At 44.0% G+C, this 64,419-nt stretch overlaps 7 protein-coding genes across 12 annotated transcripts; 3 read left to right on the top strand and 4 right to left on the bottom strand.

The window, feature by feature from the left end:
- Positions 1–1,769: 1,769 nt before the first annotated feature.
- LOC100837759 (1,2-dihydroxy-3-keto-5-methylthiopentene dioxygenase 2) lies at positions 1,770–4,482 on the bottom strand. Its single transcript, XM_003562853.3, has 7 exons — positions 4,325–4,482; positions 3,454–3,565; positions 3,247–3,341; positions 3,006–3,120; positions 2,624–2,748; positions 2,233–2,303; positions 1,770–2,122 (listed from the first exon to the last, which is right to left on the bottom strand). The coding sequence occupies exons 1-7, from the start codon at positions 4,340–4,342 to the stop codon at positions 2,062–2,064; spliced, it is 597 nt and encodes a 198-aa protein (XP_003562901.1). The 5' UTR covers positions 4,343–4,482; the 3' UTR covers positions 1,770–2,061.
- An 846-nt stretch (positions 4,483–5,328) lies between these two features.
- Positions 5,329–10,111, bottom strand: LOC100841403. The gene is made up of 2 exons (XM_003562865.4): positions 9,534–10,111; positions 5,329–5,875 (listed from the first exon to the last, which is right to left on the bottom strand). The coding sequence occupies exons 1-2, from the start codon at positions 9,960–9,962 to the stop codon at positions 5,717–5,719; spliced, it is 588 nt and encodes a 195-aa protein (XP_003562913.1). The 5' UTR covers positions 9,963–10,111; the 3' UTR covers positions 5,329–5,716.
- An 11,525-nt stretch (positions 10,112–21,636) lies between these two features.
- LOC100835785 (serine carboxypeptidase-like 51) lies at positions 21,637–27,302 on the bottom strand. The gene is made up of 11 exons (XM_024456691.1): positions 26,984–27,302; positions 26,810–26,901; positions 26,630–26,737; positions 26,252–26,491; positions 24,146–24,251; positions 23,828–23,990; positions 22,741–22,810; positions 22,390–22,440; positions 22,173–22,225; positions 21,945–22,092; positions 21,637–21,853 (listed from the first exon to the last, which is right to left on the bottom strand). Exons 6-11 carry the CDS (start codon positions 23,875–23,877, stop codon positions 21,785–21,787), a joined length of 441 nt encoding a protein of 146 aa, XP_024312459.1. The 5' UTR covers positions 23,878–23,990; positions 24,146–24,251; positions 26,252–26,491; positions 26,630–26,737; positions 26,810–26,901; positions 26,984–27,302; the 3' UTR covers positions 21,637–21,784.
- Positions 27,303–38,566: 11,264 nt separating this feature from the next.
- On the top strand, positions 38,567–48,556 carry LOC100835166 (serine carboxypeptidase-like 51). Its single transcript, XM_003560032.4, has 12 exons — positions 38,567–38,872; positions 38,950–39,041; positions 39,132–39,239; positions 39,328–39,612; positions 39,702–39,769; positions 44,605–44,710; positions 44,874–45,043; positions 45,394–45,463; positions 45,560–45,610; positions 45,733–45,785; positions 47,896–48,043; positions 48,120–48,556. Exons 1-12 carry the CDS (start codon positions 38,764–38,766, stop codon positions 48,186–48,188), a joined length of 1,329 nt encoding a protein of 442 aa, XP_003560080.1. The 5' UTR covers positions 38,567–38,763; the 3' UTR covers positions 48,189–48,556.
- A 4,104-nt stretch (positions 48,557–52,660) lies between these two features.
- On the top strand, positions 52,661–53,125 carry LOC104582053. The gene has a single exon (XM_010231341.1). The coding sequence runs from the start codon at positions 52,661–52,663 to the stop codon at positions 53,123–53,125; it is 465 nt and encodes a 154-aa protein (XP_010229643.1).
- Positions 53,126–53,899: 774 nt separating this feature from the next.
- Positions 53,900–62,756, top strand: LOC100830703 (peptidyl-prolyl cis-trans isomerase CYP37, chloroplastic). 6 transcript variants are annotated; one of them, XR_002961664.1, is made up of 14 exons: positions 53,913–54,179; positions 54,272–54,448; positions 54,541–54,630; positions 54,794–54,889; positions 55,000–55,107; positions 55,217–55,266; positions 56,423–56,525; positions 56,837–56,890; positions 57,649–57,804; positions 57,895–58,017; positions 58,386–58,435; positions 60,418–60,523; positions 60,620–60,701; positions 62,228–62,756. XR_002961664.1 is itself a non-coding variant. In XM_024456689.1 (12 exons), exons 1-12 carry the CDS (start codon positions 53,982–53,984, stop codon positions 58,712–58,714), a joined length of 1,395 nt encoding a protein of 464 aa, XP_024312457.1. In that variant the 5' UTR covers positions 53,912–53,981; the 3' UTR covers positions 58,715–58,873. The 6 variants fall into 6 exon arrangements, 3 of the variants coding, with proteins under 3 accessions (XP_024312458.1, XP_024312457.1, XP_003562877.1); XR_002961663.1 differs by lacking the exon at positions 62,228–62,756 and adding an exon at positions 60,902–61,214; XR_002961662.1 differs by lacking the exon at positions 62,228–62,756 and having other exon boundaries at positions 60,620–60,811.
- LOC100834859 (caffeoylshikimate esterase) lies at positions 58,826–60,078 on the bottom strand. The gene has a single exon (XM_014897725.2). The coding sequence runs from the start codon at positions 59,926–59,928 to the stop codon at positions 58,939–58,941; it is 990 nt and encodes a 329-aa protein (XP_014753211.1). The 5' UTR covers positions 59,929–60,078; the 3' UTR covers positions 58,826–58,938.
- Positions 62,757–64,419: the final 1,663 nt, after the last annotated feature.

The following is a 64,419-nucleotide window of genomic DNA, read 5'->3' as shown; positions in this document are numbered from 1 at the left end:
AGATGTTCATATTTTTTTATAATTAAACTTGTAAGAAATTTGTCTTTAAGACGAAACTAGAACATCTTATATTTAGGCTGCATTTGGCATTGAGTTGGAATGTTGGATTTTGATAATCCATCTTTTCCAACTAGCTTTTGGTTTTTGTTGTATGGCTAACCAACTTTTTCTTATTTTCGTCTGTAGTTTTTCACAACAAATTATAAAATAAGTTCAGAACATCACAATTCCTCAATGCCAAACTAAGCCTTAGAAATAAAGAGAGTATCTTGATTTTTTTTTAAAAGAATATGATCAATCGCGAGGTGAGGGGAAAAGCACAAAACGAGTTACTTGATACAACCACAGAACCAAGCTCTCATGACCAAAACAACATGACTGAAATTGATATCTTCTCCAAAAAAAATGTATACATGACCTTAATGGGGGTATCTTTGTGCATTGATTTTGTTTCCAGATGCAACCGCATCACTCTAAGCGGGTGTTATGAACTAGCATGTTGCCTGTGGTAGCCGCGCGGCCAACGGGAGTTGGGGGGTTTTCCCCTTGAACTTGGCTTGGTGGGGTCAAAACGTAGCCTCTGGCTAGTGGATTTAGCCTCTGTGGGCGAGGCGGTGGTGTACTTGACACAATGTGCATGACTTGCTCTACGTTGGTGCTAGTGTCGTCCTGTCTATACCCATCCCTCCTCCTTCTGGTTTTTGGTCGCCCGGTGGTGGTTCCTCGGCTTCTCGGTGTCATATGGGTTAGCTTGAGGTAGGCAGTTGCTGTTTTGGCTTGTGGGGATCTTGGTGGCTGCAGCTTTGGGCGGTGTTGATCTTTGACCATGGCTCCGATGGCGGTGGTGCTTTCTTTGTCGATGCCCTCCTTGGAGGCATCACTTTTGAAGTTGGCACCAAGCGTCTTGTTCATCAATGACAAAGGTGGTGAGTGAAGATGGCTCGTCGTGGGGCTTCGGTAGTCGGCTCTCCAGCATGCACCTCGTGTTGTTGTGGAGCCGGAGCTGCCAAGGAGGAGTCTCAACGGTGATTAGTGTGTGGACTTAAAATTCAGATTGTGAGCACAGTTTGTACATGCACTTAGCAGATCGTTTACTAAAACATCAAATTGAAATGCCTCTACGTGAAATTGTACTAAACAAAATTAACTAAGCCCGCTAGATCTAGAATTATCAAAGTATATTGAGAGGACCCTCTTGGTCTTTTGCACAGAATAGTTTGATTTTATATCTATCATATGAGAAATGAAACTAAAGTTAGAATGTGAACCCTCCAAATCAACATAGTTGAATCCACATTTGAGCATAAGTGTGCAGGATGTATACGAGAGTGTATTTTATTTTGACAAAGTACCTAATATTTCATAGGTACATTTTAGGTGTGTACACCGAGTAGAGCAGGGTCCTCTGACGTATGACAGGTGACGTGGTGGGGCCCCTTCCCTCTATGGGATCCACATGTCAGTGACCCTTATGTCGCTGACATACGTATCTCTCTCTTACTAGAGCTGGGCCAAATAACTTACGTTTGTACTCAAATTATTTCAGCCCACGTCCATGCCACACCTTCCCAATTCGCAACACAAAGTGTTTGGCAGCGGTTCGTGAGTGACCAGACTGGGAACCAGTGCTACAAGATGGACACACAAATGGACAAAAACGTGTAGGAAGAATGTCCATTGAGATGGGAGTAGCTCGAATAAGACGAGGGCACTCCATCAATGGATCAAGGCCATGGTCAACGATATGACGTCCTGCTGGAGGAAATGAATGCAGGGAACGAAACATTATTCAGATTTGAGATGGGATTCCGAACCACCATATCATCAGACACCACAAGTACATTGATCGCCACTAACACCCTTGCTGACACTGAAATGCGGGCGTGTACTTATTAATTAAACACTAGCATATGCTAAGTTTTCAGGAAAGACTTGTTCAGACTACCACTGACTGATACAGGATGTTGGTAGGATTACATTGTGACAGACAATCACATGTCTTATTCAGTATTTTGGGAGTAGTACATACAGAAGACCCAATCGGCCAAACATTAGACAACATCAACGAGCTTCAACAGTTTGATTCCCACCTCTGTTGATAATTTTGGAAAAATACTCCTTTCTGAAATCATGCCGAAGTTCCATAAGTCAGGGCGATAAGGACCGGTCGAAAGTACAACAGAAATAGGGACATTTCAAACAGAGAACAAGCCTTAAGACTTCACAAATTACCTAGCTGGGAGATGGTCATGAGGACGATTGTACGGAGTCCAGACAGGCTCTCCCACAAAGAGCCGCATTGCCTGTGGAACATTGTAAGAAAGAAGAAAAGAAATATCACTCTCCATTATTAGACTGTGACGCTGCTTATGAATAATTGAATATGGACATGGAAAAGAACTTTATGAATATGTAGTCAATAGAAAGGCATAACCGGTAGTTGAATTTCACAAAGACAGTATCTAGCTGTGCTGCGACACCAAAGATAAGTAGCACCGTTGTAAATTCAAAGGATTGAAACTATCACTAATTAATTCACAAGTAAATTACACAAGGATAGACAAAAGAATACAGAGTCTAGTCAGTTTAATTCATTGCTATATAGCAAAGGAAGAAAGGATACCTTGATGTAGTTGTCACTATCTAACGTAAAGCGGTGATACATTCCTGCAGGCAAAACAATCATGCCCCCTTTCTTCACTGCTATACGGATCCACTGCTCATCTTGGTCCCTCACATCAAAGTATCCTTGACAATATAAGAAAAACAAATGGGTAAAGTAGATAGAAAGAATGCCACCATGATTATTACTGGAAACAAAACAGATACTCCCTCCGTCCAACAAAAGATCTCTCAAGTTTGTCAAAATTTGGATGTATCTAGATGTGACTTAGTGTATAGATGCACTCAAATTTAGTCAATGTTGAGACATCCTTTGTTGGACGGAGGGAGTAAAATACTTCTCCTCTTAAATGCCCGAACAAAAGTATAAAGAAGACACCTACCACTGCCCTCAAGACAATAGCGTATCTCTTCGTCTGTATGCAAGTGCTCTTCAAAGAAATTCTTCAGTTTGGCCTCATAGTTTGGCAACTTCTCTGGACACACGTCGCAAATGTCCTGCGAAGGAAAAACAGAACATGTTTGTCACACTTGTTTCCTTCTACTACCTGCATAGCACTTTAACTTTGCCAACCAAAATGGAAATACAAAAACGGAAGTGACCAAAGAGGATCAATGACAAACCACGTAAGAGTATCCCCTGGCCTCACGGATTTTCTTGAGGTTCTCATCTTTTTCCCAGTCATCAGCATTTAGCCGCCAGCTTACTACTCCTAACTCTGTGCATTTGAAACGTGCACAATTTTAGCATCCAGCAGGTTTATCAGCATTAGTTCAATTAGAGTTCATGCACAGAGTACAGTGAATAATTTCAGCAGCAAATGGACAGACCTGAAAGTTTGTCGAGAGGAATGAACTCTTTCGGCTCACGGTGATGAGGAAGCCTCTGGTCTTCTTCACTGTCATCCATGTACCACGCTTGGATGACCTCCTCCTTGCCATCCTAAGTGAGTAATGACCATTTAAAATTTACGGTATTAGTATTATTATGCAGAAAGTGAAGTTCACTCTGTAACAACAAAATGTTTGCATGAATTAACTGTGAACAAGTTCAAAGGAGCTTCTTACTTCTTTATTAACAGAACAAGAGTGGAAAGCTCAGTATCTGATGGTGATAGTGGATACCTTTATCCAATTAACAAAGGGTACTAAAATGGATGCTCATCCATACCATGAAAGCATAACTATCTAAGACTGCTTTGCTAAAAGATTTAAATCTACATTACTAAAGATTTTTCCATCTCAATATGTTCTTCTTTGGGGTTACTGTACTCCAACAGGACGAGAACACCGTTCCGAAGATTGATGAGCAACTCTCATGCAACACACCCATCTCCCAACTTTGGCGTGCTCTGGATCTGAACCGGGCAAACCGATTAACTGAAGAGCAACTAACTAATCTAATCATCAGATTCAGTTTTCGAAAAGGAGGGATCACCCTCATCATATTCAGATATCTGGTCTCCATCCTAAAATCTGCTCTACGGCAGCTATCTCCCATACCTATCTTCCAGCGTTGATCTCACATAAGCTTCAATAGCCCATTCCTTACGTAACCCTTGAACCTCACCAGTCAAAATCAACAAAACCTTGACGAATCGTGCCCAGAGAGAGACGAAGGCATCTTTCTTGACGCATCAAATCTCGATGTCTTAGCGCGGAAACAAGAGCAGGAAGGATTGGGAACGAGAGAATCATGTACCTGGAACTCGTGCTCCATATCCGCAGCCTTCTGCGGTCTCTCGCGCTTCTCAAGAGAAATTTGTCTTCTCCCCCTCTCTGAACCCTCGTTGAAGCTGCAAACAACAGCAGGGGAGAAGGATCTATTATGAAACCGGCTTTGGCTTCACGCGATCAGATGGTTTTGCCGACATGCTCCCCAAGTTCTTTAATTTAGAGATAAGCCCCTCGTATATCTATCTGGCTGTAGTTTCTCACAACAATCCGGAGTTTTTTCTTTCCTGCTCGTACCTTTTCCTTTCCGGCAGCGAAAGGATCCGAGAAAGAGAGCTTCTTATCATTCTTCTACTTTTTGGGTACAACATTTGTTTTATACTTTTATCGTGTACATGATTTTGTTGTTCTTTAAAAAATCGTTTTTCTACGGATGCCGTGTATATATTGTCAGTATGTGCGAGGAAAGAATATGATTCACGTACTCCCTCCGTCCCGAAACAAGTGAAGCCGCTTATTTCTGGACGGAAGGAGTATATTGGATCAATTTTCTTTTATGATACCTCGATAGGATAAGATTTCAATCCTTGTATACCAATGGGCAAGGGACTAGGCTGCAAAAAGAAAAGAAGGCAAGGGACATGGTGCGAAACTTTGCAGTGTTCCAACAAAATAATTCCTGTGCAGCATGAAACATGACGGCACGGCAATGCCACGACGATGTACTGGTCAGAACGGGTACACCGTACACGTCAGCTGGCTGCATGCGTGGAAGCCATGCTGCATGCCTCCCTCCTCCCGTGGACGAACTGATTAGGGACCGAATACCACTTTACGCCTTGATTAATCTAATTTTACCAACTTTTGGGTGTAAATACCAATTTACAGTCGATGGTGATTTTGGTACATTTGAGGGTGAAATCTAAACTTTCTTCAAAATCTGAGACGTGGAAATGGATCGAGTATTTGTGCACACACCATTGCTTCCCCGTCAAAGGTGCCAGAAACTGATGAAGTTCAACCACGCAGAAGAACATGAGAAGGACATGAAATTAACAGCTAGCTAGCTTCACATTTATCCTCCGAGCTTACAAAAGACGTGTATATCCATCTACGGCGCATCTACGAGCATCTAACAAGCTTACAAGCCTGATGGTGCTAGGACCAACGAAAACAAAGGGATCTAACACTACCCGGGCAAGTGGGATCAGCAACCATTTTCATGGATCCACTAGCCGCCGACCTCCCGCCATAATACAGCAGGAACCGGCAATACTTGCTCGGAACAAAGATCTAAACTGTACAAACATGGAGAGAACCTGTCTTGACTGTCCCCCTCACTGCGGATTGAGATGATCCCGCCTGCATTTTGCACTAGCCATTTGGAATGACGAGACGGAAGGGTGTTCGGTACCGCCATCTAGGTTGGACCTGATGAGGAACCAGTGAACGGAGTGGGCTGATGCGATGGCCATCGGATCCTCTCCGGGGGGCAAGGTGCTGGAGCAGGATACGCGATGAATGTTGGTACATCGTGTCCTGGCATCAGAACTGAGACACCTTTGGCATAAACAGGCATCTGCAAGCCATATGAACAAAGTAGTCAATAAAAATGCACTATCAACTGAACTTACTGCAGTAGCCAATGCGATGACAAATGTGAGATGTCTTGATGTAAGCACAAACGGAAATGTTTAAAATTTCATAATACGTGACATTGTCAATTATTACTTTTATATATGTTGGTAACAAGGAAAAGAGAATACGAAACCAAGACACCGGACGCTAGAACATCCCCAGGATCCAATTAAACCGACACAACTCAACCGTAAAATTGTCAAAGATGATGATAAAACACCAGGTACATGGTATGTCAGTATTCAGGCAAATAGGTTCTACAAACGGCACAACAGAACAGATGATCAGTTGTGAATGCCAGGCCTAGCAGATGGCTGCTCTAGTGGAGTATTGCTTAAGGATGCCAAGAGTCACCGCCTGACAACAATTAGATCTGACAAACCAAGTCCATGGAGTTTTCATTTGCGCAGTACAGAATTGCTGAAGTACATATGTTAAAAGGAACCCAAAAAAAGCTATAAATTCCCCCCTTAATATCTCAGCGAAACAAAGCAATCTAGAATTGTCTTAAGTCAATAGCAATGAGATAAATTTAGAAACCCCACTGTTCATAGGCGTAGACCGTAGAGCCCTTGGAGCAGCACCCAACGAGGCAGCTATTCAAGATATATGGGAGTAATCTCTATAGGTTTACTCCCCACAGTTTTTTCTTCATATTTGTAAGTTAGGAAGGATAAGATTAGTTATTCACTTATTTGTGTTAGGCACAAACGCACAAGTACCCTCTATATAAGGGCTGCCACATCGTTTGGTTGGATTAAGCAGCGAATAACCAGATCTGTTTCTCCAGTCTTCTCCCTCCCTGCCCTTGAGGTGTGGATGCCATCAAAGGCACCATCGTGCCTCTTAGCTCCGGGATCAAATGGGTCACCTCAAGAAGGTCCGAGGGCCATTATCCCTTTGTAATTTACTGGGAACATGACATCCACTAAGCTTTGCAAGAGCTGATTACAAGATGATCCAGTTGCGCGAAAACTTAGAACCCCTACTATGCAAGGGCTCATGAGAAAATTATCTGAAGTTGGATGGAAGCTGAGACTGAAGGTCCAAATTCAGAAACAATCATGAATGACTTGTCATCGAGAAAAGAACTATATTAATAGCTGGATGAGAACCTTCCACAAATACATTGGGAATAAAGCTCAACAACCATACACCAATGCTGTTTTCAACAAACACATAATGAAATGGAAGAATCCTTCACATGATGACACTTTCATAGGAACCATTGACTCTACATGCACACACATTTAGAAAGGGTGGGTAATAGTGATATATCATACATAATTTTTCCATATCATAGCCAACGAGAGGACTTAGGTTTTCCAAAGAGTACAGAAAAATATCCAATATTTAACTGGTGATGTTCAATCAACCACGTCCTCCTTACAATGTCATGCAACATAAGTTGGACTTTTGGTTACTCCACACAACTACAAATTTACATTTCAAACTTATAGCATGCACATCTTAGGAAGAGTTTCTCATGAATAGAACCACATTCTCCTTACAATCTCATCCATCATTGTTTGACTTTTGGTCACTCCGCACTCCTCCAAATCGACATTTCAAACTTATAGTATGCACGTCTTAGTATGCAGGAAGAGTTTCTCATGAATAGAAGACCAGATGTAGTTGAGCCATCCACTTCGGTGCACTAATTTCTTTACATTTATTGTTCTTGTCCACCACTATACTACCAGAAATAAGAACTGGTCCCAGATGCAGGGATCCACAATTGATCATGAGTGTACAGATGTATACCAAAGTTTATTTTATTTTGGCAAAATACCTAGTATTTCTTAGGTACAGTAGGCATGTATGCCAGAGTTGGCCAAATAATTTATGTTTTAACTCAAATTATTCCAACCCACACCCCATGCCAAACCTTCCCAATTCACAAGACGACCTGATATCGGCATGCAGAGCGCCAAACCACTCTGCCCCTCTCTCAGTCCTGAAGCAATTAATGAGTCCACGCCCACCTCAAGCTCATTCCTCTCAGCGAACACCAAACAGGTGGCAGAAAGTAAGGGTTTGCTGGTTGTAATGTCATGCGGGACCAATGGAAGGAACAGCATTTGTCAGGTAGTCGTGCACTGTGGAGATGACTCATGGTGAGAATGGTAGCGAGCAGCTTATTGTCACGGCGGCGCCGCACAAGAAAGATACAACTACTTATTGTTGCGTTAAGTCTAGCATAAAAGTTTCTAAAAGCTTCCCCTCACAAAAAGAATTTTCTGAAGTTTAACTTCTTAGAGAAGGACACTGGTTGTTTTTGTACTTCCACTCCTCCCATGTCTAATTAACTCAGCACTCTTGAGTCCCTAAAAAAATCAGCACTCTTGATTCCCATGATGGGACCCATTACAACTCAAACTAACTTGTGCTGCTGATCCATCTTAATAACAGGAGGTTCTACATTGCAAATAATTCACAAGGAGCAAACAATGGTGCCCCACACCTGGGACATATGGCTGTCCAGTGTGGAGTCTAGCAGGTGATTCAGACCTTGCTGTGGGTGCTGACAGGGATGGGCCCTTGTCCGATTGCTACGGTCTGCCAAATTGCCCTCAATTCCATAATCCTTGATCTTAAATAGCACCCTGTTAACTTTTGCAACTACATGTCAGTTCCTACAGTGTGTACAAGATTGGTGCCACAAACCATATGTAGGTGTTAATTGGACTTACCCACAACATGGACTGTGGGAAGGACAGAAATGAATTACATCACGCACTGATAATTATTCACATCCACATGTCATCTACTCTAAGTCCTCTTGCCTGAACAAACGCTATGTGGCCACTTACCACAGTACAATCTACATAAATGGCTACGCTGCACAGAATTCAAACGGAAGAAAAGGAAAACCTCGAACAGTAATCTAGACAGAATTTGGGTGGTTGACGGATATGTACTGTTGAGGCAGCAGAAGCTGGTAGGGCTCATGACAGGAGATGCGGACATGGCTAATGACTTAAGGGCGACTTGTGGGGGTTCAACTAGCAGGACAACCCGACCAAACTAATTAATAAGCTGTTCCGGGATTTGGAAGAATGTAACATCAGTCACTAAAATGGATGTGCCATCCATGTACTGATCAAAATGGGGTACGATGCACAACATCAGAAAGATCTAACTTGACTAACTGTAAATGTGCTCATTTTGATTTCACGCCCTGATGTTTATGTTAGGCCCTGCTAAATACCGGGGAGCACACAAAAATTGCACTCGATCCAAACAAGGCTTTATCCTCATCAGATCTTTCTACAGCGACCAAACCCAAGAGAGATGGTACGAATTCTCCCACCACATTTCTCAAAAAAAAAAAAGCCAGAGCTTTCTCATCTCCTTCTTGTTTCGGCAAACTCGTCAGATCGCTGCATCATGGCCGAGTGGAGTGGAAGGTGGGGAGGGATGACATGATGGGCAATTTGGATCCGTCAAATGCACAGGCACACGGTGCGAGAAAGCGAGGGACAATGCGAAAAGGAAAAGCTACGAAAAGGGCGAGACGACGGAATCATTAAAGAAGAGTGCGCAAATGGCATGGGATGGGATTGGGTGCGTGCGGGAGCAGTGCGTCGGTGCCATACCTCGGGGGACGCGCGGCCGTCGAGCTTCCTGGCCACCTCGAGATCCGCGCCGGAGAAGCCGGCCTCGCCACCGGTGGCACCTGGGCGGCGAAGGAGGAGGAAGCGGAGGCGGAGGAGGATCCCTCCTCGGGGCGGCGAGGGCGCGTACATCGGCTCCATCCCCATCCGGCGCGCTCGGGCCGGGGCGCGGAGGAAGTGCTCGAGGATGCCCATGGCGAGGAACATGGAGACGAAGATGGCCGTGGCCACGAACCCGAAGGACACCGCGCTCACGCCGCTGTCCAGCTGCCGCCACCGCATCTCGTCGTGCGTCGCCGCCGCCGCACCCGCCGCTGATCCCGCCGCCGCACCCGGCCACGCCGTCGGAGCCATCGCCGGCCCGCCCGCCATAGCCCGCATAGTGACCTGATCCGCCCCTCCCACCACCATCACTACCCCTACTGACTGTCTGATTGACAAGTCACGACGTGCGCGGCGCCATTGCTGGCCTTCTCCTCTGGGAGAGTGCCGTGCCACGAGTGAGTGAGAGGGAGGAAAGGGGACAGGGTCTACGCGATCCTTTTCTGCCGCGAGACGAGACTTGGGCAGTCGGGCCCATTTTCACGGAAGGGGGTTTGAGGACGAAAAATTTGAGAAAATGCCACACATATCTTTATACTTTGCCTCAAAATCACATCTTTTTCATTTACCTAGGCAAAGTAGCACATCTTTTATTTGACACGTCCACAAAATAGCATTTTTTTTACTTTTTGGCCATTTTTTCCACCTAGGCCCCACGGTCAGATTGTTCTGGACAATAATGCCCTTGAGTAAAGACTGAATCGATCCATCTTTTTTTCTTTCTCGTCGTCTCCACGGCCGCTCGGTGTAGAAAAGGAAAAAGAGTAGACGAGAGGAGAGGGAGGGGCCGCAGCAGGTTGTGGATGCGAGAAAGAAATAAGAATATCAATCGATCCAGTCTTATTCGAGGGCATTGTTGTCATGGAAAATCTGAAAAAATGGCAAAAAAAAAATGATATTTTGTCAACGCATCAAAGAAATGTGTGCTATTTTGTCCAAGTAAATGAAAGATGTGCTTTTGGGACAAAGTATAAAGAAAGGTGTGTCATTTTGTCAAATTTCTCGTTGAGGATGCAAGAGGACACAGGGCGGAGAGTAGGGGCAGGATGGGCCCTCTGTCCTGACGTGCACACGCCTGATGTCCACACGTTCGCCGTGTTTACCTACGTTCCAATAGAATGAGCGTTGGATAACAACTGGTTCTAAAGATTGTTATACAAATTCACGTCATTTATTTCAGGACGAAGGAAGTATTACTCCGTACTTCATTACTTCATTAATATTTGACCCATATCTTATTCTAACAGAAAGTCTAGGAGCATGTGCTGCATCCAGCTGTTAGCTAACGGTCGCTTCTCTCCAACTCAACACAAATATAATGTTTAAACTCTTACATGTTGCCTATGTCATCCTATTGTCTTTGCTCTAATGCTCGATCAGGCTGCCTATGTGATCCTATTGTAATTGCTCTAATGGCGGATTATAGGGAACTCCGGTTAAGGTATTTCGAACACAAAGACGTTTCTTGAGGAAATTCTACGTACCGAGCGACTCACTTTCTCTTTACCACCCTCCTCGCCTCTCATATTCTATGTTGTAACATTGATATTTTCTATTTTCTTCATTTCTAAACATCTCCATGTATATTTTTTTTAGTGAATTACATTTTTGATACTCAAGTTTCATTTTTTTGACACATTTGATCCTCAAGTTTCAGCCTAAGTGAGGGGGGGGGGGGGATTGATGTGTCTGTTTCGAAGACTAGGTAGAGATTTCTTAATGGTGCACATTGTGTAAATTATAAATGTTTATTCCAAGGTGAATTGTTTTGAATTAGATGATATGCATGCATATCGTGAATTGGATTTACTTGGTACTCATGCCAGGTACACACTGCTCATATTCTTTGAGATACAGTGCTCGTATTATAATGATGGGAGTGCAGAATTAGATGAGGCTGGAGAAAGGAGCGGAAAGAGATGGCTCTACATTTTGTTCAATCGCTCTCATCCTCCTGCTCTGTGCTAGCTCCGCTAATGGTGGTGGCGTGGAGTCGCATTGTGTTCGCCCTGCTGATGCCCGCGCCGATGAGTGGGACTGTGCTAGCTCCGCTGATGGCCATGACGAGCAGTGGGGTTATGTCCAAGTCCACAAGCATAAGTAAATAATCTTTCTTTTCCAACTGTTTGGTTAATGTCTCGTGCTCAAGTGTGATTGTCCAAGTCTTCAAGTTTCAGCCAAAGGGAGGGGGGTGGTGCCGCCCACCCCCTAATTCGAATTGACGTGTCTGTTTCAAAGGCTAGGTAGAGATTTCTTAACGGTGCAGATTGTGTAAATTATAAATTTTTATTCCAAGGTGAATTGTTTTTAATTGGATGATATGCATGCATATCGTGGATTGGATTTAATTGGTACTCATGCCAGGTACACATTGCTCATATTCTTTGAGGTATAATGCTCGTATTATAATGATGGGAGTGCAGAATTAGATGAGGCTGAAGAAAAGAGCGGAAACAGATGGCTCCACATTTTGTTCGATCGCTCTCATCCTCCTGCTTTGTGCTTGCTCCGCTAATGGTGGTGGCGTGGAGTCGCATTGTGTTCGCACTGCTGATGTCCGCGAAGAGGAGTGGTACTGTGCTAGCTCCGCTGATGGCCATAACGAGCAGTGGGGTTATGTCCAAGTCTAGAAGCGTAAGTAAATAATCCTTCTTTTCCAACTGTTTGGTTAATGTCTCGTGCTGTCCAAGTCCTCAAAGTTTCAGCCCGGGGGTGGGGGGGGGGGGGCTCCCGAGGCGCTCGCCAGCGAGTTTTGTGGCGGCAAGCTCGCTGCCGTGGTTGGAGTCTTCATGGTGAAGGCCATCCAAGCCAGAACCCTCGATCTTACGCTAGGTGGCGTTGTGATTGGCGATGACCGGATCTCAGCAGACGATTTCACGGTGAGCAAATCATTTTGATTTCTTTGGGTTATCTCAACGATCTAAACAAAGCAATTCAATCTTTTCTCAATCAATATTTTTTGCCTTTGAGTCCATGCAGCTCTCATACGGGCCGCTGCTGCTCGCGTGTAGGCTCGAAGTCACGATGTTGCCCATTGCAACAAATAACTACATCTTTATTTTTTGAGTGAAAATTCCTTTGTACCCTCTGTTTCTATTTTCATCATGACACGAATTACCCCACTTAAAGAAATTTTCTCAAGTTACCCAATTTAGTGAATGTCATGTCAGTAAATTTCTACACATCTTAATTTGCCTTGTTCTTCAATGGCATGCGCATGTGAACCCTGGTATTGATATCCCTGATTTTGGTATATTGTTCTCAGCATGGCAGCAAGCGTGAGGCAGTAGATGGCAATGAGATAGTTCGCGACGGCACGGAAGACATGACAGATTTTCTCGATTTCATCAACCTCCAATCCGACAGCATCCGTCAGAGTCGTAAGTGTTTAGTAGTTACCATATATTCGAATACTTTGCATGTTACATTTTGCAAATTCAAACTATGAATGTCAAGATTTCTAGATTTTTACCAGATTCTTCTCATCCAATACAATTTAATGACCTTGTGTGACCCTTTTTTTAGAATATCGAAAATTTCACTTTTGTCACCTGGACCCGTTGTTGGCAGGCTCGTTGTCTACGAGGAATACCCAACTGATGAGCGAGACATCTCGGTCGATCCCCATCACCATCGCCGACATCATGAAAGAGGTTATAAACCACCACCGACACACACGGTACTATTTGACTGCTCAATGTCCAAATTGATCTCTTTCTTGTCCAAAAAATTGCTATACTTGAAATATTGCAAATTTAATCAAACTGCAGTTGGCAAGAGATGTTGATTCAGGTTTACGACCCATTGGCTAACACCTTCATGACCAGCTATTACGAGGCAAGCAAATATATTTATTTCTCGACATGATCTAATTTCTTTGTCTGTGATGGGATTTGTAGCATTTGATACACTCGGTGTTGCATGCTCGGGTTGATGACAGTATACAACATACATGCGAGTAGCAAATACTACTCGTGACCCCTCAACGACTTTTACTTAGAATTCTTAGAGAAAACAAGGAGCACATGTTATATCAATTGAAGAAATCTTGGAAGATGGATGATTTAAAAAAAACTATAATCACCACATTTTGAGCAAAAATGCAGATCTAAATCTTAATGATGTTGATGTTGCATTCAAAGATCAGAGGTAGTTCAGTATGACTGTCTTTTCCTGATTGATATTTAGGACGAAGTTATGTTCACAATAAAATTGTAGGTCAATATCGTTTTCTCGTCAAATATCCCGAATTATCTGAATGTGTACTTGAGTGAGAAGAAAGTCACATCATTCTGCCATTCGATGTTACCTTTTAGAAATCTAGGCTTTTAGTTGGGCACAAATTTGTACTATTAGCAAACCTTTCTGGTTTTCAAATATCTCGATCCTTTGTTTAATTTATTGGGAATGGTAAATAGGAAACATCTTTCACAGCTCAATGTACATCACAATTGATTATGTCTAAAATAGGGGAAGTTTCTGGGCCTCTTGGTTGCAGTGACCGGAAACAAAACTATAGATTTAAACACTTTGGATGGTAATTTAAGAACAAGCAAGTTCCTTGAGAGGTGCATATTTTCTCTGCAGTAACGCAACTCCGTAAATGCATAATGTTTGATCTAATTGAGGAATAATAATGGGATATTTTCTATTTTTTCGTTATCATGACTCGCTACATTTATAATATATGTTAAGTACTTCTTGCAACATTTATATTTGAGTAATGAACCAATTAGTTGCCGAGCTGCGTGGCTCCGGTGCCATGAGAATGGGCATATGCCGCTGTGAACAACAAAGCACTGACGACAGCTGGGGAGGCCAGCAAATCAAGGTAAAACTACATAATTAACTAAAAATTATTCCCTCCGATCCTAAATTGTTGTCAAAATATTACATGTATCTGGACGTTTTTTAGAAATAGATACATTCATATTTGGTAAATTTGAGTCAAGAATTTATGAAGAGAGGAATACAAAGTATGTCTTCTGTATAAGGAGCCGAAGTACTTTTTTCTACGTGTAAAGGGTATTTTTTTTCTAAAATGCATAAGGAGCCCAAGTATGTTCCAGGAGAAATAAATAAATCATATGGCAGTTTATAAAGGTTTGCATCCTGTCCGACAGCATAATGGTTCTATGGTGCTACAATGTTCCAATAGCACAATGGTTACTATAAGAGTTCAGGAAGTTATTTTGAGAGATAAATGCTATGGTGTTGCGCTTCTTTCAGGCGGCGGCAGACAGGCAGTGGCCAGGCACTTGGCCGGACTCTTCGAGGTCGCCGGGGGAGGGCAGCCTAGGATGCTAGGGTCGGAGTTCTCGGAGGCCTGCGACTGTCAGCCGTGCCGCCGAATCGTTTGCTCCCGCCGCCTGCAGGTTGATGGCTAATCAGATTGGCTCCCTGAGTCCCTGTTGAACGTGCAAGGAAGTGGATTCAGTGCAGTGGACTTGCCGATGTTGCCGTATCAGACAGGACTGCAGGAGGGATAGAGCAGACCTGGCTGGCATTGGCCTCGCTGCCATAGTTGAGGTGAGCACTGCCAGAGCATGAGCGGCCAATCTGGTTTCCACTGAGCCCCCGGCTAGAGCTTCCAGGTAGCCATTTTTTAGGGGACTTTTTTTTTAAAAATATTGTCTACGTGGCGGCAGAAACCAGATATGGGGCCCCAAACCAGATTATGACCTCGCGTGAGTGGTATAAGAAAAATTAGAATCCAAATATGTGGTTTCATAAATATAGGACTAAATTGACACCTCACCAATAAAAATATGACTTCACATGCATTATCTCTTATTTTGACCAGCAATTTGACAGGTGCATATGTCAATTGTGGCTGATATGAGCTTTAAAACTTATTGACTTCAGTTTAGACATATTTTCTTTTGGAAAAGGAGGGAACCCCCTCTGTTCAGTGTAATTTACACATGGGAGATTGTTGGGCCATACTACTAAAGAACAACTTGTGTTTGGTAAATGACGCTCAGTAATTAGATTTTGCTCAAAGAACCAAACTCAGTCTTTTTTAGGGCAAACACACAACTTTATTAACCTGTCATAACTTGCTTACAATCACTCTCTGAGTAAGAAAACTAGAGACTAACTCATCCCAAACTAAAGACACACCACTGCTAGCAGCGAAGCGAGCGCACTCATGTGCTGCAGCATTGGCCTCACGCCTAACAAAAGACACTTCACAACTAGCAAAAAACTAACTCAACTCATCAATTTCATTAAGGATGGGAGCAATAACTGCTCGATGTGTTCCACGCTCTCTCCAAAGGCGTACCAGGTCTGCACAGTCCGTCTCCAGGATGACTTGAACAAAACCTCTTTCTCTGACGAAGCAACAAGCATCACGTAAAGCAAGGGACTCAATAATAAGAGGATCAACAATTCCCTGATAAACACGGCTCCGAGCTGCAACGAAGCCATCAATATCACGGGCCACCACACCAGTCGCCGCCCGTCCTTCACTTTCATGGAACTAGATGGTGCCCCGCACGTTGTTGCGAAAATTTTTAGTTAGCATACGTGAGTGAAATTAAGTAGCAACGGAAGAGTATTCAAAACTAAAACTATATATGAAATTGTATGATAGATTCTTTGCTTAGTGAGGATAGCTTGATAAAAAATAGCATGCATGTGCAAAAAATATGAGTTTCTCACTAAATTGGTGTGAACATATTAATGACATGATGATGTGGCATGCTTGCATGTTGAGAGAAATCAAGTACTGGGTTTCTTCTACTTAGATATAGAAGATGCACCATCTGAGTTAATTTTAACAACGCTCGCCGGCGGCCCATGCCAAGTACAAGCCGGCCGTGGTTGCTTCCGTTGAGACAGCATGTTTCCTTTCCAGTACCGCAAGTGTCTCCATGATAGAATCAATAGACTTGATCGCATCAAAGCCACTATCATCATGAGCCCAACGATTCCGAGAATTCCATATCGCTGCCATAATGGAGATTATCACCTCCCTTCTTCCCCGATCAAATTCTGGAAGACTCATAATATCCGCAGCCCAAGTATCCGGATGTAGACGCGGCACCTGTATGTGAAGAATATTTTTCGCCACCGTCCAGAACGGCCTTGCATGGGCGCATTCCAACATCGCATGAAGCAATGTTTCTGAAGAGGATTTACACACCGTACTTAAAACTCTGACATGCCGTCGGACGAGCGTTGCATAGTCGGGTAAGATACCTCGCAACACTCGCCACCAGAAGACCCGTACCCTTGGTAACACATCCATCTTCCACAAAATCTGCCACATCTTTTGATTACCAGCCGTCGACATTGATGCCGCACCACTCAGTGCATTCTCGTTTCTGTCCCGATCAGCCACAAGGTTTCAATACGCTGATCGTACAGAATAAACGCCCGACTTCTCCCCCCGCCAAGCCAGTCAATCGTCTCCTGCACTCAGCCTCAATGGAATTTGCAAGATCAGATCAACATCAGGTGGCAGGAAGTTGGCACGAATTTTCGGTTCATCCCAGTGGAACGAGATTGGCTCAACCAACTCGCTAACAAGCTGAATATCATTGTCTTGTAATCTTCCAATCGGCTTCATTGAGATAGAACCAGGAATCCATCTATCATCCCAAATCGACACAGACTGTCCATCACCAACTCTCTTAATTAAGCCCGATTCCAACGTTTGCCGGCCAGCTAAAATCGCGCACCAAGTCTTCGAGGCTGTTCTGGGCGCAACCGCCGACATAAAATCAGTATTGTGAAAATATCTGCCTTGTAGAACTCGCGCACAAAGAGAATCAGGCGTCGCTAGCAGCCGCCACCCTTGTTTTCCAAGTAATGCCAGATTAAACAAATGCAAATCTCAGAATCCCATACCTCCGCCACACTTAGGTTTTGCTAATTTCTCCCAAGCTAGCCAATGCATGGACCTTCTGTCCAACGAGCCACTCCACCAGAAGTTGGATGCAATTGATGTTAGCTTTTGGCATGTACCTTTTGACAGCAAGAAACAACTCATACTGTAGGTGGGCATCGCCTGAATCACTGCTTTAATAAGCACTTCCTTTCCCGCATAAGAAAGTTTCTTCTCCGCCCAACCATTGACCTTACTTCGAACATGATCCGCAATATAATCAAAGGACTCATTTGTCAGCTTCCCTACAGCAGTAGGCAAACCCAAGTATTTCTCATTAATAGCCTCCACAGGAATATTAAGTTCACCTCTCACAAGAGTCCTCGTAGCGTCCGATATCCCAGGGCAGAAAAAGACACTGCTCTTCTCCCTATTAACAAGCTGTCCTGAAGCTTCATTATACATATGAAGAATATGGTTTAAACAGCTTGCTCCTTCAATCGATGCATCAATCATCTGCAAAAAGCAAATGAGTAATCCATGGCGCGCGATTGCACACCCGGATCCCACGATCAACAAAACCACCAGTATAATTATTGAGTAGTGCAGTAAGTCCCTCTGCGCACATAAGAAACAACTACGGGGATATCGGGTCTCCCTGTCGAATTCCTCGGGAAGGGAAAAAATGAGGAAGTAATTCGTCGTTGACTTTGACCGAAAACCGGGCAGTGGAGACACACTGCATAATCAACTTGACAATCCTCTCCGAGAAGCCCAACTTTAACATAATTGCCTCAACAAACGGCTATTCCACCCAATCATAAGCCTTCATCATATCAAGTTTGACCGCACATTTGCCTTTTTTTGCTTTCTTTCTCCGTTTCATTGTGTGGATGCATTCGAAAGCCACGAGGGCATTGTCGGTAATTAACCGCCCAGGTACAAACGCACTCTGCTCCTGGCTGATACAATCCTCCAACACCGGCCTGACCCGGATCGCCACTGCCTTGGTGCAGATTTTATAAATGACTGTGCAAAGTGAGATAGGCCGGTACTGTTTAATGTGCCGAGGATTCCGAACCTTCGGGATCAAGACAATCACAGTGTCATTGATCTCATCCGGCAAGTCGCCTCCATTCAAAAATTCTAACACTGCCGGAACCAACACTGGTTTCACCAAATCCCAATGACGTTGGAAGAAACCCGCATTAAAACCATCGACACCAGGAGCTTTGGATGGCGCCATCTGAAATAGAGCAAATTCAACCTCCTGAGCAGTGAAAGGTTTATCCATGGCCTGCCGTCCCTCCTCTTGAACAAAATGTAACAAAGCATCCATATTAGGAGCACCTTGCGAAGTATACAGAGTCTGGAAGAACTGCTGCACTTCCGCATGCACCTCGGCAATATCTTCACATGTCGAGCCATCATCACGCTGCAACATTGAAATCCTATTCGTCCTCTTCCTCTGGGCTGCCTGGGCGTGAAAATATGACGAGTTTCTATCACCCGCCTTCAACCATTGGACCCTGGATCGTTGCCGAATCCACGTCTCTTCCTGCCCCAGGACCAAATTAATTTGTGACATAATCTGCCTCTCCTCTGCTGTTGGGCCACGGCCCATAGAACCCATCCGGGTCAGATTAGCGAGGTATGCAACAATGTATGATGGCTACCCATAGTGTTTGCCAAGGTCGCAAGCACCGTAGGAATGCACTCGATCGCGCATCCGTTACAATTACAACTTATTTATTTTTTCTTCTCAATACTCGGACTCAGGAGGCGTGACAATTTATCACATCAATTTCATTATGGCCTCGGTTGGCCTTGCATCATGTAATAAAGAATAATTCTACTACTTTGCTTCACGTAATAAAGAACTGTAATCGATCGATTCCCTGTACTTAGTACTGAAAGCCTTGCTGAATTTTGTTTGTATATATACAGCTGAAGAAGATGTGCAAGGAAGGTGCACTGGGGTCTGGGGTAATTCATCCACCGGCCCACAACTGATTTCTGTCAACTAATTAATTCATCTGCGGTCAATTGATTTAATTCAGGCACTGTTGCTGGTGTGTATGTGGGCGTGAAGTACGGCATCGAGAAGATCCGTGGTCACAGGGATGGGTAATTACTTATGCAAAGAGTATGAGAGGCTCCATCTTGACGCACGTACGGTTAAAATTGACCCCCTTGCTCCCATTCCGTGCGATTAAACATGTGGACGGTCCTTTTATGCAGCCCCAGCTCCCGACACGGGCGCATGATGCACTCACGTAAAAACAAGTCGAGGAGTAGTAGTAGTAGGGCTCAAGGAAGTCGAGGACGAGCGCGACGAGAGAGGTTTCTCGCATACTTTACGGCCTACTCCTTTGTCACGACGTATACACGTGCCAGGCTGCCGGCGTGCCGCTACGTACGTACAGTACAAGTTACAATAACTTTGGGAACTCGTTGGGACGGTCAAATTCAACAAATCGTCGAGTCACCACCATTCGCGGTCCGGTTAGCACCCCCTCTTGCCGAGATCGTCGCCGCTTCCATCCATGGATATCGCGTAATGGACGCGGCATCGATCGTCCCCCACCTGGCCGCGTCGCGTGTGCTGTCCCGCCTGAGAGGCTGCTGGAAGTCACGCTCACGCAAGCCCGGAGCACTTCAAAATCAATCACCGCTTCCAATCAAGCAACTCTAATCTGCTGGTCAAGCCTAATAACATTGGCTGACCCTAGCTCATATTGTCACGCTCGTTGTGAAAGGCCCCATTGGTTAGAAAATCGTAGTGGCTATTCAAATCAGTAGTGTTGGAAAACAAAATCTCACATTCAACATTTGGTTGGGTCCATGATTAGTCGTGACGACCTAGATTTCAACTGGAATACGAGTCATTGTGTGCAATTAAACTAATCGAATTAATCAGAAGTTCAAACCATCATAAAGCGGCAATCTTGTAACTACACAAAATCCACCTGACAAGTCAACGATCACATGCTTGACCGTGGTCATGCTACCAATCACTATCTGTATATGTTCTTAAGTTCATTGATGATTGGGTATATTAAGGCCAGGGTGCCAATTTTAGGAATTAGGAGGTGAATGTTCGATTTCGACCGGCTCCACAAGTTCAAGATTTCAAATAGACTTTATTGACAATAGTCAGTCAACGATCCGAGGCTTCATCGACAATTCCTATTTGTAGTTCTTCAGCTCACCGACGATCGAGGACGGTAAGGTCAGGGTGCTGATTTTAGAAATTAAGAGGCGAAGGTTTGACTTCGATCGGACTCTACAAGTTTAAGATTTAAAACAAATTTTACTCGTTCCATTTTACTGGTTAGCTTTGTACTTTTTTCCATTTTAAACTCGATGCATATGACTGTTCAATCCGCCACATCCAAATTATAGTCCGTCCCACTGGAGGAGAGGTGCCGCACCAGATCGATCAAAGGAAGAGCATAGGCGGTTTCCTTTCCCCTGATCTCTCTGCCAACGACGAGGGCGCCGCAACGTCGGAGACTCGCGAGTGTGCAAACTCAAACATTATAGTTCAAAATTTCTAAAAATTCGGAAAACTATAGTAAGTTGGAGAGGTGAACTTTCAGTTCCAATGGACTCGCGTTGTAGGAGTGCTCACAGGTTGATTTCGTTGTTGGTGTACCGCCGTCCACGCCAGCGTGCCACCCCTCAACCGAATCATCGTGGCGTCGCGGAGCTTCAACCCTGACCGCCACGACTGGCAGTCCTGTGGCTGGAACTGGAAGAACAGCGGGAGGTGGCGGTCAGGCGTACAGCCATGCACCCAGAGTTGAATGTAAGCCAGATCTAGAAGTTGATACATGGTCGCCGACACGACAACCAGCAACCAACCTTAACTACCACGCGGTAACAACGAGCAGCGACGTCTCGATTCATCAACATAAAGTGCCAACGGCTGCTGAATTACCCTTGTACTCACCGCGAGCCTTCAATATAGCTTCATGAGAGGACAACACAGACTGTTCATATTAGAATGAACGAAGTGACTTTACGTCGCTCAAAGAGCTAGATTGTCGAGTCCACATGCCACCCAAACATTACAGAAATACAACATGAACGCAGAATCAAACCCACCTAACCTTGATGCTAAATGGCCAGATAATTAGAAAACGATTTCGTTTTAACGGCGCGGCAACGCGCGCGAGTCCCCCTGGTACCTCTGAATTACGGCTGTTCTCGCATCAATCCAAGCTACATTTACGAAAGTATAACATTGGTAGCCATACTCAATGTCCATACATATATTATATAGGAAATCTTTCTAACTGCCCGGTGACTGAGTAATGCTACTGATCATTCTTAACGCAACATCAGGCTGGTCAGCAGGCACCTGTAGAGAACGCATCCAAAACTCAAGTAAGCGCTCATCTTTGGCACAAAGTCAATAAATCCAATATTGACATGTTACATATTGAGCTTACCATGAGTCCTGCTCCGAGGATCCAGTAGAAGTGCAAGTTCTCGTATGATCTGACGTAGGCCTTTATTGCGCTGGAACAGTGTATGGAAGACTCGCAGTGATACAGAGGCTGCCTTGGCACGCGCAAGAAGTTCGTCAGGCCATCCCATCTGAAAGCATGATCCGGTCAGAAATTCGGAGGCATCTACGTTTGAATTATACACAAACTGGGCAGACAAAGATGCCTTGCTTGAGATTCTTCACCCATGCTTCCACGCCGATCGTCGAGCAGATCACATCGAGCTTCGGAGAGAAAAATATAAATATGCAGTACTCAGAAAATGAACAAAATTCAGACGACAAAGCATACCCTTTTAGTTGAATATGCATACATATTAAACCTAACCTTCTCTAAGAATTCAAAGTAATAAAAGCTGAGTAGTCAACAAGTAGTATTTGCTACCCACCTGTCCATTGTACACGGTAACATTCACACCGTATGATATCAGTTCATCAACCTGTACGTATCAAATGCCACAAATTCCATCGGGATCAAAAAATTATACTACCCCCTTTGTATCTAAGACAAAATTCGTCAAGCTTGACCAAATCTATAGAAAAATATACTGGTATTTGCAATATCAAATAAGTGTACTGTGAAGATATATATCTAACGGATTTAGTAAAACTATTTTGAAGATGAAGGGTTGATAGATTTTTCTATAAACTTGGTCAAATTTGAATTATGACAAAAATAGAACATATTACTTTTAGGAACGCGGGAGTATCAGTTAAGAGCTATATATTAGTTTACTTGCCTCGTTTATTGCTGGCTTCATGAATGTCTGAGCCAGCGCCTCGTCGGCCTCAAGTGACACTTCTTGCCAGCTGCAGTTTAAGTGAAATTGCAATACTTAATTGAAATGTGCCTTTTGAGCTTTGTCACTTCGATAGTCACCAGATTTAATCTATGCTATGAGTGTCTGCATAAATCTTCAAGAGCAATTCTATGCTTGAGATGTATTTTTACACTACTATTTTGTTTATGTATTTCTCGTTACAACTGGCGAGCATCAAGCAGAGTCAGTTTAAATGACAAAATGATGCTTCTTTGTTTAGCATATTTGACAAGTCTGTGATCCACTGAAAGTGGCTTCTTTAGAGCAGACTCTATGAATGAAACTGACATGCCAGGTAGGAAACTATCTTGATACCAAAGCTTCGTTTACTACCAATGTTATATATCTTCGTAACATTCCATTTCGGAAAATAATAATAATTGCTGGTAACGTACATGAATTACAATTTTAATCCTGCAATTATTTTTTAAATTTGTGAGAAAACTGCTGCAAAAGCTACTAATGGTACTCTACTTAGTAGAAAGCAAACTCAGTGAATCTTAAGATGCTGAAATGGATCGGTCCTAAAAAAGTTCTCTATCATTAATCCCTGACTTATTGGTTTCCTATATTTACAAAAGAAACGTGGATCTTTGATACGTGGAGATGAAGCTTCAGGATTATGTTTATGGTGAAGTTTTACCGATTTTATGAGTTTGTCTCTGTCTGAATAGGCTTGAAACGGGCATGGCTATAATAATTCACATGGAGCTGTCAGTCTGCGAGTTTCATCCAGATAGCTTTCAGTCAGGTTGCTCCTTAAAGGGACAATCTAAGATCTGATTATTGCAGTTTCCACAAAGGTGATTTCTCTCGCTCTGCTTACATGTTTGTGTTTTGGTGCTCTCTGTAATATTAAAATCTACAAAGGTGATTGGCTGTGTATGTTACCGCACCAGACCCATTTGTATGTGTGAGACATACTCCGTATTAAGCATCCCGAGACTGGCGCTATACGCTCCTTTATGGTTTAGTATTTACGTATATAAAAAGAGACGACACTCACATGAGGTCCTTGGGGATGATCTTGAACTTTTTCTTAATTATCCCGTTCATGATTCGTTGAGGCTGTTGGAGGCCGTCTGGCTCATCGATTGGGTGCTTCTCAGCGACAAAGATCTTGCCAACAGTGGGTTCATGCTGGTATCAAGCAAGAAATTCTCCACATTCTGCAAAAGGTCATGCCAATCACTGATCAATTTGTGATGGGTAGTGTTAATATTTTATCCTGAGAGGAACCTAGTAAATATATGCAAAACCTGTTATTCACAGCTGGAATATACAAAATGTATCGTGCAAAAGTGTGTAATTAGTAAACACTTACGACACTATCAGTTTGGTAGTCGATAAAATCTAGTAGATCGATCCACGTCGAACGCGCCATGGCGAACTGTCCCTCCGCCATCTGCTTCTTTACCATTGCTGCCATTCTGAGAAAGAGATACTCAATTATGAGCTCTTTTAGGGGACACCTAAATTAATATTGATTGTCCCCTCCCTTCAATCCAACGGCTTTTATACACTGATAGTACCCGTAAATATGAGTAGTAAAAAGGCTACGTGACACGGTACCGGCTAATTGTTGATTAAATCCCGTGGCTACTTGGGTCAAGATAATAAAATAGTAAATTCCACAATACCACATACTTTGGGCTAAGCTTTCACGGAACCACATGTTAATGCTAATTTTATCAGAAAACCATCACTTCTGAGACATGTTTTCAGAAAAAAGCATACCTATCGGTTTTATCCGTAGACACTTGCATGTGGGTCACACATGTCTCAAACACCATCAAACCCACTAAAATGAAAGTATTGGGTTATTTGCGAAGTCTTGCCTCAAGAGTAGTAAATAGCACTACTGATACCCGTCCGCGGAGTAGGCTTGTCTGTATCCGTAGGTTTCTGTAGCGGCTGTAGAGGCTTGCGCTGTCTCATGTTAATTCTACAGATTTTCAGTCTCGGCGCGGCTGTGTACGTGCTTGATTAACTCGTCCATGAATTTGGAGAGTGGACAAGGCCAAAGACTAGAGGTGGCAGAGGAGCACCACGGGGAAGAGCAAAGACGGCACACTACAAAGGACGAACAGTGATGGCGACAGGACGAGCCCTAGTCTCGTACTCTCGTATTCGCAAGGCGGGAGATACAATGAGCAATACTGACTCCGTTTGTAAAGATAAGAAGTCATAATTTTTCCTAAATGGCGACAGGACGGCACCCCACACACGAGCGGCTGTATGGACACGCAACAAAATAATACTGACTCCGTTTGTAAAGATAAGAAGTCATAATTTTTCCTAAATGAATTTTTCTTCTTGACCAAATATATAAAAAAACTATTAAGATCTACAATATCAGATGAGTATGGGACCGTCTATTTTTCAATCGTCTAAGAAAGTTATTTCTCAGTCGACAATCGTAGCCATCCAATCAAGATTTTTTTATCCATCGGACCTACATTAATCTTACATGAATCTCAATGATTAAATCAAAAAGTTGTTATCATCGACTAAGAAATAGTTATTTTTCAGTCGCCTAAGAAATAGCAAAACAGTTTTTTATAAACTTGTTCAATTTTTTAAAAAAGTTTGTTTAGAATCTTTAAATAAATCTAGGATAAATCTAGTAACAGAGGGAGTACATCCTTGATCTAGTCGACATGGGCCACTCTACGGAGGGCACCGCGCTCGTGGGCTGGTTGCCGGCAACCGGAGATCGGCCGAGCGACGCAGCATGGACCCCAACCATGCCCTTCCCAATTCTGACGGCGACCACGACGGAGGTGAGGTCCAAATGACGCTACAGGACTTGGAAAGTGGATCTTGTTTGCCCTGGTGGGTAGGTCCATGTTCTATTTGGCCCGTTGGCATGGGTATTGAAAATCTAGAGAGGCGCGAGGTCCGTCAATTCAATCGGATGACATAGTAAATAGCCCTATTAATACCCGTCTGCGGAGTAGCTAGGTTTGTCTGTATCCGTAGGTTTCTGTAGCGGCTGTAGAGGCTTGCCTAATTCTACAGATTTTCAGGCTCGGCTCGGCTGCGTGCCTGCGTACGTGCTTGATTAACTCATCCATGAATTTGGAGAGTGGACAAGGCGCCAAGGCCAAAGACGAGAGGTCTGCCACCTGCGGAGGAGCACCACGGGGAAGAGCAAAGGCGGCACACGAGCGGGGGTACGGACACACAACAAAGGACGAGCAGTGTGGCGACAGGATGAGACCTAGTCTCGTACTCTGGTATTCGCACGGCGGGAGAGAGTGAGAGACTCTTTACAACAACAAGAGAGAGAGAGAGAGTGAGAGACAATGAGCAATGACCGTAAGATGGACAGGACGGAATCACTGAATAAACTAGGAACGATTTGCCCTTGAGGCCTTGACGCACATGACCAAATACCCTTGCAAAAATAATTAGTTTTGGAACATACAGCCGAGGGTGAGCTTGAGGGAGCCGTCACGGATGGCCCTTGCCATGGAGACTCCGAGCATGGCGGCGAGCTTGCCGCCATAGAATTCGCCAGCGAGGAACAGCGGGCTGCTCTGCAGGGTGGTTATCTTCTTGCTGACGCTCTTGAGGAGCTCCATGACGTCTGCAGCCACCTGCGAGTCTGTCGTCGCCAGCGCGCTCGGGTCCTCCGCGTAACTATACCCGACACCCATCGGCAGTCCTGCACGCATGCCGTAATTAAGATCGCTCCTTAAATACTGATCCTATATTTTTGTCTCAAATTTGTTGTGTCTATTCTTAAAAAGAACAGGTACTCGTGGTACTATGTGCATGAAGAAGTTAACGGATTAGCGCTGACCACGAAGATGAGATCAGCACTCTGCAGCCACGTCGAGTTGCGTGGCTGCAGGTTGACGTCTAGAGGCCCAATCTCCAGGAAATTGCCACGGCCGACTCCAGATCCTACCTGAAACAACATGGTCGTGAGACGATTGAATGCTTTGTTCCCACACAGAGAAAAAGAGACAATCATATGTACCAGGCCGCCCTGCAACCAGAGGATAGTCGGCCATGGTTTGGCCGAGGAAACATGCTGTGGACTCTTGAGGTACCACCAGAACATATTAGCCTCTGTAACAAAATTTGATTATTAGGATATATATATACACACACACGCTAACGTAATGGAGAAGAGGGCGCTGTGTTTACTCACTGTCACGAACTTGCACGTATCCCCACTGCTCGTGGATACCATCGGCGGAGCCAGCGACGACGAACAGAACAATCAGACAAAGCCGAACGATCGCTTCCATCTTTCTTTCTCTCGTGACCAGCAAAGTTTCTCACTCCCTCCAGTTCGTCGTGTTCGTTCAGGATGGAGGATGGGTGCGACAGTAGCAATAGTCGAGGCGAGTTCCAAAGCTCACCCTGTTGCCTTTTCATGCAGTACGTACTGCAGACCGCGCGTGCGTGAACCTATGAACCTACAGACTACAGTGGTCTAGGCGAACTCTAGCGCTTGTACCGGAGTTTTCGTTCGTTGCCTGCTAGCGACTGAATTATTAAAGGTGTGAGAGCCATTTATGGAAAGAACTTGGCCCAGGGTCACGTTGTGAATGAGCGGAAGAGATATGGTAGGAGTAGCACTGTACTAGCACGTACGAAATGTAGCAGGGCAGGAATTTCCCGTCCTATCCACTATCCAGCATTCCAGCCCCTTGCAGCTAAAAGGACTCCCCTGTATCTTGGTTAAAAAAAGGACTCCCCTGAAACCAAACCAATGAAAATCCAATAAAATGTTTCAAAAAAAAATCCATAAAATTTAGAGGTGCATATTTTACTTACGACGCTAATAGAAATATAGTAAAACCAAAATAATTTATTTCTTTTTGAAACAATGGGCGCCTCGATCGATTTCCATTAAAGAAACCACCGACGTTCTTACAACAACAGTCTTCAAAACTAAAAAGAAAGAGAATAACACTGCTACCCTCCAGCAGCACAACCTGCTCTGCTGATCCTAACAAGATCAGGAGAGTTCAAAAGAAAGCACTATTACAGCATATAGCAACATCTTCCAGCTGCCGCAACCTGTGCCCAGCAAAACCCTCCAAACCGGAAAAGTTATCCAGCGATCCTAAGCCGCATCACATTCCAACCATGACTTCTAGAGTAGGTTTTTCAGACCATCTTGAACCAAAATAATAAATAACAAACAAATTTATTTTTTAAGCCTCTTTATATGTGAGTTTTAAATTAAGGTTTAAATATTTAAACAAGGCCTTTTGTTTCAAGCTAACCCGATTCTGAGCATGTGCACTTAAATCTTTAGACTCAAAGTGGTCGGTACTCTCACATGATGATCATTGTTTTGAATTCTTTGACGGCTTACTAGATAATTAAGATATCTTAACTTACATTATACTTACATAGGATCGCCATATTTCTAACTGCGGGGTGACTGAGTAATGGTTAAGGTTTAGTAATGGTACTGATCATTCGTAATGCAACATCGGGCTGGTCAAGAACGAGAATTTTCCGGGGCAACCTGTAGTAATTAAGTACTCGATCATGATTTTTTTATTTTACATTTATTTATGGATTACCTATTTTAGTACTCCCCGTCTATACAAATCCACGTCAGTTAATTTGAGATGGAGGGAGTAGTATATTTTGTGCTTGATCAGAGATTTTTGGGGGCAATTTATAGTGGTTAGAGGCTTAATCCAAAAAATCATTGTAATTAAGTGCAATTTTGAAGTTTTTTTGGTCACCTAGCTCATAGCAAAAAAAGAAGGTTTCATCCAGTTCGTTGATGTTGCAAATTGAGAGTCAGCTGAAATTGCTCCTTGATACTAAAAGTATAGTAAACAGACTATACAAGGAAGACTTGATTACTCTATCCATTTTTGTTAATCTATGAAAATACTTCTGATCTTAATCAGTGGTGAGAGCTCAAGTTTTGAATTTGCAGAGAGGATAATAACTCGACAGCATCGAAGAATGCAACAGTTCGTGTCACTCACCAGTTGGTTGGGTCAGCCTTTGTGTGAGACATGTCTTTTCTGAAAGGCCATAATTGAGTCTTATGAAATACAGTAGCAAACTACAGATACAAACTCAAATACATCAGTCGGATCATCTCGATGCAGAGCAGATGCTCCATATAACGAGCTATGCACCCCTACTACCAAGTATGCCCTCTACATACAGAGGAGTTTTTCCAATAGCCAAATGCACTTCGACGTCTAACCAAGTGTGCTCCCTCGACACAATGATGTGCCTCACTGACCAAGGGTTCTCAGTTACTCGTACAAAGGTGCGTTCACATGAACCAAGTGCTTCCTGAATTCCTGTAAAAAGGAAAGTGTGCTTCCTGAATTCAAAGATGCTTTCTACTAGCCAAATGTACTCTCCAGTCTCCACTAACTAAGTGTGCTCCTTGAACACAAAGGTAAGCCTCAGTAACCTGGTGTGCTATCTGCACACAAATATATTCTCCATAAAGTGTGTTCCCCGGACAGAAAGGTGCTCACTGGACATTCTAAGAAATAAAAGTGTGTTATCTGAACACAAAGGTGTTCCCCACCTAGCCTAGTGTGCATCCTGGACATAAAATTGTTCCCCCTAGCAAGTACATCCCAACTAGCCAAGTGTACTCCTAGACACAAAATTGCTTAAGATAATGTGTTGTACTTCCCTCATTTTGCGCTGGAACGATCTTGGATCATTCTGAAATAACTAGACTGAACTACTCTAAGAAATACTACATGACCAGGCTTTTCTATACAAAATTACCTGGATCTTATAGCTAGCTATAGCTTGGGAAACACACTCCGGTACGTGCATGATGGATTGATGATGGACCATCTGACTAAAGGCAATTTACGGCAACTCGATCAGCATCCCCAGCAAGCAGTTTTTATAACTGCATGTTACTTTATCTTCAAGGTCATCAGTTCTCTCCCTACCATCATTTATTTTTATAATTAAGAACTTCTTCAAAACACCTTTTCTATTACATTCCACTTGCCATGCTCCTCAAACTTTTCTTAATAACCGTGAGATACTTGTTTTCTTATACAAGAAACTGTTACTTTATTATCTCCTCCGCCCAAAATGCTACGGTTAGTGTTTAAGTTGATATTTCTTTTTACGATGCCAAATGTACTTACACTTCGTTAGGTGATCAACATGTTACAACCTCTTAATTTTTATTTTATTTTTCATGAATCATGAAAATATTAAGTAGTAAGTTCTGGTCCAGCAGTCATAATCTATATTTTTGCAGTGATGAGTTGAACGGATATTTAAACAATTGTAACTATGTATCAATACATGACCCAAACTTTTAACTTTGGTTACTAAGTAAAATCATATAAGAGCGACTAACAAGCTAGCAAACCAAACAGTCACTAATCAACACCACTACAGACACCCAGAAACATTTAATTAGCTCACGATCTAAACTTTATTCCATCACATAAATTAAACTTTAATTTATTACTGTAGCATATTTTTATTTATTATCATCATATTCCCACTTACTAATGTAGCTTGGTGTAGACAATCAGCAAATAACCGATTGACAAGCATGTAAACTTCCATTTTGTTTCTATCATGTATATGTTTGAGACGAGCAACCAGAATTTTAAATCCAGATATAAAGCTAATATCACATAAACTGATCAATCAATCCAGACGCAAATGTTGATCGATTGTATTCTAGAAAAAAAATTAAGTATTCTAGAAAATGTTGATTGATTGAGTCAAACTCGCATTCTAAACTTTAGCTGTGAATCATTATCTGAAACCATGTACGGAAAATTGTATGATTCCAAACTTTTAGGTGTAGTGGAGTTGGTTAATTTTAATTTTCCAGATGTACTGGCGTTGATTAATTATTGCCTTCCTAAAGACCAATCGTGATCCAAACTTCATCTGTGTTTATTAGTCTAATATCATATCAAGCACAATATGACGTCTCTTATAAACGGTTCAACCTATACCTATCATGAAGTAAGTTCTATTCTTTTTACATTGTTATAATATCACATACAGAATAAAAAGTAATCATGATTTTTGTACTTTCTATAATTTGTAGTTGAGAGATAAAGATTGTTCTGCATAGTTGATAGTTGGAAAGTACAAATGTTTATGTGCTAGTTATAAAAAACAATGCAAGTACCACGTGACCTTTCTACTTTGGATTATATGGGCTTCCCTCTTCACTTAATCTACAGAAGCATTGCCATGCCAAAAAAATAGAAGTTTGTTCCTTCTAATCATGTTTGTTTTAGTATTGACTGTATTGCCTCCGGAAACATTTGTTGCCCGTGACATGACAAAAGCATTGAGCCATCCAAAGCACCTCTAGGAGACTAGAAGCCAAATATCCTGTACTGATCCGAGTCAATGCATCGCAGCAGAGGATGGTTGCTCTGTAAACTTTGTTCCTCTTTGGAAAATGAGCACTTTTCGTACACGGAGGAACTTTTTTAAACGTGCTAGCCCATGGCTTGCTAGCGTTTAATTTACTAGTACCGTAAACCCTTAGTCAAACTCAAACACAAGTACACAACCACTTTTCATGTAATAAGAGGCCAAAAGCTGGGGTGCATTTTGCGGAGGTAATTGTACATTCCACCAATCTTTCGGAGGGTTGTTGCGGAGAACACCCACTCGACGACTTTTTTGCGGGAAACACCCACTCGACGGCTAATCCATTGTGCTGAGGTCCTAATCCTCGTTTCAGCGCATTAAACAGCTTTCTGACAGATGGGACCCACGTTGGAGCCACGCTGGAGCGGGTCGGGTTTGAGGCCCAATGAATAAAATGTACATGTCGATTGGATCGGGTCGTGGCCACTCTTTCCTTCTCCCCCTTCTCTCGTATTCTTGGCGGCGACAACTGGGCGACCGGTGGCGATTGAGACGAAGGCGACGTAGGAGACGATGCCGTCTTGGCCAGATGGATGCAGCGGCGACAGCTACTCCTTCCTCGACCACTGCGGCCGCTCGGACTCGAGCGACTCTGACGGAGGCGGTCGACAGGTTGAGGTAATCCAATTCTAGGGTTTGCGAAATTTGGGGATTTTGTCTTGCTTTGTGAGATTTGGCTTTAAATCTTGTGCTTGGGGAGTAGGAGGGATGGCCAGATAGGATTAGGGATCCGGATTACAATGGGGAGGAGACCACAGAGGAGATGAAGTGTTGGTGTGAGCTTCTTGTTTGCCGATACGTTGCTTTCGAAGGGACGAATTTGGGACAGAAATTCCTTGGGTGCCCACTCGAGGTGAATCTGATGGCTTGTTCACCGTATTTGTGATTTCTTTGTAATTGTATAATTTTGTTATTTGATTTGAGAAATGTTGTCTGCAGCATGAAAATAGATGCGCATTTGTTCGTTGGGTTGATCCTGTGTGGTGTCCTTATTCGGCAGCTGTGGTGGATGCTCCAGGAGAAGGACTTAGAGAAGAAAAAAGCAATCTGGGATGGAAAGGATGAGATTTCAGCATTGAAGTGCTCTATGGACGAAGAAAAGATGAAGATGCAGATGGATGAGGCTGACCGTTTGATTACTTTGGAAGCTAGAAATGCAGTTTTGATGCAGAGGATGAGAGATCAAGTGGATAAATACAAAATGTGGTGCTCTGTTGCATTTGGTGTTGCAGGCTGTTTTGTTGCTGCATTTGTTGGGTTCATGTTAAAGCACCCTTTTGTGCTTGTAATCTGTGATGTATCGTGTCAATCTGGAGGCTTGTTAGGACCTAAATGCCTCTCAGATCTGATGTTTCATGTAATGGTGGCTAGCAGTACAATGAACCATGTGTATTTTGAAATTTAGTGCAATGTTATGACTGGTTTGGCATGAAGTTCATTTATTTGTTCTGGACAAAGTTCATTTAAAATATGTTTGCTCTGGACAAAGTTTGGGATGTATGTATGTATGCATGTGTGAATATTCTGGACAAAGTTTGGGATGTATGTATGTATGCATGCATGTGTGAATATTCTAGACAAAGTTTGACATACATGACTGCGAATATCCTGGAAAAAGTTTGAGATATATGACTGTGTAGTTCTTTGGCATATGGCTGGACAAAATTTGCATCCATGAACAGTCATATACATTTGAAGTTTTTTGGCATATATGCTGGATAGATTGTGCATATATTCTGTACAAAGTTTGACACACACACACACACACATATATATATATATATATATATATATATATATATATATATATATATATATATATATATATATATATATATATATATATATATAAACAAAATAGCAAAACAACGTCCAGGTACTTGCAATATGACCAAAATAGATTGTGCATCATAATGCCATTACAAACTTCATCAAGTCTCAAAGTAACTAAAATAGATTGCGCATCATAATGCCATTACAAACTTCATCAAGTCTCAAAGTAACCAAAATAGATTGTGCATCATAATGCCAATACACAGAACATCTGCCACATCACATAAATAAATAATGGCCTCATGACTCATGCTGGGAAGTAGATGACTCCTGGGTGTTGTGGCCTAGGCCGGCAGTGAAGTAGGAGTACAACCGGCTGTTTTCATAGCCGTGCACTCCTAAGCGTGATCCATTGCTGTGAAATGTCCTGCCTGTGACTCCCGATTGTTGTGTGCTGTTGTGAGCTGGAGGAGGGCCTGGAGCAGGTGCACGTTGCTGTGGATGACGGCTTGGAGCAGGTGCACGTTGCTGTGGACAAGGGCTTGGAGCAGCAGGTTGCTGCTGTGCATGAGCTCTCACAGTCTGCAAATGATAGTGAATTTGAAGTAATAATTTGTAACGAGGTGATAAAGAGATAAACAGATAATTTATTACCTTGTGCCCTGCCCTTCGTGCAGCGAGGTGTGGCTTAAGTACCTGGGCACAATTAGTGTACCTATGTCCTTGCATCTTGCAGTTTGAGCACTTAATGGTTGTCATTCGATTTTGCACACTTGTCTGTGATGGTTCATCTGCACCCTGCCGCCTCTTCTTCTGTTTTCTACCACGCTTAGTGCTGTACATGGGTGGATCAACATCACGTGTATCAGTCTTAGTCCATCCATGCTGGCCAGGTACTGGATAGATGAGATGTTTGTATGCTTCTTTGTACATAGGCTTTTTAAAGAACTCATGCACAAAATTCTCAGGGAATTGCTTGGATTTGTTGATAGCACAGATAGCATGCCTGCAAGGTATGCCTGTGAGGTCCCATTTGAAGCAACCACATGTTCTTGCAGCCAAGTTCACCTCATAAGTCCTGTCAAATCCTGTAACTTGCCACAGATCCCTTTGTGCACATACAGCATTACACCATCTAGCACTTTTCTTCTCCCACTCTAATCTTTCTACATAAGTAGGGAGTAATTTCCCATTGCACAGTTTCAACCCCATCTCTCTTTGCTGCAAATCTGGACATGAGTTTGGTCCTAATTGAATCAATCATGGTGACTATTGGCTTATTTCTAACATAATTTATATAGTTGTTAAACAACTCACTTAGGTTGTTGACCACAAGGTCAGTTTTGCAATGTGTATCTAGTGCATGTCTAGCCCAATGCCTAGGTGGTATCTTACTAAACCATTCCCATGCACCCTCATCATCCCTTTTCAGTTGTGCCATTGCTCTGTCAAAGTCATATTTATCAAATGCATATGCAGCCTGATCAACTAAGAGTTTTAAGTCCCCACTCTTGTAACCAACGGCTTTAAAATTTGCATATATGTGCCTTAGGTAGTACCTATGCCTAGAGTCAGGGAATACCAAATGTACAGCAGCTAATAGACCCTTCTGCCTATCTGACATGAATGTGTAGTTGCCAAACTGTCCTGCTGTTCCACCAAGAGCATACTTGAGCTGGTTGAGAAACCATGGCCATGTTGAGGTGTCTTCTGTTCCAACAACCCCAAATGCTAGGGGATAAAGATTATTATTACCATCCCTAACTGTTGCAGCAAGTACTTGAGCCCCATTACCCAACTTGAGAAAACAACCATCAATACCTGCATATGGAATAGATTAAACTAAGTTTGATTGCTTAAATTCAAACATATTTTACATGATTGATTGCTTTAAAGTTTGTGTACTTACCAATAAAGGGCCCGCATCCATTCTTGAAACCTTCTAGTTGGGCATGTAAACCAAAAAATAGTCCATAAAACCTAGGGTTCTGTTGAGGATCACCGGTAGGCATGACTGTTGACACAGTGCATCTAGACCTAACATTCTTCTCCATTACAGTCTGCATGTAATCTTTCAGTCTAGCATATTGCTTGTCTGCATCTCCTTGGACAGCTTCTAGAGCTTTATTCTTCCCCCTATAAGCCATATGCTTAGATATTTCAACTCCATGCTCTTTCATAATGGTGTCTTGTATAACAGTGATGTTGATGTGTGGATCACTCCTAATCAAATCCTCATACTTCCTGGCAATCCATGAGCTATTGATTCTTGATGCTTCTGTACTTGTGCCACAAGTGTGAGGCACATTGAGCTGTCTAATGTAGTGTGTGCTTTCTCCTTTTATGATAGATGAGATGAACATAAAAGGGCATGTCCCACTTGAGCCACAACAAACAACCACCCTTTCTTGATTATTCTTCAAGTATGTGAAGTTCCTGGTATAAGCAATGTGATAATCTTCAATGGCCTTCCTGACTTGTCTCACTGTAACAAAGCACATATCCACCTCTAGCTGCTCATGTGCATTGATTTTGTTCTCATCATAATAAACTCTGTCCTTTAGTGGCTTTGCTCTGCTCTTGTTCTTCATGACAAATCTTTTTGAAAGCAACTCAACTCCATCGTCATCACTTGAATCAGATATGCCGTTAATTTCAGAACTGCAACTATCACTAATGACAAATGCATCTTCCTTGGTGCCTGCAGCAAGCCTTTTCTTCAACTCTCTGGTCTTAGTTGCATTGAATTTTGAGTCTGCCCTTCTTCTTGCCCTGGCCTTGGCTGCCTTCTCCATGGCTGCCTTGGCCTTAGCTGCATTGTCAATGCCTCCCTTGCCCAATTCAGCCACATCATCAGCTTCATCATCATCACTTGCAGGGAACAATTCAGGTTCAAGTTCAATGTGGCCATCAACATTTTGAGCTGCACCACCCGAATCATCACTACCATCTAGATCACAAACATTGTCTTCCTGATTCAGATCAATTGGTTCATTCATTGACCCCTGGAAATTGTAATCCCAATTCAGACCAAACTAACTGTCAAAATTGCAATCCAAGTTCAAATCAAACTGACTGTTCATAGGCCAGTCTTGATGAATTTGATGTGGCTGTTCAAAGAAACAATCATATGGCCACTCCATACTGTATTTAGTGTTCCCCTCTTGTCTGCAACCATAGAGATTAAAAATGCAGTCTATTTAGCACATAACGTTCCAAAACAAGTACCTGAATCATAGAAAAAAAAATCAAGAAAAGGCTGCAACTGCAGCGGCCAAATCCAATAGACCCGGTTCCAAACTAATGGCCAAATCGAGCACAGAAACGCATCACTATCATAAACACACCCCTAATTTCAAGAATCGATACGAAATATACGTCGATCCAGTGCAAAAACTAAGACCACCAAAACTAGGGTTCTACGCGGGTGAAGGGTGAACCAAACCGGAAAATTCCAAAGGAACGAGGGAATAGATGGAGGCAAATGCTTTACCTCACGCCAGCGGAAGAGCCTTCTCCCGGGTCCATCGTCGGCGAGCGTCCCGCCTCGGCCGATGCCGGCCGCCGCCTCCTTCTTCCGCTCGGGTTCTGTGGGGACGAAGAACAGAGATGGACAGATGGGTGTACTCTGTATCGGGCGGCCTCCGTTCCTTTTATTCATTGGGCTTCAAACCCGACCCGCTCCAGCGTGGCTCCAACGTGGCTCTGATCTGTGGGTCCCACCTGTCAGAAAGCTGTTTAACGCGCTGAAACGAGGATTAAGACCTTAGCGCAACGGATTAGCCGTCGAGTGAGTGTTTCCTAAAAAAAGTCGTCGAGTGGGTGTTCTCCGCAACAATCCTCTGAAAGATTGGTGGAACGTGAAATTACCTCCATTTTGCGAGCCACTGGCCATGGTAAGTTTGGTAACTCCGGGAAGAGAAAGTTTGGCAACAGAGTACTGAGGCTTAGAGTGCATTAACCGTCTCACAAATTCACAATACATGACCAAATATTCTGAAGATCTTGGGAAAGAGCTAAAGCAAGTGCAGGCCTGAAGGCTGAAGCCCTGAAGCCTCCCGTGCGCTTTGCCATGCAAGTTCTTTATTCACATTTTCCTGCCTGTGCGCTTGCTTTGACGCTTTCTCTTTCTGCCTTCACATCCACCTTGTCCATGTCCCGTCAGAGACAGCACACCCGTCAGTGCAATCGAGCCATGATGCACCAAGCACCATGCATGCTGGTCACCGAAGGGTGCTTCGGACTTCGGTGCGTACGTGGTGAGATTCCCCGTGAGTCCTGGGACGCTGTCCACTTGCCAGGCTTTGATCGCTCTTCCTCGATGATTCACTCCATCGATGATGGTCGAACGACGTCTCGGAATGACCGGACAGACTTTTGTTTTGCATCTTAAATGACGTCCGATCGAGCTGTGATTTCCAACTCATCATGTGATGATCTGTCTGTCCGTCCCTTTCTCATTTTGCTTTCTTTACTTTCTCGCGATACAGACCGCGCGCTCAGAAACACTCTTGGTGTGTGCGTGTGTTGGTGTGGTGCGGTGTGGTGGTGGAGTTGGGAGTGCCCACCGAAATTAAAATTCATAATTATGTTGTAGCACGCGTGAGATTTTTTATGCTTCTAACTTTTGAGAATGTACAACTTGTTCCGGCGTCTTCGCACTGCTATTGCCCTAGTTTTAAGCTAGGCACCAACTTTGATCAAGTCGATCGGCATTTGGAGCAAAGTAATGGTGTACACCGTACAGAGGGGCGTTTTTTTCGGCTTCTCTTAGAACCTGTTCTCATCTAGCTTCCTGAAGAAGTCGCATCACAAATTTAGGTAGAATTTTAATTTAGGCCAAACTAGTTTATTAGTCTAATTAAATTTAGACGACGGCTTCTCAGGTAAGCCGGTCTAGGAAGCCGAAAAAAACTGGCCCAGAGTAGCTACAGTAGTCATTGCCAAGTCTTGAAATATTGAATCTCGACACAAGTATAGGTGATCACTGGTCGCGATGCACCAACTGACCAACGCTTCTCTTTGGGAGCTCATATGCACTGCCACCCATCAAAGTTTGTAGGTGCCGGTTGTACACGTCCAACATGTGAGCTAAGGGTGGCTTTGTCTCTATCGAGTTTGCCAGTGCTTCTAGGTTGAGTTGAAGAGGTTGTCTTTGGGGAAAGCAATTATCATGTGCTTCTAGGTTGCACGGGTGAGACTGAGCATTGCTTTCTTTTCTCGCACCACCGTCCTCCCGAGTCCTGATTCGCACGTCCATTTTCTTTTTGAACTTTCTGATTCGCACATCCTAATACTTACTCTGTTCAAAAAAAGATGTTTTAACTTTGTCAAAATTTGAACCTATCTAGACATGACTTAGTGTATACATGCATTTAAATTTAGTAAAAGTTAAGACATTTTTTGTTGGACGGAGGTAGTAATGATGCGTATTATGCCCGGTGGAAAACATAAAGCATCTGTATTTCACTGCAGCTGTTTTGGACACTTTTCTTTGTGGGTCCATTTCCATCTGACGGCAGCGCTGTGGGTCCATCAAGAGGGACGCCACAGGCATGTGCTTCAGTGCTTGCACAGTGTACAGTCTACAAGTCCCCCTGGCACTATTCTGGTCGATTGAGAGACCTCCGCTCAGGCCTGAACCTCGGCCGCAGTTCTTCACTTTTGTTTAATCCTACTAGGGATTGGGTGGAGTGAGGAGATCAACTAATCCCAACGGAGGCCCCCATTCCCTGCAACCGAAACGAGAGACAGCTGGCTGGTCACCGGAGAGACGAGATGAACGTGTTCGTTCGATTCGGTTTGACCGCTCTATGCGTCTTCCTGCTCTCCGGTAGCTTCGCCGACGCCTACGAAGAGCAATGGGGATACGTGCAAGTGCGGGAGAGTAAGTAAACCTCTCTTCAGTACATTACATTGCATCAGCGTATATCAATCCTCACATTAGGAGTGGACAACTTGCAGAGGCTCATATGTTTTACTGGAGTTACCGGAGCCCACAACGCAGTGTTTCATCCATGGCCAGGCCAACCATCCTCTGGCTGCAAGGCGGTCCGGTGCGATTTCACGTGTCTATTTATTTATTTTTGCCCGAGAAAACTGAGCATCAGCTTAACTTAATCATGTCATTGTCATGTTTGTTTCAGGGAGGGTCTGGAGTCGGCCGTGGCAACTTTCTGGAGATCGGACCACTCGACGTCAACCTGCAGCCGCGCAACTCGACGTGGCTGCGGAAGGCTGATCTCATCTTCGTGGTCAGTGAGCCGTATTACTTACAGTAATTAACTTCTTCATGCACGAGTTTAAGGAACTGATCTTAATCATGGCAACGCGTGCGTGCAGGACTGCCCGGTGGGCGTCGGGTACAGCTACGTGGAGGACGCGAGCGCGCTGGCGACGACGGACGCTCAGGTGGCTGCAGACACCATGGTGCTCCTCAAGAACATCAGCGAGAGGATACCCGCCCTGCAGAGCAGCCCGCTGTTCCTCGTCGGCGAGTCCTACGGCGGCAAGCTCGCCGCCATGATTGGCGTCTCCGTGGCAAGGGCCATCCGTGCCGGCACCCTCAATCTGAAGCTAGGCGGCGTTGTGCTTGGGAATAGCTGGATTTCGCCAGCCGATTTCGCGGTGAGAAAAATCATTTATTTTTAATCTCTTGAGTTTCTCCGTCAAGTGGATCGGTCTTGTCCAACAATGTGCTTTTGATCCACATGCAGGTCTCACACGCGCGTCTGCTGCACGACGTGTCGAGGTTGAACGACATCGCTGTAGGCCCCGCCAACAGGTATATACTGCATGAGAGTTCTTCCCTAACCGCACTGAATCCATGCATAGGACTAGGGATTAGCCCCTGTGAAGGAGCACTTTTTTTTCATTGAGGAAATTACGAAGGAGCACTTGTAATCCCATACGAAGTAGCACTTGTCACCCGCAAAAAAAGAAAAAGAAAAGAAAGAGTAGCACTTGTGGGCAGCATGGTCATGGTGGGCTAGTTTGTTGCTTGGGCCTTTTGGGTCTTTGGCAATTAGGCCTCCGCACGCGGTCAACACGATCCAAGTATCCAACTGCCGCCCCTCTCTTCCTCCAAGTTCCAACCGCCGCCGGTCGCCGCCCCTCTCTACCTTCGTCCGTTGCTACCGCTTGCTAGGTTCCTCTCCCGGAAGCGAAGCGCCGCCGCCGCTGCCGTGGTGGACGAGATGCAGCGGGCAGATGAAGGGACGCTGCCCCCTGCGACCGGCGCCTCTCCTCTCCTCCAGCACGGCGTCGAACTCCTCTGCTTCGGCACGGCGAAGGCCTTGCGACGGCAGTTCCGGCGAGCAGCGGCCGCTTCCACGACCAGCAGCATTAGTAATCAAATGGTTCCCTTTACCTGGACATCGACTTTATTCTTCAGGGGCCATGCAGCCTACTTGATTTTATTCTGATTGCGAGGTCAGTATAGTTGTTAACTCTTCCAAGAACAACTGCTTTCTCATCATGCATGTCATTGCAGGCAAGTGCGAGAACCCTCGACAAATTAACATGTTGTTTGAGTTTTTTATGGTCCTGAAGATATTCTGATCTGATCTGCTTTTGTTGTGCCGAATCCTGTTCCGTGGCTTATGCAAGGACCTAGAACGATTACTCAGGATTTGCCAGTCTTTCTGTGAGGCTAACATCCAATTGGCGATTCACAATTCTTCAGATCATAACAATGTACTATTGACTAATCGAGAACTGATAATAGCATCAGATGTATTATTATGCGAACTGTCCTGGATTCCTACTCTTGAGTATAAAGAACATGAATACAAAGGCCGTGGGCTGTTTTGTTTTCACACATTAGATGTATTATTATGCGAACTGTCCTGAATTCCTGATAAAATCATACAAGTAGCATGTCCTAACACCTAACTATCTATTGGCATCTTTGTCCGTTTTGATTTGCCTACCAATAACTAACATGTACTCCCTCCGATCCATAAGTACAACTTTGTACTAAATCCAAGACACTTATTATGGATTTGAGGGAGTATAGTTGACTTCACTTAACTACTGACAAGTACTCTATGAAGTATGCATGTAAATATTATTTCTTGGCCACTGTCTCCTGTTGTTGTGTCTGAGAATTGCTCAGTGGTTTGAGTTCTTGTGTGCCATTTTTCTCTTTTGACCCAAATTTGTGTACTACTAAGAATGTCTTATCCATGAAGAAAGGTACTACTAAGAATGTCTTATCTTTCTGGGCAAGGTACACATTTTCTTTCTAACATGCTCCCAGCCTAATTAATACTGTACAACACACTGAACATGATTTTGTATTTGACACAAACTGCTAATGATAAAAAAAGGGGCTTGAAACAGGTTTATATCAAGCACATAGCCTTCTTAGTGGTAGTTAGAAGATGTACAATGGAGAAAGGAAAGCCGATATGGATAGTTGGTGTGATTGGTACTTCTTCTTAGGTTTCTCAGGTTCTACTACTATTTTAATTTCTGCTATGGTAGGAGCTGATTCTGCTACAATAGTTGCATGTAATGATATCTGAATTTTTTACCTTTCTTCTTTGATTTATTGCTGTTTTGACCCTTTGAGAGTTGTGAGCTAAACATTCTGTTTTAACGGGGTCTGATCCAGGAGACAAATTGATTATATGAATTTTGCTCGTACAATATGGGTTCCATATCTCTAGGTTTAGCTGGAAAAGTCTTCGACAACCTTTTGATTCAGTTGCTGGAATATCCCAGTTTGTATATTTTGAACACCAGGTGGCATTGGGACTAGATGCACCCAGATCTTAATGTTTTGATATCAAGACTTCAACTATGTTACAAGTTGTCAAATCTGAGTCCTTTCGATTGATCCGCCTGACTATGTTGTCCTTGCGCCACACCTTGGACAACAGCCCCATCGTTGGGGCGGTCATAGCCTTAGCCTTCCAGCCCTTCCTTGAGCACCTTCTTCAAGATCGTTTTGTTGTTGTCGATCAATGACCTCACATTCTTTTGTTTGTAATTTGTGCTCATATTGCACTAAAATAGCTAGAAGCAAACTCTTGTTTAAAATTATTTACTAGATACTATATGTATGAACCAAGTTTCTATTTCATGCTCTCATGTTTTTTGTGATTTCATCTTCAACGTTTCGTTATCCTCGACTTTTGTTTTTCCTACCATTTGGACATTACAGCAGTATGTATTCTGTTGCAACGCACGGGCACCCTGCTAGTTAAGATTAAAAGCTAATCTATTGGTGTTAGTACTGGTCTGCTCCCCTATATGATAGGGGGGGCCGATCGATTGGTTGTCAGGGTGGAAATAGGGTAAAAGTGGGTAAAAAAATTCAACTTAATGCTAATTGGCTATTTTTAGGATTTATTGGTTGTGATATCCTGATCTATCAAATCAATGGTCAGAAATTTTGGTTTTTTTTCTTTAGATCAAAGGCTTTTCGCCCCGTTCCATTGCATAGAATGAAACGACAATATTCAGTTAAGCTCCCATTACAGGCCTGTGAAACGGCCACAATACCAGAAAGGCTCAAAATAGCAAAATGCAAGATGGAAACGGCAGAACACTGCCACTACAGTATCAAAGCTTTGCAATATGAAAAACTCCCAAGGCCGCAGCACATCATTGAGGGTAATCAGCAATTTAGTTCAGCTTCAGGGAGTGTCTTGGAGCCAGCAGTTGCGGAGTTCCTGGGCCAGCTTCAGCAGTTCGACGCTTTTTGATCACTTCAGCCGGGGAATTTCCACACACTTCTGCTCCAGCAGGAAGAGGCATCTGTCCCAGATTTGTGTATCTCGTTTGGGGCATAGCGGTTGCCAGCGCTTCAACAAGCGCAGTGATTTCCTCCACAGGACCTGTATATTCATCCACACATGACGATGGAATAATAACTCGTTACGAAACTTCCAGATTGTCCATATGAGGGCAGTAGTTATCATGTTAACAACACCATTTCGTTCATTACATAACCAATAAGTGGCCATTTGTTCATATGAAGTAATCTCAGTTTTTTGTATAATGTCAGCAACCTCATGGAACATAAGCCTAGACACCACACATTCAAAGAATAAGTGATTGACAGTTTCAGGTTCAGTGCAGAAAAGGCAAGTTTTGTCAGCTAGGTGTTGCCTTTTACTCAAGTTATCTCTAGTAAGGATCTTGTTATGGCTTAGTAGCCAGAGGAACACATGCACTCTGGGTGGTACTGTAATGTTCCATAATGCAGGAACATATATAGCAGCCACCCCTCTAAAATTAACTATTGCATATAAAGATTGTGAAGTGTATATGCCAGTTTGATTCAGCTTCCAGACCATCTGATCTTTCTCTGAAGAAAAAGATAAACTAGTAATGATTCGGGAAATAGCTTCCCATTGCTCCACTAGTCTAGGACCAAAACTTCTCCTAAAGGAGAGTTTGATTTCTGAACCATCCCAAACATCATCTATGGTTGCCAACTGTTCATTGCAGATCACATAAAGGTCCCAGAATTGTATGGCAATGCTTGAACCTCCAAACCATTGATCCTCCCAAAACCTTATGGACTTACCATCACCAACAATCCACTGATACCCTAGCTTAGCAGCATTACTAGCCCATAAAACCCCTTTCCAAAAATTTGATCCATTTCTTTCCTCACATGCAAAGATGTTGGAGTTGGAGGCGTCATACTTAAAATCAACAATCTGTTTCCATAACCTGTTAGTGTCCAGGTTATATCTTCTAATCCAGGAGGCAAGAAGTGTGACATTCAGGTCACGCAAGTTGGGTATTCCTAGGCCTCCAAATTCTTTTCTCATGGCCATCATTTCCCAATTAGCTAAGTGATATTTGTGGTGTCCTTCATAGTTATCCCACAAACAGTGTGCCATCTGGGTATTAATGGCATGCAAGGCCCAATTAGGGAATTTAATGAAAGAGAGGAGATAGATGGGAATGCTTGCTAGGCATGCCCTAATTAGGGTAACTCTCCCTCCAATAGAGAGGAGCCTGCCCCTCCAGCCAGCAATCCTCTTGATAACTTTGTCCACTGCAGGTTGGAGATCTTCTTTTCTCAATTTACTGTGATGTAGAGGTACTCCAAGGTAAGTAATGGGAAGTGTTCCTTTTTTACAGCCAAAGATCTGAGATAGTGAGTTAGTATCATCCTCCTCCAGGTTCATGGGGATTAGGTCAGACTTATGGTAGTTGATTTTCATACCAGAAATTTGTTCAAATAATGTGAGAATCCACTTTAAGTTCTGAGCCATTTGTAGATCATTTCTCAGGAAAATTAATGTATCATCAGCATATTTGCAGGTTGGGTAGAAATTTTGGTTTTTAGATGAAAAACAATATTGTTCGTGCTTGCTTGAGGCTGAAAAAATTGAACAATCTGGTTGTCACCGAATAAACTATTCGTGGAACAGTGGTTCACACTAGACATAACATCAATTGCTCCTCAGCTTTTCCTACAGCCATCCAAAAACGTCTCGTGAATCTTTTTCTATGTTTTATGAATCATCTATTTCGCACTGGTCTTCCTTTCATATTCGTATATTCTCTTATATTCCTAAGTTTTGTATCCCGTGTTCCAAACGGGGCCTTAATTTGCCTCGACCTCCAATGGCATGGGTATCTCCTTCTCAGAATGGCAGCAACGGTAAAGGAGAAGATGGCAGTGGGACAATTTGCGATGGCACGGAAGACGTGGATTGATCTGCTTGATCTGATCGACTACCATAGTAACAGCGTAGTAAGTGTTTTGTAATTACCGAAGACTCCAACACTTTGCATCAGACATTTTGTAGATTTCAGCTATGAATGGCAGGTTTTGCAGATATTTACCAAGATTGTTCTCATGATAAAATATTAACAGTACTCAGCACAAATTGAGAAACATGCATGACTTTTTGCAGAACATGGAAAATTTCTTGCTTGACACCAGCATGAACCCTATCTTGGAAAACCCGTCGTCACTGAGAAGCTCCCAATTAATGAGCCAAGTGTCTCCGGCCGCGAACACCATTGATGCCATCATGAATGGTGTTATCAAGAAAAAACTCATGATCATCCCTAAGAACCTCATGTAAGCGTCATCACTTTTTATACTAGCAAATAGTCCGTGTGTTGCAGTGGGATTTTTTTACAAACCATTTTATTTTCTTTAAGATAAGACAGAAAACATCAAGCAAATAGTAGTATTGGGTTATTAGCCAATGAATCACAAAAAATAGATGGCCCATGTTTTATTGGGTGTACCTTCAAATTTCTGATGGGCAAGCAGGGTCCTGGGATATCAGGGTCCTTGGGGCAACATAACATAGAGGGGCCTTTTACAGTTCACAAAAGCATACAAAAACCTAATGTTCTTTCTATTTCAAATACATATTCAACGCATCAAACATGACTGAACTAACAATTTCAGTTAAACCGCAGTTGGCAAGAGGCGTCGATTCAGGTCCATGACGCACTGGCTAACACGTTTATGAAGCCAGCGATCAATGAGGTAAGCAAACTATTTTATGGCTCTATCTAACTGATCTAATTTAGTTGACTGTGACGGAATTTGTTGCGTTTAATATGCTCAATTCTTCATGCTCAGGTTGATGCGTTGCTAGCATATGGTGTGAATGTGACCGTGTATAATGGACAGGTCAGTAGCAAATGCTCCTCGTCACTCCGCAGCTTAGATTTTTATATCTTCAACTAAATGGATATACTTTATCTTCAGAATTTAGTATACTGAATAAAAGTATATGTGTTTGTCTTCTGAAGCTTGATGTAATCTGCCCGACGATCGGCGTAGAAGCATGGGTGAAGAAACTCAAGTAAGCATCTTCATCTGCCCATTTTGCTAGTTTGTACATAGTTCTTTATATAAAAGGTATTATTTTTATTACGTCTTTGAGAATTCCAAAGAAGTTTGGGAGAACTTAATGAAAAAGGAAAAACTGGATCACCCGGCTTATAAGGGCTATTCCAAACTACACCCGTACAAACCCCAAAGAACAAAATTCTGTCCCTGGAACTACCCCCTTTCACCTAGACTAGAAAAGGGCAGTACCCCTGACTCGCACCCGTGTCATTCTTCCATTACAAAAGCACATATAAGGAATGATGTGGGACTTTGAATATTTCTAACACGGGACACCCCTAAAGTGGCAAAGCCTTTGTATATGAGGGCGTTTGTATTCACATGCAGTGAGTTTTCTGGGGATTATTAGCACAGGTATCTCAAAGTAGGGATGAACACAAGAGTAGCAATGAACCCACCTCATTGTCAAAAGGTGAAGACTGACCAGTTCTTTTACCGTCCTCTAATTCCTCCATGATCACTTCCCCAACCACCGGAGGTCCAGAGCATGACAGAACCACCAGCCATAAGGTGATTCACTGGTTCGAAGCTGTCAGCCAGGCTGCACCGCCACAGATGTCATAGGTTACCTCCACTTGTTTATGAACAGGCAAAAATAACAAAAACAAATTAGCTAGCATGAGTTTACCTGGCGCCGTAGGTATTAATCTCTGGAATGTCTTCATTGACATAACACCTGCACGCCGAGCTTCCACTGAGGCTGTGCTCACCTACAGCAGTAGCTTATTATATTAGGCAAAAGTACAACCCAGGCTAACAATAATTGGAATGCACAGAGGATAAAGACAAATGGTTGCAAATAAAGATGAACTCACCTATTCCATTCAGCAAGAATCTTCAGCAACTGTGATTTTCAGTTTTAGCTACATGTTCCATTCTTCATGGTAGCTATTTGCATTAACTGAATGATAAATGACCTGTTAAAAAACAGATAAATGTGGCACATATTGGTTGATGAGTTTCTCTAAACTCAGTCTGAAAAGACAGAAACTAAAATAGCAGTAATAAAATAAATGCAGTCTCTGTTGATGTTGCAACCCAGTAATAATGTTGCCGTGAAGTGTGAACTGCTACAGCATTGGGGTTTTAATTAATGACAGGGGCAGGCGACAGCCTGACAGGACATGTGTTGTGGCTTAGCCACTGCAACATGTCATTTCTTTCTTTTATCATGTTGCTTCTTGGATTTAGTAACTCCCAGGACATAATAATAACAACAGGTGGTAATAAATCAAAACAGTAAGGCTGTTGGGTTTAATCTTCTTAACAGGTCTTCCTTCCTCTTAACCTTGGTTGGTGAACGCTGCTTTGCTTGCATCTGGCTGGATGAGTGGAAGGCTTTATGTGGTCATTATCAGTAAAACCTGGACAAAGTTGGTTTTAAACGATCATTATCACCGGAAAAGAATAAAAAAACACATGCTTTGCATTACAGAACCGATCTCTACTTTTTCCCTTTTCTGATATTTTGCGCAAAGGACTGACAAATGCATGAAAAAGATGTCACAAATTTTGTTGATTCAGAAAAGAATGACATTCATGGTCATGCTAGGATTCATTAGGATAACATAGGGCATCTGCATCGAGTGCGAAGTAATCCATATCAGCAGCAGCCTAAGCAATATATGTTTCAGAGATCATTTTTGTTTTTTGATGGGGAAGGTATGGGCCATCATTATTGGATGCAAACTATGAGCTTTTCCTTTTTATATACTGAGATGAAGTGATTGTGACCAATTCATCAAGAGAGCAAGAGAAAACCACCTATAAGAGGCCTTAAAGAAGGCCTGCTGCAAAGCCTTGCATCTGACATACAGCGCAGGAGGGCGCTCTTTATAGGATCACTTGTGGTTTAAATATTCTCTTTGAGTAGGTCCATAAAGGACTATAAGCTCTCACTGAAAACTATCTCCTTATACCGCAACATCACGCTTATATATGTTCCCCTTGCAAAGAAATGTGACCTCTATGTCTCCTTCTGCAACTCCCATCAGCAAACCTCCTCATAATTCATACATGTATCATGTATGCCTTGAAATTTCCAATCTAATCATCCTTTTCAGATGGGATGGCCTGAAGAACTTCTTGAGCCTGCCAAGGGATCCTTTGCGTTACCGTGACTCTTCGAAACACCTTTCGAGAGCCATCGAGGCATATGTTAGATCATACAAGAGCTTAAATTTCTACTGGATCCTCTTGGCTGGACACATGGTAAGTCTCAATTTATACATGTCAGTATTCGACAAAATAATTAGGTTTTATGCCAAAGCTGAAGTGTTATCTACAGGTGCCTGTCGACCAGCGTGCTGTTGCATTGGGAATGATCAGCAGCATTATCGAGTCACCAGACAACTAGGGTAGTATCCAATGTGATATATGTGTGTAATTAAATTAGAGTAAATAGCAGCATGAGCACAGCTAGCTATATTCATGGTATTCACCTCATCACCTGTATGGACAACCTTGCCTAGTTGTTGGTTTGCATCACCTTCGGTAATGCGTGCACATGATGTCTCATGGCTCCTAAACAAACAGTAGGCAACCATGAGTACAGTGGCCCTTCTTTTCTTTTGCGTGCCACAGAAAGAGCAAGCAGGCATGCACACAACACTTGGAATAAATCTCATGGGCTACTAATTTCAGTTTGTAGCTTTGTTCGTTGTAATTAATTACTAATAAATATTTTATTTTATCTTGCATCTGGAATCGAAATTTTATTTCCTACTCTTAAAATTACCTCATGCTATGCAAAAAAGTAATAATCAAAAGTTGATTCTGCTTTATTGTTAACATCTTTTGCTGACGGAATAATTTTGCTTGTGTAAAGCAATATTCATGCGATCAAGGGAGTAGACATCAATCAATAAGGAACGACACCATATTGGAGTGATTCGATCAGTGCAAAGGACATGCGACAACAAACACACATAATTTTCTCAGCAAGAAAACCCAGAGCACCAGTTGTGGGAAGAGAATTCGCGGAGTAGCTTCTATTTACGGTAATCTGCCACCGCAAAGGGAAAACGTTTGGGCTGTTCTTTTTCTTTCTCCCTCGTCCACGTTCAACGCGAGCACATCTCCCGATCCACTCCCGTGCAAGAACCTGCGGGAGCCGGGAGGGCATCTCACCCCGGCCTCAGCTCTAGCCTCCTCCCGATCCACATGTGTGTTGTGTGCATGCCTGCTTACTCTTTCTGTGGCACGCAAAAGAAAAGAAGGGCCACTGTACTCATGGTTGCCTACTGTTTGTTTAGGAGCCATGAGACATCATGTGCACGCATTACCGAAGGTGATGCAAACCGACAACTAGGCAAAAGGTTGTCCATACAGGTGATGAGGTGAATACCATGAATATAGCTAGCTGTGCTCATGCTGCTATTTACTCTAATTTAATTACACTAGTACAATGCCAAAATTAAGCATACGAGCACCGATAAAAAATCATTATTCACAAACGATTACATTGTTTGTGACTTATCACTCATTGATATTGCGCATTGCATAGAATTAGCGTCATCTCTAGCGTTGAAAATGGAATTCTTGTGAAATTAATGATACTCCCCCGGCTCAAAATATTTGTCGCACTGCCTTATACGGTATTGTTTTAACAAAAAAGAAACCCATCTAGTTCTAATCTTGTCAACGCGGCACATTTCTCAAACTTGGTCTCCTTCCTCCGTCGTCCCCACCGAGCTCCGTGCCCGCATCCCCTCCCTCTCCACCTCCCTTCGAGCGTCCGCATCCGCATCTGCTTTCCTCGCCGTTGGAGGTCTCACGCAGGGGTCGTGCCACCTCACCCTGCTCGCTGCCGGCGGGGGGTTCTCCCTCCTCGGTTGACGCATCCTGCAACTCCAGTGGGCCAGTCTGATAAAATTTGATCTACACAGCAGCAGCAGGGTGATTACTCTGAGAAAATTTGATCAACACATCGCAAAAATCACACAAACGGCATGAAGATTACTCATGTAGTACTTTGATAAAATTGGATCAACACATAGCAAAATCACACAGCCGCATCAAGATTCGTTTATTACTCTTGTAGTCCTCTGTTAACTCCCGTAGTCTGCCACCAATTCATGTTCCACGTACTGTTAACTGAACTGATATGAGAAGTACTACTACTAACTGGCACTAAATAAAACAGGAAAAGTTAGTCTACTCAAAGGCTATGTGCAAATCTCTTCAGCAAAACACAGTATTGGTGAATTAACAACAGAAAATGAACCCCCCGCAAAAAACAACAACAGAAAATGAAGTTCCTGTTTCAGTTCTTGCTATTCTGCTTGAAAGCAATCTATTGCAAAAAGGAGAGAAGTGGCGTGGTGTGCCATCGCTGCTGCGGTCTTCCTCCTCGTGGCCCTCTTCCCGTCCCACTCCTCCAGGACCCAGTTGACCCCGACGCTGGACGCCGCTCGAGGGCGCAACAACATACTGCAGCGTCTGGATCTGTGCCCGCAGCAAGATGATGGGGCTCGCGGCTGTCGGGCTACCTCGCCGTCGTTCCCTCCTCCTCTGACGTGTGATCCATGCCGCGCCCCCTCCTCTGAGGCCTGATGCATCGGCCTCGCCTGGCAAAGCAAAGGGAGGGAAGGAGGCAAAGGCGGGGGCGCTAGAAGGGGGCGACGGCGCAGATCAGGAGGGTGGAGGCGGAGCGGGGGCGGCGGCGCAGAACCAGATCGAGAGATTTTTTCAATGGACCCACACGGCTCGACCCCGTGGGGTTGGATGTACTTGCCCGACGGTTTTTAGCGCGGACGGACGACGACGGAGGAAGCTTTCCTCCTTTTATTATTTGATTTGATACATATATCACATTGGATACTACCCTAACTGTCTGCTGACTCGATAGTGCTGCTGATCACAGAGAGTCTGTAGAGATGAATGGATCGATCAGATCCCAAGCGATAACGACATATCGCCTGCCCATATGGGCCACGCGCGAAAGGAAGGGAACCTCGGGGGTAGTTGGGCTTTTGGCCGTTGTGTGTGGGCTGTTTGAAGTGAGAGGTGTCTACTTAAATTTTGGCCGGAAGGTAAAGACATACGTCCTGCTTAATTGTACATCTTGCGCATATAACGAATATAAAGTGGGATTAGCCATAGCTTGTGGCTCTAGCTGACTAGCTCTATGCAGGTAGATTGATCTATTGTCAGCTGTAAAACTGTGCCTCTAGGGGCAGCCCCAGATAATCTTATATACATGGCCAATCTATGGTTGCATGATTTTTTTCTTGAAGAAGGTATTGTAGTCGTCTTGGACTCATGCTTTAGTTGGGCCCGCTTATGTCTAAGTCAGCCCAGTCTTCTCCTGCGCAGGCCAAGTCATGAGGATACCTGGTTGGCATATCCTCGACAACTGCCATGCTATGTAAGCAGTAAGCCGACCGATCACCATCGCCTTCTCCGTGTTCTGTGAACCGTGGCATTGCTTAAGCCCCCAAGCTGTCGGCCTGTTGGCATAGACTTCGTGTCAATCCTGCACTTATTTCCAAGAAAGGGAAAAAATCTCTTTTTTCTTAAAACAATCGTAACGAGATTAAGTTTTAACTGACCCGATCTTTTCAGTGTGCCGGACCAGCTGGAGAGTCGTTATCATACGATCAGTCGTCCTCGCCGTCCGTACGGCTCTGGAGTCACTTGCCGACTTGACGGGTTGTGGCAATTTTTACTTGGCGACGCGAACTCGATGGTCGTTTGAAAAAAAGCATCCGCATTTCCACTACGAACTACGAAGTGACGCGGAGCGGTTGCTTCGATGGTTTTCTTTGCCTCGTCCGGCACACGCGGGAACTTAGCGAGCGTGTTTTCTAGATCACGCCTGTAACCCATGTTTCTTTAAGAAAGCTTAAGACAAGAAATTCCACAAGATGCATGTCGTAGTTTAGGAATACCATAATGCAATTGTGAGTAGCGTATGCCAGAGGGCTTCTAGCCATTGGGTTGAAAAAATCGGTATATTTGTGACGACAAATGAACTAATACCAAGATATCGTAAAGAAACCTATACAAAATGCATGTATGTGAGTATGTCTATAGGATTTACGATATGTGCTCTATTAACAATGCTTTTGAGAGATACGAGAGAGCCTTATTATCCACCAAGCAAATATACCAGGGTGTAGTACTAGACGGCTAGACCTTCAAGACTCCATCACGAACCTTTATGTATGCTCTTTTACAAAAGAGAATTACAATGGAGTACACTTATTCCTAGTTTTATTAGGTGCATGCTACCCCCATATATACCAACAGAGTGCTCTTGTGCACCCGGAAAAAGAGGGAATGCGTAATTTTTAAACCGATTACATTGTCTTGCGTCCATCATCATTTTTATGCATCAAGAAATTGCACATCTCACATAACAGTAAGTTAAATGGGGAAGGCCGTTTGCTTTGATATGCAACACCATCTGTCACATAACCGAAAGTTAACACTCTAAGGAAACTCTCTGAGTAGATATGGACTCGATCTCTTTTTGAGGTATGTAGTACCAATGTTCTAAATTAAAGAAATCAATTGTGAAAAATATGGAATGTTTAAATGCGCAAAAGGACTAAATATGGAACTTCTAGTCAGGCAACATTTAACAGAAATTAATTTGATTCAACTGGGCACTATATTTAGCTTATTTTGAGGAATGTATCAATGGAATGTAAATCAGGCAAAAATAAATGCTATTAAAATTTGATTGCATATCATGTTGCCGAGATCCCTATATATAAAGGTGCCGAGGACCTCCGTCTTCATCCATTATCACAGACCTGTATTCGTAGTCATACATATATTTTACTCGTGCCTAATTCGAATCCGATCGAAGCAATAGAAACTATGACGATGCAGTGTCTCCTTCTCGCCATCCTAATGGCTTCCATCTTCCACATGGCCTCCTCCGCAAGAGGGACCATCTCAGACAACTCGACAATAGGGGTAGATTCTATCGGAACAGCGTACGAAGTCCTCGAGGACAACGGTTTGCCACCGGGCCTCCTCCCACTAGGCGTGGAGTCGTACACACTCAAGGGAGGTAATCTGGCGGTGACTCTCCCAAACACGTGCGAGTTCTCTGTCCCGATAGCTGGCAAGCAATACAAGTTTCGCTATGATAGTACCATTGGAGGGGTTCTCCAGGATGGATCAATAAGCCGTGTGTATGGTGTGAGGTTGCAGGTGGAGTTCGCGTGGCTTGGACTCAGCCAGATTCAGCACCTCGGTGACCAGCTCAAGCTCCAACTTGAGACATCCACACAGTCATTCCCCGCTAGTGCCTTTGCACTGAGCCCCAGATGCAACTGAGGGATCGGCCGATCAATCGACATGAATAAGTTTGTGACGGTTTTTTTATTCATGGTTCGTGTGTGCTACATGCTTGTAATAAACGACATCCAATTTTGTGCTCGGCCAGGATTGGAGATTGCCAAATTAACGATGCTACATTAATGGGCACACCTGTAACCCGTCATCATTTGTATGCAACAAGAAATTGCACATGTCACATTACAGTAAGTTAAAATGGGGAAAGCCATTTTCTATGATATACAACACCATATGCGAGAAACCTAAGGCTTTGAGCTTCAGCCTCCCCTTATGTTACTCTATTTTGCAATGAATATTCCCACGCTGAAGGTCCTCAAAGATTTATTTTGAGGAAACTCTCGGACTAAATATGGACTCAATCTCTTTTTAAAAGGTTTCCAATTATGAAAAAACGGAATGTTTAAACGCGCAAAATTACTAAATATGGAACTTTTACTTAGACAGCATTTAACAGAAATAAATTTGATTCAATTGGGCACTATATTTAGCTTATTTTGAGGAATGCATCAATGGAATGTAATTAGGCAAAAATAAATGCTAACCTTTTTTGTCACATTCTAACCTCTTAGATGGGCCCTATCGCACCTGGGCCGGGAGGACGCGTTTTGGGGCCGGCCCGGTCGCTCTATTCTCGGGCTTCACCGGGCCGGCCCGTCTAATCTGTACCGGGCCGGCCCGTTGGCCATCATTACCTCTAACTGACTGGCTGCGGATAGAAGGCGACCACGACGACGGCGACAGTAGCAACGTCACCACCCTTCCGTTCCCCCCCTCTCCAACCCGAAATCCCTTCACAAAGACCCCACCCATTCCGTTTGCGACCCTCGCACACTCCATGGCATCACGAGTGGCCACGGTGGTGCTCGCCGGAGCCCTCCCCGTATCCCCGCGCACTCCCGCGGCTGCGCCCGGGGGCAGCCAGTTCGTCGCGTGGACGAACTGCCCGAGCCGCCATCGCGGCATTCGATGCGGCGTCCCCCGTGCCTCTCGCAGCCGCCCGCACCACCCCTCCTCCTCCCTCTGCACTGCTGAGGTAGCTGCATCTCTACTCCAAACTCCAAACCACGTCTTACAAGGTCCATCGGTGCTTTAATTTATCTCCATGGGTGGTCTGGTCTGGTTCAGGACGGTCTGCTCGAGCTGCTGAAGAGCGCGGTCGCTGCGCTCGCCATCATCGCCCAGATTTCCGTGGCGCTGCCGGCGAATGCGATCCTCTACTCGCCGGACACGAACGTGCCGAGGACGGGGGAGCTCGCGCTGCGCAGGGCCATCCCCGCGAACCCGAAGATGAAAACCGTACAGGTAAACACGTATCAGGATCGGCGCTGTGCTTAGCATATGTGTGCAAGTATGATTGGCCGTTGTGTCTCAGGTTCTGTGCACACATTTGCCAGGAATCGCTGGAGGACATCTCGTACTTGCTCAGGATACCACAGAGGAAGCCGTATGGCTCCATGGAGGGGGATGTCAAGAAGGCCATGAAAGTAAACTGACTCCATGTCTTCTAATAAGTACCTAATTTGAAGAGCTATTCAGATTGGTGATGACATATGCTTTATTCATTGCATCGTAATGTAACCTTCTTACTGAATCAGCTGAGCTCATCGTTCTGAATCCTGATATATATACAACCTGCTCTGAATGCAGATAGTCATGGAGAACAAGGAGACAATTTTGGAAAGTGTACCTGTAGAACTAAAGGAAAAGGGCTCCGAGCTATATACTTCCTTGCTCGAAGGGAAGGTAAGTAAGTTATGTTAAGAGGGTGGAATATGGCTGGTGAGACAAAAATAAATAGATGAGTTACTTCAGTATCTTTCATTATCTGAAGAATAACTCCACTATCTTTGCAGGGTGGTTTACAAACTCTCTTGAAATATATTAATGATAAGGACAATGACAGACTTTCTGTAGCGCTTGCTTCGTCTCTTGATACTCTTGCTGAGTTGGAGCTGTTGCAGGTAAGTCTAGTCAACTTAAGAACTATTGTTTTCAGGATACTTAGAGCACACTAATTCTGCTCCAGTGAAGGTTGGATTATTTATTAATGGGATAGTTTTCCTTCAACAGGCTCCAGGCTTATCCTTTCTCTTACCTAAACAGTATTTAGATTATCCAAGGTATTTTTCTGTCGATGTCTCTAATAATCTCCAAATGCATTTCCTGTCATTTCTTGGAGAAACTTTGTTTGTAAACAATGTTTTCATGTTTCATTTCATAGTAGCCACCACTTCTATATCCTAGCATTGGAGTGAGGTTCGATTGGAACAGTCGTAGGTGTGAAGATTGAAGCTGATATGGAACTTGATCGCGCATTGCAAAGAAAAAACACGCATTTCTTATTTCTGTTAGAAGACTTAATCATGAGAGGAACAATCTATGCACTTCTCTACCTGAGCTTCTTGATGGTAGTTCAGGGTTCCAGTCTACCTTTAGTAGGTTTATCTCAAATCATCCACGCTGCTTGGGAAACTGCATTACTTTTATGGTGTGGCACTGGAAATTAAGTTAACGCTTAGCAATTTATCAATATTTGCACACTGATTGGTTATCGTGTCTGCTTCCTTGTGTATATTTCATTGGCGCGAGTGGAAACTGTCAGACTGAAAGCAGTTAATACTTAATTTGGCACATGGCTGTCGATTTCAAAAGAATAAGACAAAAACTCCATACTTGTCATTTACTAGCTAAATGCACGTGCTTTTTTACGGAATTAAAAGTATATTTTACATGCATGAGTTGTTTTAAATACTCATGTGTTCATATTTTCCAATTTTATGCTAAATAAGAATTCTTTCAAAATATTTGTTGAGAAAACAATTATCTCAAAAGTATATATCAAACCAAATCAACTACCATAAAAGATCTTGATACATATCTACATCACATTGAATGGGTGACAATCAAGTGATTATCTAAGAAGCTAGGGTGTAGTCTCGATAGATGAATTGACGACCACCAACTGGAATCTTTATAAGTGTAATGAATAATATTAACATGATTAAATTCCAGCTTTGTACTTAATGGTCAGAAAATTGCACGAGCATTTTTCTTTTCAAATTTTAGAAGGGCAGTAAAAAACCCTCCTCTTTTGATTATTAGTTAATGCACAAACTATATGATATGTGAACATTGGATTATGCGTTTCTGCAACTGTAACGGTGGTTTGAATTTTCTATCTTGGTGTTGGAGGCATTTACATTTAGTGTTTGGTTCATCATTTTCTGTAGAAAAACATTTATACGGAATTTAATTGAAATGCCTTTTTATTAATAGGCTAACAGGAAGAGGAGTTGTTGAATTCGCAGTTGAGAAAGGAGATGGTTCAACATTCTTTCCGACCGCTGGTGGTGAACCCAAAAGTGTTGCTACAATTCAGGTAACCGTTATCATGATAGTGATATCGTAAACAGTTTCGTCAACATTCAGCTTTATCAATATCCCCCCCCCCCCCCCCACTCCCCCACCCCGCGCCCCTATTGTCGTATTTTGTACAAGGTGTTTTAGTGGTTAACTAATAGCTGGGCATTATAAACTGCACTCTTTTGGCAATGATAAATGAGAACCAGGTCCTTAGTGCTATCCTTTGTGATTGCATGATCTGCAAGACTGCAACAGTATTGTCTTCCTCCACTTCTCTGCAAAAATGACAGATTCATGTGTCAGTTATTGATTGTGTACTACATGCAGGTCGTAGTTGATGGATATTCTGCGCCACTGACTGCTGGAAATTTTGTGAAATTGGTAAGGTAGCTTAACTATCTCATTGTTTCCTGAAAGTAGTCATTGTGAAGTATATAAATGCAAAATAAATAACACCAGAATTGTCTTTAGTGAAGGAGTAAGTATCACAAAACCTCAACAATTGGGGATCTGGTATCAGAAAACCACCACTCTTGGAAAAAAATCACCTATCACAGGTGCACAGCTATTTGGCTAATTACTAACACAGAACCTAAATTCTGAGACCAGGCACATTTGACGGCAAATCTGACCGGTTGGGCCTACCGGTCAGTTTGCCACATGGCAAAATAAACCAGGACCAGGACTGAAGTGAGGTGAACCAGGTGGCAACTGACTGGTGGGCCGGACCAGTCAGATTCGCTGTCAAATGGCCCAGATCTCACAGTTTGGGTTATGTGTTAGTAATTAGCCAAATAATTGTCATCATGTGAATTTTTTTCCAAGAGTTCTGGTTTTCTGAATTCTGATACCATACCCCCAATTGTTGGGGTTTTCTGATATTTACTCTTATTGAAGAGGCATCTCCTAGAGCTTCGATGTAACATACTCCCTCCGTCCCATAATTCTTGTCGAAATATTACATGTATCTAGAGGCTTTTTAGGAATAGATACATCCATATTTGGACAAATTTGAGACAAGAATTATGGGACGGAGGGAGTATTACATATGCATTATGCTATGGTGTTTGAAAATTTTCTGTAGGGGCAGTTGCATTGATGTTTAACAGTTGAAGTCGATGAGGTTAACTTTGCTTCAGGTTTTAGATGGGGCATATGATGGGGCAACACTAAAATCTGCAAGTCAGGCAATCATTGCAGACAGTAAGGCTGGGAAGAAAGGATATACCCTTCCATTAGAGGTCATGCCAGCTGGACAGTTTGAACCGTTATACAGAAGTCCACTAAATATTCAGGTCACTCACTTGCACTGCTTCAACGCCGAAATAAATTTTGATCTCATTTTCTCTATATCATGATTCGTTTCCTTTGGTCACAAAATATAGGATGGAGAGTTGCCAGTTCTTCCAATGTCTGTGTACGGCTCTATTGCCATGGCACATAGTGAGGACTCCGATGAATACTCGTCACCTGACCAGTTCTTCTTCTATCTTTATGATAAGAGAAATGTGAGTAAAAGGCTGCATTTTTACAACAGACCGACATAAACAATTGGATTGACACAATTATCAAGATACACTAGATCAAATTGGATAACTGGACTTGACAGAACAGCACTTCACATTTCCTCTCATGTTGTGAAATATATTTGCTATATATTTAAAGGGTTGGTCATGTTTGCGTATGAAAAATTCATGAATATCTGGATACTGGATAGAAATGTACATGTAAACAATGCACTAACCATCAGCTATCGGGTAATACAAAATGTATGAATGCACAATCTGCATTGTCATCCTCTTCTCAGTGCCTGTAGTGTGCCATCTGGAATTATGCAGATAGTTTGATGTGTGATGACTTTGTTGTATTTTTGCAGTCTGGTTTAGGAGGAATCTCGTTTGACGAAGGACAATTTTCAGTTTTCGGGTAAGTCATGACTCTCGTTATTACATTTCTGTGACCACTAAATAGCAGAATGAGTTAAGAGAGATCGATCTCTTTTGTGGATGAAAAAGCAAGAACTTCCCTGTGGACACAAACATCTGCAGGTATGCTACTGCAGAAGGGAGAGATGTCCTTTCGCAGATTAAGACTGGAGATAAAATTCGTTCGGCCAAGTTGGTACAGGGGAGAGAACGCCTTGTACTGCCAGCAGCTACGGCGCCGGCTCCAGCAGATCCAGCGCCGGCTCCGGCCAAGAGCTAACACAATCATATACGTAGTACATACAAATACACAATCAACCCGAGGCACAACAAACCCGAAGCTGGAAGCATTCCATTGATCATGAGACAACCATTCTGTATACCGAGACCATGTAAAGCACCAAGTCAGTTTATTTAAAAGTGAACGTATATGTATAATCGTTGCACACTTGCATATCAAAACAATTTTGGTGTACAATTGGTCATTTCACAATCCGAATGGTGTCAAGATGTTGCCGCCGGCGTGCATCTCTCGTTGAGCCAGGCGAGGATGTCGCCGCGCACGCGCTCTATGTTCTCGTCCGGCTCCCCGAAGAGCATGGAGTGGAGCATCCCGTCGTACATCTTGAGGGTCTTGTCCTTGCTGGCGGCGGCCTCGTAGAGCGCGCGGCTGACGGCAGGGTCGGTGACCTCGTCGGCGCTGCCGTGCACGACGAGGAACGGGACGCTGACCTCGCCGAGGCGCGCGCCGAGCTCGTCGGTGGCGCGCAGCAGCTCGGTGACGGTGCCGAGCCTGGGCCGGCCGTTGTAGCGCATGGGGTTCCTGGCCGAGACGAGGCGCTTGGCGGGCACCTTGACGGACTTCTCGATGAGGTCGGCGGTGGGCACGATGGGGAGCGTGGGCGCGAACCGCGCGACGAGGGTGAGGATCTGCGGCAGCGGCCATGGCGGGCGGATCCGGTCGGAGATCCTGCACATGGGCGCCACGAGCACGGCGCCCGTCCACTCCCCGGGGGGCGTGCGGAGGTGGATGAGCAGGCAGATCGCGCCGCCCATGGACTCCCCGAACAGGAAGCAGGGCAGCCCCGCGTGCTCCTCCCGCTGCTTAACGGAGCGGAAGAAAGCGAGGAGGTCGGCGACGGCGGGCTCGAGCGCGGGGACGAAGGCGCGGAGGCCGTGGGAGCGGCCGTGGCCCGGGAGGTCGGCGGCGAAGCAGGCGAAGCCGGAGCGGGCCAGGAAGACGGCCGTGGACTGGAACGTCCAGCTGATGTCGTTGCCGTAGCCGTGGACCATGAAGACGAGCGCCCGCGGCGGCGTGCCCCCCGCGGCCGCGGGGCGCCACGCGCGCGTGAAGAGGCGGCGCGGGCTGGCCCCCGGCGGGGTGAAGTAGGACGACTCGCCCTCCGCCCCGTGGGACGCGTAGTACTCCGCCTCCGTGGCCGGATGCTCGCCCCAGAAGTTCACCGGCGCCTGCTGCGCGCCTTCCTGCGTCATGCTGGGATCGACTCGAGGCGCTGTGGCGTGGTGGAGTTTGGGATTGGGAGGGGAACGAACTGGTGTCGGCGAGTGGTGGGGGAGTCGTTGCTGCCTCCTGGACTGGGATCAGGGGAGGCCGTTCCGCTCACGTTTGGGTTTGCGGGGATTGGGTGAAGTTTCGGGGCGGGTGGATCCGCGCAAATACTACCGTGTACTGTGCACAACTGACTATATGTAAATTACCAGTGGAAATGTCCGTGAGTTGTCACGGCCCACGTGAGCGGCGAACGTTTGCATAAAGCTGCTGAATTTTGTTGATGGTTGAGCTTGGCATTGTTGTCGATGTTGCATAAAATTTGAGTCGGTGTTTCCTAGATATATAATGCTCACTCCGATATGTCTTCAATTTTAGAAATTGTCAATTTCATAACATGGGATCGGAAAACCGAAGTAGTGAAGTATGTCTGCCTGAACATCTAATGATTGTACTTTAACTTGATGCATCAGATGAAGGCCGTGTAGTGCTGATAGCATTGTCAAAAGAAGAAATGCAAGAAGCACGAATGAGGTTAAAGCAGTGATGTTTCAGATTTTGTAACTTTTTTGTTATGAGGTAATTGGCTTCAAACTTTATGAAATAAAATGGTACTGGAAACATCATTGAAAATGCACCCTATACTAAACTGATAGTAGTATATTATATTTACAGGAGGACACATTTCTTCATATTACAACATGAACTTTTTGCATCCAATGTCTGATGGATGTAGCAGTAACAAGTATACTGTCAGGTAAGAGATGTTGCTCCTTGATGTTTTGGTTATGGCTAAGAAATAATCACAAGTAACTTAGTTGCAAGAGGCTGTCAATGGACATCATGTGTTGAGGACTTCTTTGTACACGATGTTCTTCGTGGTGGACACCAAAGATGTCTTTTGTTTCTTTGGTTTCCTTGACTTTGACTTTTTTGCGTTCTCATCATTCTTTACAGCGAGGATTTTTATGTTCCTTCTTGCTATTGCCCTCGACAAGACCACATACAACTGGCCGTAGGAGAACACCGGTTCCGGTAGGTACACGCCGACAATTGGGATTGTTTGGCCTTGTGCCTTGTTGATCGTCATTGCGAAGCTCAGCCTAATCGGGAACTGCTTCCTCTTGAAACGGAATGGGAACATGTCATCGTCGGATGGGCAGAGAGGAATCCGAGGAAGGAACACCCTCTTACCAACTTGCTGTTCTAGCACGATCTCGGCATCAATTGCAAAATCCACGTACTATGAGCCTCGTGCCGTTACACAATCTGTTAGCCGGGTCAATATTTCTTAGGAGTATAACGGGGCAGTTGATCTTCAATTTGAGAACGTGCAGAGGCAGCCTGTTCGGGGTAAGCGTGTTCAAGAACTCGGGAGGGTAGTAACCGTGTGGATCATCTTCCGCACCGTCGAAGATGTGGTAGATCATTTCCTCTCCATTGAAACGCTCTATCATTCGCATGTTTATATTATCGACGTTGTCGTTCTTCGTCGTGAGGATAGCTCTAGAAGTAATATAGTTTGGGTCGGCCATGCTGGTGTTCAAAGCTGGGAACACATGGTCGATCAACCTCTCTATGTCACTCTCCTTTTCAGTAGACGGCACACACACGTCTTCTGGAAGCCGTATGTTTCCTTCTTCATCGGCCTCCTCGGTGCCATCGCCGACACGCAATAACCTAAAACTTACTTTTAGAAGAACTTTTTCCCAAACCATGATGGAATTCTGGTATGCCTTAAAACAAGTTGCTTGTAGCATAGTGCTTAGAGAGGACACCGATTCACTTATCTGGCAATACACTGCTTCAGGGCAGTATTCTTCTAGCTCTCACTATAGCATCATCAACTTTAGAGGTGTCAAACAGATCTTCATACCCTCTCTTTGGTCAATCCCTGCTCCACCCAGGGTTCAGGTTTTTCTGTGGCTGGTCTCTCATAATAACATCATGACCAAAGATAACCTAAAAAAAAAGACATATAGAGAAACCAGAGAGCTGTGTTTTTTGTGCTGAAAATGAAACTGTTCCTCGTCTCTTTTTTGAATGTGTAGTTGCTAAAATCATTTGGTAAACAGTTTCCCTCCATTTCAATAAACAGCTAGGGGCTGATCTAGAATCCATTGCCAGATTATGGATTTCTCACAAAAAACATGGAGCTTTGAATTCTATTTGTGCCGCTATCCTTTGGTGTATCTGGAAATTTAGAAATAGCTTTATTTTTGAAAATGCTGTTTGGATTACCTCTAACCAATTATGGTGGCTTATACTCCGAACTCTACAAAGATTATCTACAAGCAGGAGATTTTGGGACAGGTCGAGGGTTTCTGTTCCCTCCTCCGCTCGGTGCTGAAGGCACCCCCTCTCTTGGGCTGGCGCTAGCAGCTTTCATCTCTACTGGAGGTAGAGTTTGCTTGCTGGCGTCAAGGCCTGAAGACACACTCCTGGGAGACTACGCCAAGCTGAAGATCTCCGATACGCACCAGTCTCCCCCGCGCATGGCTGCTCGCCGGGCGCCCCTCCTGAGCCCAACCTCCCCGCTGGACTCTGGTGGCTCCTCTCCGCAGCCGTCCCCCATGAAGAAGAAGAAAATGGCGATGCTCCACCGTTCTTCCTCACTGCCCTGCGAGGCACGCTGAATCGCCGAAAGGGTCGGCTGTAATGAAACTCCATAGTTGATTTTGCTAGAAAGATAGGTTTAGAGAAGGAATAGCTTTTGAGTTTTTGTGACACAAATTTATTCTGCTACAACTGCGATTTTGGTCCCACAATGGGTCTCAATGAAAAGTTGGGACCGGGGGCGAGCCCCTGATCATCTAAAAAGAGATAGAGTGGAGAGAGGGAAAACAATTGCAGTATATGATTAAAATATTTGTGAGTGAACTCAGGGGTTGGGATTTGGGGAATCTGTTGGAGAAGGGAGGAATTTGAGAAAGGTATCTTTTTTAGGGATCCTCATATAGCAATTTGGGGAGTCAAAAAATAGGTAGTCCCCTGGACTTGCTCTTAACGTCTCGTATTCTCCTGCCGTTACCATCGACCCGGAAAAATGTTCAGTAAAGAAGAGGCGCTGGATATGATGCCCCTGTCGAATAAGGGCAGAAATAAAGAAGGACAAAAAAGGGGTTCGATTTGTTCCAGAGGAACGTCCGGAAGCCGGCCGGGAGAGACACAGCACAAGTTGGATCGTGCTGCTCTGCACGTGAAGGACGGTAAAGAATTCCGGCTTGTGGCCTGCACGAACAAGCACAAAACCAAACACGCTCCGTGGTTCATACTACCATACCACTAGCGCTGGTTATTGGTGTGCGAACAAGTGTACTCACCATTTGGGTGCACCGAAGAGGCGGTGGGCAACAAAGGAAGGGAGAAACACGAGCGATGTCTTTTAAAAGGAATGAAAATGGAAAAGATTTAAAAAAAAAATTGTACAGGCAACTGGATGGAAAACCATGAGGAGGAGAGACGTGGTCCACCTGAGACTCTTCTCGTCTCAACCAAGGCAAGAGGCAAACCAACCACCCCATTGCTTCAGTTCATCCGTTCCATCCCTCGTCCTATTCCGAGCGAGGCGGAGTTAGGTGTATGTATATTTGTTAGCGCAGAGAGAGAGATAGAGAGACGAGGTTGTGTCTGATTTGTGTTTGGATCGATCTTGGAGGAAGGAAGGAAGGAAGAAGAATTGTTTTTCTGATAGAGAGGATGCCGACGGGAACGATGAAGAGGCTGTTCGTTGAGTCGTCGTCGTCTTCTTTGTCAGGCAGCGGCGGGGGCCACCGCCACCAAACGACGAAATCGGCCGGATCCGAAGAGGAAGGGGAAGGAAGAAATACTTGGCGCGAGGGAGGAGGATTCCGTTGAGTTCGTTGCATGGGGAGTCCCGATCCGGGCTGCTCAGTTTGGGGCGTCGGGAACAAGATATGAAGAGCTCCTCAGTTTAGGGAGGGAGAAAAGAGGTCTGCTGGATGGTATTTTCTGGCCAAAACACCTAAATTTGAGGATAGGAGAGTCCCTCTTGAACTTGCTCGTAGCAGTAGTACATGTTACAAAGGGCCGCGTAGAACTTGGTTCGATACCATAAACATGAGGTTCAAGAAAAAGTAAGTAAGAAAGAAAGGAAAACTGCGTGTTGGGTGAGAATACGGCTCGAGTTTTTCTTCTTCTGGCTTGCATGTTGGAACGAACGGTACAACCGACAAAGTCGTATCGTGGCACCGGTAAGGAAATTCCCCCGTCACTGGAGATTGAGACACTTCTCTGCAAAACACCAGCTGAACGGGATTTTTGCAGATTTCATCACTTATTTGTCTAATCGGTTGCACATAGGTTCTAATTAGTTGTTTGACTCTCTAATGAGGATTCTGACCGTGGGGCCCACTGATCAGTGCCAAGCTGCCCCTCAAGTCGCTCCCGTCCGCACGTTCTTCCTCGGCCATCCGTTCGTCGCCGCCCGCTGCCCGCAGCTTCGAGTTCGTCGA

The sequence above is a fragment of the Brachypodium distachyon genome, chromosome 1 (genome assembly GCF_000005505.3).
Source record: "Brachypodium distachyon strain Bd21 chromosome 1, Brachypodium_distachyon_v3.0, whole genome shotgun sequence".
In the NCBI taxonomy this organism is placed as follows: domain Eukaryota; kingdom Viridiplantae; phylum Streptophyta; class Magnoliopsida; order Poales; family Poaceae; genus Brachypodium; species Brachypodium distachyon.
Note: the sequence above shows the minus strand (reverse complement) of the source record. Positions and strands in the feature narration are given on the sequence as shown.

Coding starts and splice junctions, on each gene's coding strand:
- LOC100834859 (XM_014897725.2), bottom strand. CDS start 59,928: ATGACGCAGGAAGGCGCGCAGCAGGCGCCGGTGAACTTCTGGGGCGAG.
- LOC100837759 (XM_003562853.3), bottom strand. Junction 3,342..3,453: donor TCCTCTCGACAAACTTTCAG/GTCTGTCCATTT, acceptor TCAAATGCACAG/AGTTAGGAGTAGTAAGCTGG. Junction 2,304..2,623: donor ATAGTGACAACTACATCAAG/GTATCCTTTCTT, acceptor AATGTTCCACAG/GCAATGCGGCTCTTTGTGGG.
- LOC100830703 (XM_024456689.1), top strand. CDS start 53,982: ATGGCATCACGAGTGGCCACGGTGGTGCTCGCCGGAGCCCTCCCCGTA. Junction 54,180..54,271: donor CCTCCCTCTGCACTGCTGAG/GTAGCTGCATCT, acceptor GGTCTGGTTCAG/GACGGTCTGCTCGAGCTGCT. Junction 57,805..57,894: donor GAAGTCCACTAAATATTCAG/GTCACTCACTTG, acceptor CACAAAATATAG/GATGGAGAGTTGCCAGTTCT.
- LOC100835785 (XM_024456691.1), bottom strand. CDS start 23,877: ATGAACGGGATAATTAAGAAAAAGTTCAAGATCATCCCCAAGGACCTC. Junction 22,226..22,389: donor TTACCGTGTACAATGGACAG/GTGGGTAGCAAA, acceptor TTCTCTCCGAAG/CTCGATGTGATCTGCTCGAC. Junction 22,093..22,172: donor GCATGGGTGAAGAATCTCAA/GCAAGGCATCTT, acceptor TCATGCTTTCAG/ATGGGATGGCCTGACGAACT.
- LOC104582053 (XM_010231341.1), top strand. CDS start 52,661: ATGACGATGCAGTGTCTCCTTCTCGCCATCCTAATGGCTTCCATCTTC.
- LOC100835166 (XM_003560032.4), top strand. CDS start 38,764: ATGAACGTGTTCGTTCGATTCGGTTTGACCGCTCTATGCGTCTTCCTG. Junction 39,042..39,131: donor TCTGGCTGCAAGGCGGTCCG/GTGCGATTTCAC, acceptor TGTTTGTTTCAG/GGAGGGTCTGGAGTCGGCCG. Junction 39,613..39,701: donor TTTCGCCAGCCGATTTCGCG/GTGAGAAAAATC, acceptor ATCCACATGCAG/GTCTCACACGCGCGTCTGCT.
- LOC100841403 (XM_003562865.4), bottom strand. CDS start 9,962: ATGGTGGTGGGAGGGGCGGATCAGGTCACTATGCGGGCTATGGCGGGC. Junction 5,876..9,533: donor ACGGCCGCGCGTCCCCCGAG/GTATGGCACCGA, acceptor TATGGCTTGCAG/ATGCCTGTTTATGCCAAAGG.